Source organism: Herpailurus yagouaroundi, unplaced genomic scaffold, assembly GCF_014898765.1.
Source record: "Herpailurus yagouaroundi ecotype Mexico unplaced genomic scaffold, PumYag 557, whole genome shotgun sequence".
Taxonomy (NCBI): domain Eukaryota; kingdom Metazoa; phylum Chordata; class Mammalia; order Carnivora; family Felidae; genus Herpailurus; species Herpailurus yagouaroundi.
In genome coordinates, this window is record NW_024412774.1 from 231879 (window position 1) to 301053 (window position 69175).

At 50.1% G+C, this 69175-nt stretch overlaps 3 protein-coding genes, 4 long non-coding RNA genes and 1 pseudogene across 15 annotated transcripts in view; 3 read left to right on the forward strand and 5 right to left on the reverse strand.

The window, feature by feature from the left end:
- Positions 1-7048: 7048 nt before the first annotated feature.
- On the forward strand, positions 7049-22120 carry A1BG (alpha-1-B glycoprotein). Of its 7 annotated transcripts, XM_040465281.1 has the most exons (12): positions 7049-7073; positions 8286-8407; positions 10276-10972; positions 13677-13846; positions 16556-16822; positions 18209-18247; positions 18339-18617; positions 19041-19313; positions 19600-19896; positions 20548-20844; positions 21288-21575; positions 21951-22120. In XM_040465281.1, the coding sequence occupies exons 7-12, from the start codon at positions 18434-18436 to the stop codon at positions 21956-21958; spliced, it is 1347 nt and encodes a 448-aa protein (XP_040321215.1). In that variant the 5' UTR covers positions 7049-7073; positions 8286-8407; positions 10276-10972; positions 13677-13846; positions 16556-16822; positions 18209-18247; positions 18339-18433; the 3' UTR covers positions 21959-22120. The 7 variants fall into 7 exon arrangements, with proteins under 7 accessions (XP_040321215.1, XP_040321217.1, XP_040321213.1 ...); XM_040465283.1 differs by lacking the exon at positions 16556-16822 and having other exon boundaries at positions 7051-7073; XM_040465279.1 differs by lacking the exon at positions 13677-13846 and having other exon boundaries at positions 7051-7073.
- Positions 22121-26952: 4832 nt separating this feature from the next.
- On the reverse strand, positions 26953-38738 carry ZSCAN22 (zinc finger and SCAN domain containing 22). 2 transcript variants are annotated; one of them, XM_040465289.1, is made up of 4 exons: positions 38591-38738; positions 37875-38106; positions 33611-34063; positions 26953-30798 (listed from the first exon to the last, which is right to left on the reverse strand). In XM_040465289.1, the coding sequence occupies exons 3-4, from the start codon at positions 34008-34010 to the stop codon at positions 29723-29725; spliced, it is 1476 nt and encodes a 491-aa protein (XP_040321223.1). In that variant the 5' UTR covers positions 34011-34063; positions 37875-38106; positions 38591-38738; the 3' UTR covers positions 26953-29722. The 2 variants fall into 2 exon arrangements, with proteins under 2 accessions (XP_040321223.1, XP_040321224.1); XM_040465290.1 differs by lacking the exons at positions 37875-38106; positions 38591-38738 and having other exon boundaries at positions 33611-34614.
- LOC121023431 (uncharacterized) lies at positions 30792-31872 on the forward strand. The gene is made up of 2 exons (XR_005787388.1): positions 30792-31354; positions 31568-31872. It is a non-coding gene; the product is annotated as an uncharacterized LOC121023431 (long non-coding RNA).
- On the forward strand, positions 38386-42190 carry LOC121023423 (uncharacterized). Of its 2 annotated transcripts, none has more exons than XR_005787378.1 (3): positions 38386-38507; positions 39735-39931; positions 41793-42190. It is a non-coding gene; the product is annotated as an uncharacterized LOC121023423 (long non-coding RNA). The 2 variants fall into 2 exon arrangements; XR_005787377.1 differs by lacking the exon at positions 41793-42190 and adding an exon at positions 41042-41252.
- Positions 42191-49221: 7031 nt separating this feature from the next.
- Positions 49222-51039, reverse strand: LOC121023368 (zinc finger protein 239-like; annotated as a pseudogene).
- Positions 51040-52751: 1712 nt separating this feature from the next.
- Positions 52752-59487, reverse strand: LOC121023426 (uncharacterized). The gene is made up of 3 exons (XR_005787381.1): positions 59356-59487; positions 53316-53429; positions 52752-52929 (listed from the first exon to the last, which is right to left on the reverse strand). It is a non-coding gene; the product is annotated as an uncharacterized LOC121023426 (long non-coding RNA).
- Positions 59488-59518: 31 nt separating this feature from the next.
- LOC121023422 (uncharacterized) lies at positions 59519-60432 on the reverse strand. The gene is made up of 3 exons (XR_005787376.1): positions 60213-60432; positions 59692-59799; positions 59519-59566 (listed from the first exon to the last, which is right to left on the reverse strand). It is a non-coding gene; the product is annotated as an uncharacterized LOC121023422 (long non-coding RNA).
- Positions 60433-64790: 4358 nt separating this feature from the next.
- The window catches only part of LOC121023390 (zinc finger protein 8-like), a 39663-nt gene continuing 35278 nt past the window's right edge, over positions 64791-69175 (reverse strand). Inside the window, exon 4 of the mRNA XM_040465225.1 lies at positions 64791-66562. Coding sequence (XP_040321159.1) covers positions 65124-66562 — 1439 coding nt within the window. The 3' untranslated portion in view covers positions 64791-65123. The remainder of the gene's footprint in view (positions 66563-69175) is intronic.

Here is a 69175-nt window from a genome sequence, read left to right on the forward strand (position 1 = left end):
CATGTTTAACCTTTTGGGGAATTGCCAGGCTGTTTTCTACAGTAGCTAGCTCCATCGTTTTCCATTCCCGCCAGCTGTGTGGGAGTACATTGTGCAATTGCCTTTTTTTCTTCCAGCTCTTTCTGCCTATGTGTCCTCATTAGGACAAAGTCTGAGTGTGGTGAGTTAGCTGGAAGAGGCTGATCAGTCCACCCACACTGGGTCCACACAACCCAACAGTTTTGTCAATCCCAGTGTACAAGTGATACTTTTTGAAACCTGGACCCCCAATGTGTCTATTTTATTTGCACAGCAAGCCGCTCATTCTAGAGAAAGCTCCTCCCTTGACCTTCCCCAGGCAGGCCATCAGGACCCTGCAGGAGTCATGGCCACTGAGCCTGGCTCCATCAGCCCTGGGCATGGTGTCTGTTGCAGGTTAGATTCATATCCATCTGTTGTCGGGATGGTCAGCACTGGAGGGCAGAAGGAACCCACAACTGCTGTTCTTGGAGGGCTGCAGACGGGCAGAAACCCAGTAACAGGGTGGGATAGCAGCCACTTCCCACCTGGAAAGAATATCTGTGGACTCAAATCCATAGGTGCTTGGGAAAGAGATGTTTCTCTCTCAGCCTCCCACTGGCTCCCATGGTGACAGATCACTCTGTTAGGGCCCCATGGACAGTCTGGCACTGGGGGACAACATGCTTGCCCAGTGGCGCCCAGATGTCCTCAAACTTGCTTGAAGTCCCTCATTTTGGGGCTCTGAGCACCTCTGCTTGGGTCTCAATCTCCAGGTGGTTAAATTGTCAGTTGGAGAAACCAAGGCACAAAGTGGTAGTTGCCACAATGGGGAAGGTGTTGGATTTCCAAGGAATTAGCCCTGATCAGTACCACCCATGGGAGAGGGAACCAGCAAGGATCAATATCCTTATGGGCCTGAATGTGGACCCATGAAACCTTAGTCAACCCAGATGCTAAGTGGCTTTGAGATTCAGATGGAGAAAGGTAGCCTCATCTGTCCTGGGTCTAAGGCCAGTCTCACACAGGCCTGGAGGCTACAGGAGGTTTGGCAGTTATCACATGTGACCCGAGTGAGGACTGTCCTTATTGCCATCTTTGTTTCTTTGGAGAATGCGCCAGACCATTGACTTGCTGAACATGTGACCATACAAACCACCCTTAATATGGGCCCTTCCACTTCCCATGCTCCATTGATGGCCCAGCTGCTTCTATGACCCCTCAAGATCTGTGGAACGTGTCAAACTCTGTATTTTCACCTTTTATGTACATAATTTTCACTCCAAAACATTTTCCTCCAGATCACTGACTGTCAACAAATCTTTCCCATTGTGGTTGTGATGTCCAAGGGCAAAATAATCCACCAGAGACTGTTGGGAGCAGCATCCTGAAAAGAACCACATCTGGTTACTCTGAAGTGTCCTTGGCTGAAAACGTGTAGAGAGATTTGGTTAAATGCTTCCTGATTCTTTTTAGTTCCAAGCCAACTTATTTCAGGTCACTGGTGCCCCTGGGCACCTGCTTTTTAGAAATTAGCAAAAATGACAGAAAAGCAACAGTCGGTCAAGGAAGAGTTGGTGAAAACAGTTTCATCAAATAGACTCACATTTCTGGAACTTTTGATAAAGGAATATCTATCTGCCTTCCACAGAAAAGGGAACAGAATGAAAGAGCAAGAGCCCGAGCTCTCGTGCTCAGTGAAGTGTTGATTTAATGCACTTACATACTCAAACTCCAGAGGCTGTGCTGGGCAAGTCCATATTTGTTCTGGAAGTAGCAAGAACTTAGGAAGAATTCTCATTCTTACCATGGACTCTTTTTTTTTTTTTTTTTTTTTAATAAAAAGTTTTTTCAAGTTTATTTTTGTGAGAGAGAGACAGAACGTAAGTGGGAGAGGGGCAGAGAGAGAAGGAGACACAGAATCTGAAGCAGGCTCCAGGCCCCGAGCTGTCGGCACAGAGCCTGATGCAGGTCTCAGACTTGTGAACCAGGAAATCATGACCTGAGACAAAGTCAGAGGTTTAACCAACTGAGCCACCAAGGTACCCCTACCATGAACTCTTTAACAGGTCAATTCTCTCTTAGTGACTGTCATTGATCAGTAACCTAATCAACATGCAAGTCCTCTTCTTCCTCCTTTCCATATTCCTACCCATCAGGTGGGCCTTCTCTGTCTGACCCTTCCATGTATGTTTGCTGCACATCAGATTCACTCCCCCCGCTCTGCATATTTTAGTTATGGCCCGCCAAGTGAGCCCCTACCCAGATGGGACTGTTCTGAGCTGCATGTGTATTAGATTCCAGGCTAAACTTCCATAGTTTTGTTTAATCTGAATGGCATCTTGATGCACATACTGTGTTTTCCCAGTAAACCATATGAAGAGCTCAGAAAAAGCCACTGTTGTGGGAGAATAATGCACCCCACCTTCCTCAAAAGATGTATGTGTCCTAGTCCCTAGAACCTATGAATATATTATTTCACACAACAAAAGGGACTATAAGGTGTGATAATGGATCTTGATGCGGGAGATTATCCTGGTTTATTTATGATGGGCCCAATGTAATCACAACATCTTTGTATAAGAAGAGGCAGGAGGGGCAGAATCTGATGTTTCACTGCTGGCTCTGAAGATGGAAGACAGGGCCACAAGACAAGGAAAGTAGGTGGGATCTAGAATCTAGAAAAGGAAGCAAACATATCCTGCCTTTGAGCCTCCAGAAGGAAGCAACACTGCTGAAACCTTGCTTTATGTGAGATAATAAATTTGCATTGTTTTAAGCCACTAAATTTGTGGTGATTTGTTATAGCAACAATGGAAAACTAACAGCCACAGTGGCATTTGGAAATAGTCATAGCAGGCATCAGGCCTTCTTGGTGTTGGTTGTTGCTGGAGTGAGCAGGGCCCCTCCATTCAGCTGTTTGCATTTACATTTACCATACCCGTTTTGTGGTTATACCCAAAGACAACTCAATCTTTTACAGAAACCTAGAACATGTATTCTGGAGAGACATTCTATTATTGAAAAATCAATCCTTGGTAGGCATAAGAGGATTTATGAAGGAGGTAAACTCTACCACTGGTCACTATGCCATGAATGACCTGTAACCATCAACATGTTTTGATCTGAAAACATTCAAACCAAAGAAAAACCCATTGGTATGATATATGTAATAAAATTTCCCATCAAGCCTCAACACAAGAGAATTCTTTTTGGGGAGAACCTAGGAATGTGACCAGGTGGGCTCAGTTCCACTTCAGTGACAGCTTACTGCCTTACTGACTGAAAACACTAAAACTAACTCCTGCCCAAACCATGCTTCGCAGGTTGGCTAGGGCACTACTCATTACATTCGCTGTCACTCATCAGGGTCCCTGACAACGGAACAGCCACTATCTCCAACATAGCTGGACACTAATATGAAAGATAGAAAAGGAATTCTCGGGGTCTCACACCTCTTAATTGAAAGTGTAGCCCAACAGCTGCAGGGTACTTCTCACCGCTCATTGGCCAGAATGAATCACATGACAGGGTCTCTCATGAGGCTGTAGTCCTCTGAAGCATGATGGGTTCAAGGGTCCACTACCAAGATGGCTCACTTACATGGTTGGCAAGTGGTTCCTGTCTAAAGGGCTTCTCCGTAGAGCTGCTTGAGTGTCCTCATGACATGGGAGTTGACTCCCCTCGCCCCCCAGAGCAAGCGATTCAAGAGTCCAAGTCACACACTGTCACTTATGCCATATTCTACCGGTGACACAGACCGTCCCTGATTCAATGTAGGAGAAAACCATACCAACAAAGGTGTGACTATCAGGAGGTGAGGATTGTTGGCAGTCCTCTTGAATGCTGGTTACTATACCATCTAAGTGAGAAGCATAAGGAAAAGCTTTTGCTGGTAGTCCAACTTCATCAAGCATTAGAAAGTCCATATGAACAAGGAGTTGAATGGCTACTGGGATGGCTAGGAGTACGGTAGCCTTTGAGTCCAGTCAAAAGCAGGGACTTCCTGGGAGACATTGTGTGTCCTATGGTACAGATGGACTAAAATACCCAACAATCCCCTTTTCTCTTCCTGCATCCACAAACCTATGTTTTTCAGGCTCCCTGAAGTTACCCAGAGCCACGTGAATGAGTTCTGGCTAATGGAATGTGGACAGGAGTGATGGATAACATAAAATGGCCTACATCATCTTTTTCACTTGTTTCATCAGTCAGCTGGACAGAGGAGATTCAGCAGAAAATCCTGAGAAGGACATAAAGAACAGCAGAGACCCAGGATAGAAGGAGCTTGGGTACCTAAATCAAGGACAATCTTCTAGGAAGGTCACTTGACCCACTTGAGACTGTGACATGAGCAAAAAGGAAGTCTGTATTGTGTTGAGCCACTGAGATCCTGGGATTGTTTGTTAGTGTAGTCACTGTTATGTGCTGTTAGTGAATACATCTTTTTAAAAAACTAAAATCATAGAGCTCCTGGCTGGCTCAGTCAGTAGAGCACGTGACTCTTGATCTTGGGGTCATGAATTCAAGCCCTAAGTTGGGCATGGAGCCTACTTAAGAAAAAAAGAACTAAAATTGTGACTCTCATGCAAGTATAAAATGAACATGTGTCAAAGATTTTGTTTCTTAATAAGGTGTTACAACCAGTTTTTTTGAGGGTGGAAGAAGGGACCATAAGCAAGGAATACTAGGAATGCAGTTTAAATGTTGAAAAGGCAAGGGTATGAATTCTCCCCTAGAACCTCCAGAAAGAGGGTAGCCTTCCTGCCACTCCAATTTCAGCTCAATGATACTGATTTCAGACTTCAGGCACCCAGAACTGTGAAAGAATGCATTTCCGGTATTTTAAGCCATCAGGTTTGTGGTAATATGTTATAGCAGCCACAGGAAACTAATACACTGTCCTTCATTTCTGCCTCTCTGTGTGGGCTCCATTCTCTTGACAGGTTCTCCCTTCATGGAGACACGAAGGCTGCACCTGTACCTGCTGACAGGTATTCAGGGTTTAAAGTTCCACAGGAAATACAAGCCCTAATAGTTCAGAAAGAATCCCTGCCCCGTGAAACCCATAGGTCCAAGTAGTTCATCTGTGGATCCTGAGTCAATCCTGAGGGCCAAGGGGAATTGGATGCTGTCTACCTGAGTCATGCATTCACACTTGCCCAAACCCAAATTGAGTGGGGGCAACTGAGAGACTTTTACACAGAAAAGAACGATCCCAGCTCGGACGTGTTATCGGACCCGCGCCCCCGGCTCCCACGGCCTGGCCTCGCAGGCGCGCTCTGGGACCACTGAGAGTAAGGTCTCCATGCCGCCCAGAGCAGCCCGGAAGTGGCTCGGCCAAGTGGGGTCGGGACGGAAGTGCGGTAGCCCGAGAGTCGGTGGGCTCTGCTCGCTCTTCCGTGAGCCACGTAGGTCATTTATTGTCCGTCTATTCACCCTTCCATTCGTTACTCCTGCTCTCGTTCCCTAGGCCCGCCAACATTCCTAACTCCGTTTATTCATGCATTCGTTCAGGCCTCCTCCCGGCGCTCCTGGTTCCCGCTTCCGAGCCTTTGCGTGTGCCTTCTGCACGCCAGCATCCAACCTCCACTCTCACTTGCCCGGTGTGATCCAAGCCCAGAGCTTCCTGAGACCAAAACCCCCTTTGGACGTCTCCTGCTCAGTGTCCCTCCCCTTCTCCCGCTTTGTATTTTTTCACCCAGTCCCCAGTAGGTGAGAGCCCGGGCATTGGGGGTTGGGAGTAGACACAAATAGTCACTTGGGACCCGTCGGATGAGAGCCCATTGGCGTGGGAGACGGGACCTTACTGGGGAGGTGGCCACAGACCATGGTGATTAGGCATTCTGGGGGGAAAAGTGGAGGAAAAGGCTTTCAGGTGGAAAAAGAGCACGCAAGGTGAGTATGAGGACGGTGGGAGGCTGGAGCAGTGAAGGCAATCGGGACGACCTTCAGGGGTTTGGATACTATCCCAAGATGGGCAGACTCCCAGGCAGGAAGGCCGGGTTAGAGGGGACGGAGGGCTGGGCAGCTCTGAAGCATAAGTCCTGCCTGGAGGGATATCCCTGCCAGACTCTATCCCCAGAAACATGGGACTCCTGAAGCCACGTCTTCTGGTCCTTCAAGAAACAAAAACGGACTTTTTTTTGACATAATTATAAATTCCCGTCTGTAAGAAATAATACAGAGATCTTATGTAGCTTTTACCCAGTTTTGTCCAATGGTAGCTTTTTGCACAACTACAGTACAGTATGATAACCATATCAAATAGATAGTAATATTTCTATCTACATCTAATAGATGGAATATTTCCATCACCTGATTCTTTAAGTTGCCCTTATAGCCACACCTACTTCTCTCCTGCCTCCATCCCCTCCTTAAGGCTTGGCTTTCTGTTTTCTATTTCTACAATTATGTCATTTCAAGAATGTTATATACATGAAATCATGTAACAACCTTTTGAAATCGGCTGATGACTTTTTTTTGGGAAAGTCTTTTTTTTGAAAGTTTATTTACTTATTTTTGAGAGAGAGAGAGAGAGCATGAGCAGGGGGGAGGGACAGAGAGAGAGGGAGAGAGAGAATCCCAAACAAGCTCCATGCTGCCAGCGCAGAGCCTGACACAAGCCTTGATCCCACAAACCATGAGATCATGACCTGAGCCAAAATCAAGAGTTGGATGCTCAACCAGCTGAGCCACACAGGTGCCCCTTGGCTGATGACTTTCTAAAAAAATTAACACTTTTAATACGTACAGTTGTTGTTTTTTAGTATATTCACATTTTTGTGCAATCATCACCATGATCTAATTCCAGGACATTTTTATCACCCTAAAAGAAATTTCATACCCAATTAATCAAATTATCCATTCCTTCCTTCCCAGTTCCTGGCAGTCACTAATCTACTTTCTGTTTCTTACAGATTTGCCTATCCTGGACATTTCAGATAAATAGAACCATTCACTATGAAGTCTTTTGTGTCTGGATTCTCTCACCTAGCATAGTGTTTTCAAGGTTCACGTATCCTATAGGATGTAACCATATTTCATTCCTTTTTACGGCAAAATGATATTTGATTGTAAGTATTGGCCACATTTTGTTTATCCATTGATCAGTTGATGGACATTGGCCTGTTACCATTTTTTGGCTGCTATAGTAATTATATATATTATATATTATCTGTATTACTGCATTATCTGTACTACTGCTATGACATTCATGTGCAAGCTTTTGCATGGATACTTTTTTTTTTTTTTTTTTTTTTTTTTGCTTCTCTGCTTCTTGGTTACATTTAAAACCTTGACCAGGAGAAAGAAAGAGGAAAAGAGACAGGAAAAGAAATGGGGGAGAGCTCAAATACTCCTTAGCAACAGTTTCCTCACACACAGCGCTGCCACAGATCTCTATTTTTTAAAAAATTTGAAAACACGCACAAAATTAAGGAGGAAAAAAATGGAAAAAGGATGCCCCAACGTGGGTCATGTAGCTCTTTGTGTGTGTGTGTTTAAAAAAGCTGCCTGGACACACTTTCATTTCTCTTTAAAAAAAAAAAAAATTTTTTTTAATGTTTATTTATTGTTGACAGAGAGAGAGAGAGACAGAGCATGAACAGGGGAGGGTCAGAAAGAGAGGGAGACACAGAATCTGAAACAGGCACCAGGCTCTGAGCTGTCAGCACAGAGCCCAACGTGGGGCTCAAACTCACAGACCGTGAGATCATGAGTTGAGCCGAAGTCAGACGCTCAACTGACTGAGCCACCCAGGCGCCCCACACTTTCATTTCTCTTGCATTGATACCCTATTAGTAGAATTGCTGAGTCACGTGGAACTCTGGGTTTAACCATTTGAGGAACTGCCACAGTGTCGTTCGGGGGCCCGCCCCCGCCCCCGCCAGGCCACACCAGTTGACGTTCCCATCAGTATCTGATTACTTTTTAACATTCATTGGTAACTAATTTAAATTTTTACAAAACATTTTGGAAGGGAGCAGTCAAGCAAGACTGGCTATCCAGTTTGCAGCCTTTGGCATGCTGTGTGGGGGATCAATGGAGCCAAGGAGTTGAGGAAGCCAGGGCAGATGGCCCTGAGAAAAGCAGGGAGAGGAGGGGATGGTACAGAAGACCACAGACTGGGCACCTCGGTATATCCTTCAAACACTTGGACACAGAGGCAGGGACACTCACTTCCTGTCTTACTGACAGGCACAAGCACCCAGAGTTACTCTCAGAGGGTCCTGGGGAGGGGCCTTCATGGCCTGGCTGTGCTCACAGGCTCACCTTTGTGTCTCCAGGTCCAGAGGAAGCGCCCTGGGCCCTGTGGCTACCCTGTCTGGGAAGGGGTATGATGGCTGCCCAGAAGAACAAGGCATCAGCCCTGGCCCCCGGCGTCCTTCAGAGCACACCAGCCCCAATGGTGGGTGAACCCAGCTCTGAAATCTATGGCAGGTGCTTCTGGGGTTCTGCTACAAGGAGGAAGAGGGGCTTCATGAGGCACTGGCCCAGCTCAGAGCTGTGCTGTCAGTGGTTTTAGCCAGAGGCATGCTCTGAGGAGCAGATGCTGGAGCTCTTGGTACTGGAGCGGTTTCTGGGCATGCTGCCACCTGAGATCCAGGCCCACGTTCGGGGGGCAGCAGCCATGCAGCCCTGGGGAGGCTTTTGCCCTGGTGGAGGGGCTGCAGCAGGAGCTGGCCAGGACAAGACTCCAGGTGAGGGCAGGCTGGGTGGGGGCTGGGTCTGCTTCCTTCTGAACCTGGCTTATGGTCCCCAGCTGGGGCTGGTAGGGTTGGGGCACTGTGGGAGAATGATGGTGAGAGCTTGGTCTTTGCTCAGACCCCAGAGTAAGATGGATGCCCTCAAGATCACACATGTGATTGTTCTCAGCACTGTGTCCTCAGAATGTGGGGACGTGGGGGACGCCAAGAAAGATGGAGCGTACCAATAACGTGCCCCTTGTTTTCTCTGGATCTGCCTGGCCTGCCTGCTTTCCTGTCCCCAGGTCCCGGCCCCCAGTCCTCAAGAGGTGCTGGTCCCCAAGCCAGAGGAGCAATATGAGCAGGAGGTTCCCCTCTCCAAGCCCTAGTTCCCGGTACAGCACCTATCCATGCACTCGCTCCTACCTCATCCTGACAGTTGACCCTGGGGCCACCTTGCTAGTGGCCTGGGGATGACAGGTGCCTCTGGGGTTTGCCTCACTCTGGAGTGGGTGAATTGGAGCCCCTGGTATCATTGACAATTCCAGTGCATGCAGAATGAGGGCATCAGCTGGGCTATGGACTCTATAAAGGACAGCAAGGGTGGTCAGGGGTGAGAGTGGATGGGCTTTGTTTGCTGTGGATGCATCACTGCAGGAAGGAGCAGCCAAAGATGCAAGTGTGGCCTCAGGGCCAATGAAGCCTCCTGCCTTTGGCATTTCTCCCCCAGGGATCTGGCTGCACAGCCACCCCAAGTCCTAGGTTTAGGTAGCTGGACCAGTCTGGTTGGGCTGAGACAGGAGCCTGATGTGATCTAACAGTGCCTGGCAGCCACTGGAGTTCCTCCATCCCTGGCCAGGCTGCCTATCGGGTGGAGGGGACTGCTGAGGTGTCGGGGCAGAGATGAGGTGGGCAAGGAAGACAGACACAGCCAGGGTGTGGGTCAGGTAGTCACCTTAAGCCTCCTGGAATGAGGGTAGTTCACTTCTAGTGTTTCTATGGATGACCAGGTCCATCTTTATCCTCAAAAACAGGTGTCCTCACTTCTCTGGTGCTTAGTGACCCCAGTGTGGAGCAAGGGGATGGGAGCCAGGCTCTGGAGCTACCTTGTGCAGAGTTGGAGACCAAGTGCAAGTGAGACAGGTGGATTTTGAACGTTTCCACCATTCTGGCTCCCACAGCCCCCCCCTCCCAGCATCCTGCTGCCCGGGCAGGTGTGGGGACATGTGGGATGTGACACCATCTAGGCAGGCACAGTGGTCTCCTGGCATGCTCCCATCATAGCCAGGGCTGCCAGAACTCAACAGGGCAACAGCTTGACTCCAAGAGTTGGCCTTGGATGCTGCCTCTATGGGGAGAGTTGCAGCATCTACGGCCCCTGTTTTCCTGTTCCAGGCTGAAGAGGGGCCAGGGGCACCAGCTCAAGAAAGGTGGGGGTGATGGCCATGCTGGATCCAGCCAGCCCCAAGCTTTGCCCCCACTCTAGATCTGTCACAATCACATCGTTCCTGAGATCTGCTAGGCCCCTCTGCCCCATTCCCCAGGGTGCTTTGGGCTCTTAGGCATTTGCTTTCTCTTCCTCCTGTTTCAGACTACTGAGGCAAGGTGGAGTCGCCAGCACAGTGGCCCAGCAGGTGGCTCCAGGAAAAGGTGACATTCCCTGGATTGTGCTGAAGACTGACCCTCCAGGCCACTCTGAGGGGGCTGCATCTGGAGGCCTGGGGGCCTGGGAAGACCCCAGAGAAGCTCCGGTGGAGGCAAAGGACCAGGGGGCCCCCAGAGGGAAGCTGGAGCCTGCAGACTGTAGGAGGGACTGGGGCAGGCCCAGAAGCATCCAAGAGGGCCTGGTGCCCGTCCCCTTGCCTCTCCACAGGGAGCCTGCCTGCCAGTGCAGTAAGTGCAACAAGACGTTCAACTAGAGTTCCTACCTGCTGCAGCACCAGCGAGTGCACACGGGCGGGAAGCCCTGTGAATGCCCGGTCTGCCACAGAGCCTTCAACTGGAACTCCAACTTCCTGGAGCACCAGTATGCACACAGGCGCGCGGCCCCACACCTGCCCAGCCTGGGGCAAGGCCTTCAGCCAGAACTTCGACCTGGCCGAGCCCCTGAAGATACATGGGGTCGCGCAGCTACACGCCTGTCCCGACTGGGTCAAGGCCTTCCTGCACGTGGCCGGCCTGTGGCAACACCAGCGCACACAATGGCAAGAGGCCCTTTGAGTGCACCCAGTGCAGCCAGGCCTTCGTCGTGGGCTCCAGCCTGGCCGAGCACAGGTGCAGGCAGACAGGTGAGCGGCCTTACACGTGCCATGTGTGCAGCAGGTCCTGCGGCCACCGCTGCAACCTCAACGAGCACGGGGAGTGGCACGCGGGTGGCTCCACACCCTGACTCTGGGATGCCCCTGCCAGATTGTGAGTCTGAGTCAACTCGGCCGGGCGCGAGGCACCTGATGCTGCCATCCGTGGACAGTGTGTGTAAAATCGCCATCCGCGTGCCCCACCGTCGTGGGCTTGGTGTGCTGCAGCACAGGGATGGCGACGATGCAGGCAGAGTGTCAGGCCGTTGAAACAGCCCCTGCGATGACAATGGCAGTTTCACTGGTGACCCCTGGGGCCTGGCTGCACACAGGTGGCGGGGAGGTAATTCACCAGGTGCAGGCGGTGGATTTTGATGCCGGGAGGGGTGTATCTGTGTAGAGGCCGGTGAGAATCGGAGGCTCCCACAGGCATGGTGGTCTTGTCTCAGAACCCTGTGGGACTGAGACCCAGGGCCCAGTTGGCTGCCCAGGAGCAAGGGTTAGACGAGCCCCCTTCCCTGCCTCCCCTCCCCTCAGCTGGATCCGAGGTTGCACGGAATTTTTTCTCTTAAGCCGAGGGCCCAAGGGCCGGGGGCCAGAAGGTCAGAGGCCTTGCTCTGGGGCCCCTGGTGAGCATCAGGAGACCTAAGGGGAAGAGTGGGGGTGGTCCTGCCGCCGTCCGCTCTCAGCTGCTTCCCTCCCACCCCTACCCCTTGCTCCCGTTCTCTCCATGGTTAAAGCTGGGAGTCCAGTTTAAAAAGATAAACCTGGGGGCGCCTGGGTGGCGCAGTCGGTTGGTTAAGCCTCCGACTTCAGCCAGGTCACGATCTCGCGGTCCGTGAGTTCGAGCCCCGCGTCGGGCTCTGGGCTGATGGCTCAGAGCCTGGAGCCTGTTTCCGATTCTGTGTCTCCCTCTCTCTCTGCCCCTCCCCTGTTCATGCTCTGTCTCTGTCTGTCCCAAAAGTAAATAAAAACGTTGAAAAAAAAGAAAAAAAAATTTAAAAAAGATAAACCTGAGCAGCCTGAAACACTTCTGGCTGGTTATGGACCCAGTATCAGGCCCACACACCCGGGGGTGGTGGCACAGCCCCCACGCCCTGCCTTCATTGAGTGAGCAGGTCTCAGACCCATTTCCTGGCACAACTGACCAGATTCTGGAAGCTAGAGCGAGGGAAAACCAGCTGGGGGAGGGGTGGAGTGGTGGTGAGCAGGAAGGCCGCAGGGAAGGGAAGGGAAAGGAAATGCAAGAAGAAGCCAGCCTGGTCACTGTGGGGTGCTAGGGCAGAGCAGTTGGGCTCAGTGGGAGACTGGTGGGGTGGGGTGGAGGGGGGGGTCAGAGCAGACCACCCACAAAGCACGGGGGGGGCGTTCACTGTTTCCAGCCACGACTAACACCCTTCTCTGGCCTAGCTACCACCACCTCGTCTCCCCATGCCAGAATCACCCTGATCTGAACGGCTGTGTGCACTGGGGTCTCCCCTGGAGTCCGTGCTTGTCAGTCTTGCCACCTCCACCACCATTTTGGACGCCTCTTTCTGACCTTGGCTGCCCCTGGATGTGCTGTACTTCCTCCTGCTCCTGGGTCTCCTTGGCTGGGATAGCAGACTCCAACATAGGCTCATGAGAGAAGCAGGGAGAGGGAGTGTGTGGCGCTACCTTCCTAGTTTGGAAAATTCCTTCTCATGTCTCCAGAGTGGAGCCCCAGGGAGGACCCAGACTGGCCTGAGGACTCCCAGCTGACGAGGATCCTCCTTGGCCGTCTGCCAGAGTAGCAGCATCTAGTCACAAGGGCTGCTGAGCACCACGGTGCCATGTCCGGCGCTTTGCAGGGACTCCTCCACCTGCAACCTGATTGCCGAGTTGGGAGGCTTCATGCCAGCCCCGAGCGATGGGAGAGAGCTGGCGCAGGGAACTCCCGCCTGCCCACTAATATCTCGCTGCAACAGGGTGGGGATGTGCATCTGGCCCGTGTGATGGGTGAGATGTGGGGCAGAGAGGGCTGTCTCGGGGAGGAGGCAGGCAAAGAAAGCACCCTCCCTAGGTATCTTGAGGGAATTGTTTATTTAGCTCTGTGAGGCTGAAAGAACCCAGAGATTCATAACTGTAGAGCAGCTACTACCTCTAGGGCTGGTGGTGCAAAAGAGAAGGGATGGGCTCCTGGCGGCCTGGGGCTGGGTGGAGGCGGGGGGGGGGGGGGGCGGGCGGCGCGTCTCTGAGAAGGCTGGAGCATAGTTATTGCTGGAACTTTGAGGGTGTGCAGGAGAGACCTCTTTGAAACCAGCATTGTATTCTGTTTGGGCTGCCAGAGGCTCGACATAGCATCCTTATTTGCCTGACACGTCGAAACTGTCCATTGGCACCATTGGATCTTCTGGGTAATAGGGCCCAAGTGGCAGAGCAGCCTGCTTCGTATCCGGGACCTGCCGCAGGGGCCCCACACAAAACTGCAGTTGCAAACAGATTGGGGCAGCACAGTGAGGTGTATACGTTGTGTCCAAATTCAGAGGCCTCCCTTATTCCTCATTTTTAGTGGCGGTCGGTGTACGTTGCAGCAACTGACGTCAGTTGCCCGTTCCTTAGAAGGAGCTATCCTAACATGCTCCAGATCCCTAGGCACTTGCCAGAGGAGGTGAGACCCTGGCGTGCATTTAATTCACTTATTGGTCTAATTGATCTGCTGTTTCATGTTTATTAGGTCCAGTCAGCCAGTGTCATCCATATAGTGGCAATGGCGTGTGGGTGTGATGTTCTGTGGGAAGTTGGGTTGATCAAGATCTCGACAGAGATTGTGACAGACAATAAGAAAGTTGAGTGAACAGCCCTGAGGCAAGCCGTGAAGGTGTGCTGTTGTCCCGCGAAAATGAGGTAAGTCTGGTGGTCCTTGTGTCCTAGTAGAGAAAAAGCACTTGCAAGGTCAATATTCACGAAGGTGAGACTCTTTAAGCCCCTGAAGTCATCCTAAACCTTTCCCTGCAGAAGCAACCCCTCTGGGGGTTAAAACATCCTGATTACCGCCTCATCACTGCTGCCAGTGATGGGTACTGTGCACATCTCTGGTGGGCCCTGTCACTTGAGCTCTGTTAAGCTGGTCTTTCATCTCCGTTGAAATCAGACCTGACGGCAGCATCTCCCAATGCCGTAGTAGCCTAGAGGGCACTGCCACTTTTCAGGGATGCAGGTACCCTCCTAAGTAATCTGTTTCTCAATGTCTTAAAACAAGGGTGTCCTCCTCTTTACTCTGAGTGTGTGTGTGTGTGCGTGTGTGTGTGCGTGTGTGTGTGCGTGCATATACCATATTGCACACGATGAACCTATTTCCACATTCCTATACCCCCAAGCCTTTGGATTCCTTCCTTTATATTATACCAGGGGAGTTCTGGCTATTGAACCTCACTGAATTTAGGGCACTGTGAGTCCAGGTCTCAGTCAACCTACCAAATAAAATCTCCCTCAAGCTACTCAGTCTAACACCTTAAATCCAGTCTTTGCAAATTGGCCCGTATAGGTAAATTTGATCTGGTCCAGTGTTGTATCCCATCCTCCTTGGTCAGATACTCTTAGATGCTGTTCCCGTGTTTATTACCCAGGTTTATGCCAATTACATGAGCAAAGCGTTGCAATTCTTTTAAAGTATAAGCGGCATCAGATTTTACACTTGTCCACCTAGAGCATGCTAGACTTGAGTTGGAGGTCTAGGGGGACACTAAGAGGTGGTTGGAGAGAATGGAGACCTCCTAGGCAGGTGTAGCAAAGTGGTATTAGGACCGACAGAAGAAATTCGCAGGATCCCCTGTCGCAGGCTGCCAGCTTCATCTCTACAGACCCTTGACCTGATCATGCTCCTGCCTGCCTTTGCGCAGCCCTGTGGCAAATGGACTGAAGGCAGTGTTTGGTGGTTTCTGCTCTGCTGCTCTACCTGGTCACAGGCCCTCGTCTGGGTGCCAGAGGCCTGGTAACACCTATTGGCCTTGGCTCTCAGTGGAATGACCCTTGGCCCCTCTGCATGGAATGCCTCCCCCACCTGCTCCAGCTGCAACATGCAGCCTTCTAAGCCTGGGCTTGGAGCCAGGGCAGTGAGCGTTCAGGGGATGCTCAGCAAATGTGGAAGGGAAACCAGACATGGAGAGTCTCCCTGCTCCCCCTCCTACTCAGCAGAAGCCAAAGACCCTGCATTGCCCATCAGGCCCAGTGTCGCAGACTATGAGTCTGGAGTTCTCCCTTGTCCAGCAAGAGAGGGGATGCAGAAATGAATACGAGAGAGACTAGTGTCTATGAGGAGACAAGAGCCCTAAGTAAAGGTCCCTTCTCCATATTTATTAGGATCAGAGGGCTTACATATGTGGCAGATGTGGAGAAAGAAACAAAACAGTAATCGTTAACTCATATGAGAGGAAAAGGGTTTCGAAGGTATGAGGCATTAGAGGTTAGGGTAAAGACAAGTCAATATCCCAGCACCAAGCAGATGGCCATTTGCTGCAGGCACCGCATCTGTTTATCTAACTTTTCTAAGGACTAAGATAAATGGAGCATGCTATCCTGAGAATAATAAGTTCCTCAAGATTCCCTTAAGACCTGTATTATCATTAGCTGTTCTCAGACATTTGGAACACTTTTGTCCTGTTGGGGGGGAGGGGTGGCTTTCAGCTCTATGCTTTGTTCTACTTAGTGACTAGCCTTGGGTGCTTTCGCCCTGAGGAAGCCCTATGCTTTGTTAACCCCTTGGTATAGGCATAGAGAATTTTTAAACTTCTTTCCCACAGCCCAGCATGGCTGGTCTCCATAAGGGCTCTGAGCTCTCCCACCAGCCCTCTGCCCTTTGCCTATCCACCGCTACCACCCAGCCTCCTCATGGCTCATCCTGCCTCACAGCCTTTACACTGGCTGTTCCCCCTGCCCAGAATACTCCTCCCCCAGGAGTTACCTGCAGGACTCAACCTGCTGGCCTTGTTCAGATCTCTGCTCCCCAGGAAGCCTTCCCTGACCTTCCAATGTCACGTGGCTCCTCTGCACCCCATATTCCACCACATCCTCAGGGTTTATGTTCTTCCCAGCACCCACCCTCTGCATTCTCCATCTCCCTGACCAGCTGGGCTCCATGCAGGCAGAGTGTGGGTCGATGTTTTCCCACTGTCTTTTTTGTGTCTGGAACACAGGAGATGCTCAATAAATGCTTATGGAATGAACAAGGGCAGAGGAAGCCAGGTCAGGTGTGATGTGAGACTTAGGAGGCTTCCGTGGGCCCTCAACCTAGGGGGAGAGCTGGGGCTGGACACCCAGGGTGCAGACTAGGTCTCCAGGGATAGCAGGACTTCCTCAGAGGTCCAGTGTGAGAACACCATGTTCTTACTCCTCCCATTCTATCCCATCAGGCTGTGCCTAGGGAGAAGGGGAGGTCATGAGGAGATAGGGAGAAGGGGAGGCCACAGAAAGAGGGGGAGGCCTGGCCTCTGGACAGTGGGCTACAGCGACACAAGTGACCACAGGCAGCTCGGACAACTGTCCACAGCCCGAGCACAGGTTTGGAGTTGAGAGGTGGGCAGAAGCACCGATCTGAACCCAAGGTCCTTGTTGCAGATCGGACTCCAAATCCATGGTGGATCACACAGCACAGAATTAATCAACAAAGGAGAACCAACTAACAGCTCCTGGAAAGAGCCAGGACGCACCTCCAGGAAGACCACATAACCTCCATTGTAGAATATCCAGACACAGGGGCACCTTGGTGACTCAGTTGGTTAAGCATCTGACTTCGCCTCAGGTCATGATCTCACAGTTCTTGAGTTCGAACCCAGCCTCTGGTGAGCTTGAGCCCACTTCGAGTAAACGCAGGCCCCGCTTCAGGTGAGCCCAGCTTCTCTCTCTCTCTCTCTGTCTCTGTCTCTCTCTCTCTGCCCCTCACTTGTGCCATCTCTCTCTCTCCAAAAAAAAACCACAACAACCACCCAGAGACAGGCAAACCCCATGTGGACCCTCACCCTCACACCTGGGGTGGAATATGATGGGGAGGGGGCTAGGCTGGGCCCTGAAGGGCAGAGCTCAGCGTCCCTGCAGAGAAAAGGATCCCTGTACTCCTCAGCTGTTCAGAGATGAGAGACTGTGCAGACAGGAAGTCAGCGGGAGGACAGGACCCTGCCTGGCCTCCTTTCCTTCACATCGAACACAGGAGTGATAGTTATCCCAATACTGCCTAAGTCTGAGCACGCAGAACACTGAGAACAACAATAGGTACCTCAGTTTTTATTATTTAGTTTTTATCACGTATTGTTTTATTATAAATCATTTCATTATTTTCACCTTAATCATTTTAATTATTAGTAATTTTATTATTCCATTCTATTATTTATTTTTCATTTTATTTATTTATTCATTTACATTTTTTTGTTAGGTTGATGCAAAATGAACAAATTAAAAAAAAATTTAATGTTTATTTTATTTCTGAGAGAGAGACACATAGAATGTGAGCAGTGGAGGAGCAGAGACAGAGGGAGACACAATCCAAAGCAGGCTCCAGGCTCTGAGCCCTCTGCCCAGAGATCATGACCCAAGCAGAAGTTGGATGCTTAACTGACCGAGCCACCCAGGCACCCCCTAAAATTTTTTTTCAAGAGAAAGGAAAAGAATTTTATGCAGCCCAAGTTGGTGCCCAGGGTACATAGTCTTCACAAAGAAGAGCGTGCTCCAGGAAGGAACATTGGTGCACATTTTTATGTCTTTTACATAAACAGCTACAAATTGTCATGATGGAGGACATTCCAGAAAATTACAGACTTTATCTAATGTTTTTCATATGTGCGAGGCCCAGGCCATATGACTTTAATCTTATGGAACCCAGGGAGGGTTTTTTTTAATTATATGTTTTTTATTATATATATTTAATTACCACTTTTATTATTTATTAGTTTATTAATTATGTATAATTATTGACTATCCTTATTGATGAGGCTCCCAAGGCTCTGGACTTTTGTCCTTTGTCTCCACCCCATGCAGGCCCCCCACCCCACTCCTCTGGGGAGGACAAACAATAGGGTCAGTGCCCCTTGCTGCCACCGCCCCCTTGCTTGGGCTTTATCACCCCAGGCACTCACTGGCTGGAGCAAGGCTGGCCATCATGTCCACTCTCTGGGCCTTCCTCATGCTCTGGGGTGAGGTTGCTGGGGCCAGGGTCCCTTGGGGCGGGAGGGAGCAGGAGCGATAGGAATAGGGGCCTCACAGTTTCTGTCTCTGCAGGTCTCTTGCTGAGCCCAGCGACGACGGAGGCGGCAGTAGGTGAGTCTGGGTCGGGTCCTGGGGATGGTGGGCACAGGCAGAGGTGAGCCTCTGTCCTGGGACCCAGCACTCACCCCAATCCACTGTGCAGCATTCCAGACCCAGCCAGACCTGTGGGCAGAGGTTGAATCGCTGCTGGAACCCTGGGCCAATGTGACACTGACTTGCCATGCCTGTCTGGAGACCATGGATTTTGAGCTGTTCAAGGATGGGGTAACCCAGGAACTTGTGCACCTTGGTTTACCTGCTATGGAGTACCAGTTCCCCCTAGGACCAGTGACAAGTGACACCCAGGGCCTGTACCGCTGCCGCTCTGGCTTGAGCAGCGGATGGACCCAGCTGAGCAATCTCCTGGAGGTGACTGGGGCAGGTGAGCGGAGGCTTTTATGGGGCCATGAGGCAATGGGGAGAAGGCTGCTAGAGAGGCCTTATCCCTCCACTCCTCACTCTCCTGGTCCCACTTTTCTGGCAGGGGGGGAGGGTTGGCAAGTCATCTGACACCTCTGACCCTGTTTCCTCATCTGTAAAATGAGGATGATGTTCATACTGACCACAGAAGGTTGTGAGGAATAAATGAGTCCTCAGAAAGCACTTGGGACAAGCCTGGCACATTTCCTGTAACCTATTTCTTGTTTCATACCCCTGTCTCCTCCTGTCGCTGCCTCTCTTTCCTCCATCAATGCCTTCCATTTCCCCGGCTCCACTCACATGAGTGTGGAGGGCTGGGTCTGGCTGGGCCACCCATGTCTCCCAAGTCATGCAGAACCACCCGTTGACCCTGCTCCACCTGCAGAGACCCTGCCCCCGCCTGTGCTCTCAACGGAGCCCGTGTCCTGGATCACACCTGGCCTGGAGACAAAACTGCTGTGCCGTGGGGGATTTCGGGGTGTCACCTTCCTGCTGAGGCTGGAAGGCGATGACCAGTTTTTGGAGGTGTTTGAGGCCCCTACAGGCGTGGAGGCCACCTTCCCAGTCCGTCGGCCTGGCAACTACAGCTGCAGCTACCGCACCCATGCAGCAGGTGCACCCTCTGAGCCCAGTGCTACTGTGACAGTTGAAGAGCTGGGTGAGTGTGTGGACCATCCCAGAGGGCTTCCTGGGGTAGGAGTCTCCTGGAGGACAGAGCTTTGTTTATCTTGACCCCTAACCCTGCATACCCTTGCCTAGGACTGGGTCTGGGAAACAGTGGGCCTAAGGTTGGGTGGATCATCCCCGGGCCGAACACTGACACTGCCGGGCGGCGCAGGGCCTGGGGACGGGCCCCAAGGAAGAGTGGTGTCGGGGCGGCCACCGGCAGGGCAGCGGTTCGAGGTCCCAGCTGACGCTGCCCCAGCGACCTCGCCGCCTTGCAGGCGCACCGTTGCCGCCCACGCTGAGTCTCCAGGGAGCGTCTGCAGCCGCCGTCCTGCACCCGGGTGCCCGCACGACCTTGGTCTGCGTGGCGCCCCTAAGCGGCGTGCACTTCCAGCTGAGGCGGGGCGAGGAGGTGCTGCAAGTACCCATGAGCTCCACCAGCCCAGACCGCGTCTTCTTTCACCTGAACGCGGTGGCTCTGGGCGACGGCGGTCTCTACACCTGCCGCTATCAGCTGCGTGGCCAGCAAACCTGGTCCTTGGACAGTGCGCCCGCCGAGCTGCTGCTGAGCGACGGTAAGCCTGGCGGCCGCGGGCTGAACCGTGCACCTGAGGCTGGGAGGGCGACAGCGCCCCTCTCCGGGGACGGGGAGCGGGAGGAGAGACCCGGGGAAGGGTCCCCCGGTACTGGAGGGCCCAATCCGCCCAGCCTCAGTTTCGCCAACTGAGAATGGGACAATGAGCTCGGCTACCCCAGGGCCCCACGAAGAATAGCTGGGTCAACACGCAAGTCCGGCACAGGTCACGCAGGCGCCGCCTGCCCGGGGTCCCCTCCTGCCTCCCAGCTCCAGGGGGGAGGGGGACGGGGCTCCGGAGGCCTGTTTGTTGAAGGCCGCCAGGCGGGGGCCGCAGGGCCTGCGGAGGACCCGGACCCAGAGCGTCGACCCCGAGAGAGGGTTCAGGCCTGCGGGGGAGCACGCGTGCTCCTCCGACCCAGCGCCCTGGGCTCCCCTTGCCCACGTCTATTTTTATGGACAGTAAATGAGTGAGGAACAGTGTAGGAGTGCGCGCGAGAGTCCCGGGGAGGTCTGGAGGGCGATGCGGTGTAAGCGGAGGGTGGCGCCTGCGGGCCTCCCGGGAGCGAGCGGAGGCGCCGGGCCCCCTCCTGCAGGCGAGAGGCCCGACACGTCCCCTCGGCGCCCGGGTCAGCCCGTGTCCTCCCCTCAGAGACGCTCCCCGCGCCGGAGCTCTCGGCCGAACCCGCGACTCCGCGGCCGGCGCCCGGCGCGTCCCTGCAGCTGCGGTGCCGCGCGCCCCGGCCCGGCCTGCGCTTCGCCCTGGTGCGCGAGGACGCCGGCCAGCGCCGGGTGCACCGAGTCCTGAGCCCCGCGGGCACCGAGGCCCACTTCGAGCTGCGCGACGTCTCGGCCGCGGACTCGGCCAACTACAGCTGCGTCTACGTGGACACTGAGCCCCCCTTCGCGGGCTCGGCGCCCAGCGCGCCCTTGGAGCTGCGCGTGGAGGGTGAGCGGCCCGGGCCCGGGGGCAGAGCTGGGCTCGGCGGGGAAGCGCTCCGGGGCCCCGTCCTGCCCCGTCCTGCCGGAACTCCGGCGGCGGAGGGGCCCCGGCCGCCTCGCCTCTGCCTCGTTTCCGGGGCTCGCGGCCCTCTTCTCCCTGGGCCCGTTCTTCCTCCTCCCCTGTCCTGAGGTCCTGAGCGCCAAATGCTGGGGGACCCCGGGAAGCCCCAGATCGGGCCCGAGTAGGGAACTTGCAAAGTGCTGGGGAAGGGGGGACGCGGCAGACAGTAGGAGGAGCCGCGTGTGCTCTGGGCTGGGAGAGGGGAGACAGGTGTGTGAGAGCAGGGCGGCAGCCTGGAGGCCCGGGTGTAGCGTGGGCAGGAATGCTGGGAGGGGTGGGGTGCTGCCTGAGGGGCGGGCCTCACCTGACTGACCCGGCTGCTGCTCCAGGGCCCCCTCCCAGGCCCCAGCTCCGGCCCCTGTGGCGCGGGGCGGTGACTCCGGGCCGCGACGCCGTCCTGCGCTGCGAAGGCCAGGTGCCGGACGTCACGTTCGAGCTGCTGCGGGCAGGTGAAAAGGAGGCTTCGACCCAGACCCAGACCGCCCACCGCTCAGCGGACCTTGTGCTGACCTACGTGGGGCCGCAGCACGTGGGCAACTACAGCTGCCGGTACCGCAGGTCGTGGCCCAAAGTCTTGGTGTCGGAGTTCAGCGAGCCGGTGGAGCTCCAGGTGGCAGGTGAAGTTTTCCTCTGGTTCTGTGGGTTCTGTGAGCTGGCTTCCTCCTGTTGGCCTTTGCCCAGAATGTGCCCTGCGTCAAGACTGTCCCTTCCCTTCACCTTCTCCGAGGACATTAGTTAGTGTCCCTTCTCTGCTCTGGTTGTGAGGGAGGTTCCAGGCAGGGTAACAACACAAGTGAAGGCCCCGAAGCAGAGTGGTTTGGTCAGCTTGAGCACCTGGAGGGAGGCCTAGGTGTGGGAGAGGTCTTGGCTGGCGGTTGACCTAGCTACTTCCTTCCTGCGAGGCCTCAGTGAAGTCGGCCCTGATTTCACTGGGGAGGAGGACACATGACGCTTCCCTCCCCTACCATTTCTCTTTTGTCAAATTTGTCTAGGAAGTTGATGCAGCTGCAGACTCAGGATGTTAATGGTATTCTTGGCGAGTATTTTCTCCCTCTGGCACTGATCCCTCATGCTGCAGCTGGAGGCTGGACTCACCCCGGGGGTGCTGGAGGACTGTCCCTCATTCCTCCTGGGAATCAATAAATGCGAAGAGAGACTTTAACAGGTGTCCTTGGCTAATGTAGTCCTGGTACAGGGGGCTGGACTTCCAGGGCTGAGGGAAATGGGCTGGGATCTTGTGTCCTAAAGGTGAAAGGGCTCTGGGTTGGATCCTGAGGATAAAGGAGCCAAAGATTGGCCACTGGGTCCATATTTTTCAAGATCACTTTTTGCTTTCTTCCATCAAGGTGCTTCCTACTTCCCAGGCACTTCTGCCTGTCCCCAGCAGGTCTGGGTAGGTAGCTTGAGGCTCCAGATATACTCAACCCCACCTTGACAGAATGGTCCCCACACTGGAAAGCTGCTAGAGATTGCGTTTAGTAGTTTTGTCTTCTGCGCTGAGTGGCCACCAGGTGGTGGTGCCGGACTCTGTCCCCAGCCACGGGCTAGGTCCCTCGCATTAGAGCTTGAAACTGTTGGAGGGGTGGGACTGGGCCCAATACACCCCTGGACCATTTTATTGCCCAGCCCCTCTCTAGAGCTTGGCCTCAAGGTCCTGGCATACCAGTAGGTGTGTATTAACATTATCAACTAATACTTGATAAATTGTGTTAAAGTAATTTGCCTATCTCATCTATGTGGTCTGATTTACTGGTACAGAGTTGTTCACAATATTCATGGATTCTTTTAATGCCTGCAGGGTCTGTAGTGATGTGACCTCTTTCATGCCTGATATTGTCCCCCCGCACCCCGCCTTTTCTCCCTCGTCACTCTAGCTAGGGGGTTATCGAGTGTATTAATCTTTTCAAAGAACTAATTAGTTTTTGGACTTGTTCATTTTTTTTTATGGCTTCTTTTATGCTTTGGGGATCTCTACTTGTATCATTATCATTCCCTTATTTCTATTTACTTCTTCTTTTTCTTTTTTAATGTTTATTTTTGAAAGGGAGCGAGAGCATGAAGGAGAGGGGCGGGGGTGGGGTGGGGTGGGGACAGAGGATCCAAAGTGGTTGGATGCTCAACCTACTGAGCCACCCAGGCATCCCTCCTTCTACCTACTTCTGAATTAAATTTGTTCTTTTTCACTTCCTTCAAATGGAAACATAGATCATTGATTTCTTGGGGGTAAGCAACAGTAACAGCTTATTATTGGGCTTAAAAACAGTTTAAATAATAGGAAACTACTTTGTGCATAAAATAATTGGCAATAGGGGCACCTGGGTGGCTCAGTCAGTTAAGTGGCTGACTTCGGCTCAGGTCATGATTTCACAGTTTGGGAGCTCGAGTCCCACACCGGGCTTTCTGCTATCAGCACAGAGCCTGCTTTGGATCATCTCTCCCCCTCTCTCTGTGCTCCTCCCCTGTGCTAATTCTCTCTCAAAAATAAACATATATCTAAAAAAAAAAATTGGCAATATTTAAATATTGGCAACTTCATCAATTACATCCAGTTGGTTGGTGGTGTTCAATTCCTCTTTTCAATTCCTGATTTTCTGTCTGCTTGTTCCATTGATTCTAGAAAGACGTGTGAAGTTTCCAACTATAATTATGGATTTATTATTTTCTTTCAGTTCTATCAGTTTTTGCTTCCTGTATTTTATGACTTTGTTGCCCTAAAACACATACATATTGCATACATATTTGGAATTATTAGGTCTTCTTGGTGAATTGACCCTATATCATTATGTAATGTCCCTCTTTATGCCTGGTAATTTTCCTTGTTTTGAAGTCTATTTGGCATGATTTTAATATGGTCACTCTAACATTCTTTGGTTAGTTTTTGTATTATATATCTTTCTCCAGCCTTCTGTGTTTTCCAATTAATTTTTTTGAGTATAGTTGACACACAATGTTACATTAGTTTCAGGTGTAAAACATAGTGGTTTGACAACTTTATACATTATGCTATGCTCACCACAAGTGTAGCTGTCATCTATCACCACACAATACTATTCTAATGTCATTGACTATATTCCTTATGTTGTGCCTTTTATTTAAAAATTTTTTTTTCAACGTTTATTTATTTTTGGGACAGAGAGAGACAGAGCATGAACGGGGGAGGGGCAGAGAGAGAGGGAGACACAGAATCGGAAACAGGCTCCAGGCTCCGAGCCATCAGCCCAGAGCCTGACGCGGGGCTCGAACTCACGGACCGCGAGATCGTGACCTGGCTGAAGTCGGACGCTCAACCGACTGCGCCACCCAGGCGCCCCTATGTTGTGCCTTTTATTCCTGTGAGTTATTCATTCCATAACCCTAAGACTGTCTCTCTCATTCCCCTTCACCCTCCAGCCTTTTTTTTATTAAAAAAAATTTTTTTAAGTTTATTTATTTTGAGAAACAGAGAGAGAGAGAGCATAAGCGGGAGAGGGTCAGAGAGAAGTAGAGACAGAATCCCAAGCAGGCTCTGCAACATCAGCGCAGAGCCTGATGTGGGGCTCGAACCCAGGAACCTCAAGATCATGACCTGAGCCGAGATCAAGAGTCATATGCTCAACTGACTGTGCCACCTAGGCGCCCCCAACCCTCCACCCTTTTAAACTTACCTAAAGTGGGTTTGTTTTGAAAACAAAATTTCTGGGAACTTTTAATTGGTATGTTTAGATCATTTACATGTAATATAATTATTGATATGTTTGGATTTGGGTCTACCTTTTTTTTTCCTCTTTGTTCTTTCTGTTATCCCTCTGTTTCCCTTTTCCTGCCTTCTTTTGGGTTAAATATTTTCTAGAGCTCCATTTTAACTCATATATTGTGTTTATCTTTTATCTTTTTGTATAGTTGTGTGTGTGTGTGATCTCTCAGGGATTACAATATGCATACTCCAGTCTTCACAGTCTATATAGAATTAATACTTACCACTTACAGTGAAATGTAGAAACCTTATCACTATATCAGTCTCTTTACCCTCACCTTTAAATTAAAAAAAAAAAAAAGTACACTAGTGGTTCTTGACATATAAGTTTATGCATTAAAATATACAAGTCTCGGGGCGCCTGGGTGGCGCAGTCGGTTCAGCGTCCAACTTCAGCCAGGTCACGATCTCGCGGTCCGTGAGTTCGAGCCCCGCGTCAGGCTCTGGGCTGATGGCTCAGAGCCTGGAGCCTGTTTCCGATTCTGTGTCTCCCTCTCTCTCTGCCCCTCCCCCATTCATGCTCTGTCTCTCTCTGTCCCAAAAATAAATAAACGTTGAAAAAAAAATTTAAAATATACAAGTCTCAAATGTATCACTGAGTGAATTTTGATACTCTCCTCTCCGTATGTTGTAGTCATATATACTACATCAATATACATTGAACTCTACTAGACAATGTTATAAATTTTGTTTTCAACAGTCATGTGTGTCTTTAAAAATATTTTTAAGTGTATGTTTGTTCATTTGTTTATTTATTTATTTAGAGTAGGGGAGGGGGAGAGGAGAGAGAGAGAATCTCAAGCAGGCTCCATGCCATCAGTGCAGAGCCTTACTCGGGGTTTGATCTCAGGAACCGTGAGATCATGACCTGAGCTGAAATCGAGTTGGATGCTTAACTGACTGAGCCACTCAGGCACCCCCACAGTTATGTGTATTTTAAAGATCAAATTGGGACTCCGGGGTGCCTCAGTCAATTAAGCATCTGACTTTGGCTCAGGTCATGATCTCATGGTTTGGAAGTTCGAGTCCTGCGCCCGGCTCTGTGTTGACAGCTCAGAGCCTGGAGCCTGCTTCAGATTCTGTCTCCCTCCCTCTCTCTGCCCCTCCCCTGCTCACGCTCTGTCTCTCTCAAAAATAAACATTAAAAATTAAAAAAAAAAAAAAGATCAAATATTTTCAGTGTGTTACTCTTCGTTACCAAAATTCCAGTTTTCCTTCTGCTATCACTTCCCTTCCATCAAAACAACTTTTAGCCTGCTGGCAACACATTGTCTTAATTTTGCTTCATTTGAAAATGTTATTTTGCTCTCCTTGATGTGTATTTTCATTGGATATAGAATTTTTGATTGACAGTTTTATTTTTTTTTCCAGCACTTTAAAAATGCTGTTTCTTTGCCTTCTGGCTTTCATGATTTCTGACAAGAAACTCATTATCTTTTGCATCCATTTTTATGATGCAGTTTTTCAGAGACTCTTTTCAAAAAATTTAAATTTCGGGGTGCCTGGGTGACTCAGTTAAGCGTCTGACTTCGGCTCAGGTCATGATCTTACAGTTCATGAGTTCAAGCCCCACATCAAGCTCTGTGCTGACAGCTCAGAGCCTGCTTCGGATTCTGTCTCTCTCTCTCTCTCTGCTACTCTTCTGCTCGTTCGTGCTGTCTCTCTCTCAAATAGACATTAAAAAATTAAAAAAAAATTTTTTTAATTTTAGTTTTCAGCAGTTCAATTGTGATGTGTCCAGGCACGGGTTTGAGATTATGCTGTTTGGGTTCACTGTGCCTTCTGAACCTGTAAATTTATACCTTCTGGAAAGGCATAAATTTGGAACGTTCCCAGTCATTATTTCTTCAAAAATTCTTTCTTTTGGGGCGCCTGGGTCACAGTCGGTTAAGCATTCAACTCTTGATCTCAGCTCAGATCATGATCTCACAATTTGGGAGTTCGACCCCCACATTGGGCTCTGAGCTGATTGTGTGGAGTCTGCTTGGGATTCTGTCTCCCACTCTCTCTGACCCTCCCGTGTTCTCTCTCTCAAAGATTAATAAACTTAAAGAAAACATAGTGATCCTAGGACCTTAAATTAATAATGCTTTTCTGTGTCAACATCTATTTTGTCTGAAATTAAGACAGCTTGTCTTTCTTCAGATTCATGCCTGCCTTGTACATCCTTTTCTATTCCTTTAGCCTCAGCTTTCCCATGTCCTTGTTTTAGGTGTGTTTCTTCTAAAGAACATATGCTTGGATTTGAAAGAAATACAATGTTAGTATTTGTCTTACTTTATTTGTTGATAAGTAGTGCTTATTGAAACTGCTGACATATTTGGATGTGCTTTCAAATCCCAGTGTGTCCAGTCTCTATCAGCGTACACGTCAGGGCCGCTCATGTTCTCCAACCCCATGTCCCTTATGGTGGGGGATGGTGGTCCTGCCCTCAGTGTTGGGAGATGATGCACACAAATTATTTGGCAGACTGAACAACACAGATGGACGCTCAGTAAAGATTCCTTTTTTCCCCTGACCTCTTCCCCCTTTAGACAAACATGGGAAGACACAAATCTTATGACAAAGTGGGTGCTGGAGATGCTCAGAGCACCAGAGGTGGAGATTCTGCTCTTTAGTGCCAAACACCAGGAGAGTGAGGGCAGGAGGTGGAGACAGATGCTCCAAGTCAGAGCCAGTGGCCAGGCCATGGGTTGGGTGCTGCACAAAGCAGGTCATCTTATTCCTGCTTTACAGATGGGCAGGTCACTGAGGTTCAGGGAAGTCACTTACCCGGGGTCCCAAAAGCAGCCCTGAGGAGGAGTGCTGCTTGCAGTGTGACTTGGGCCTACATCTTTTCCAGTTCCTGCGGGCTTTTTGGAGGCCTGTGTGACTGTTTCACCAGCAATGTGTATCTCTCATCTGAGCTTTTCCCTGTTAACATTCTTTGCGTCTCTCAGCCTTGGCTTCACTGTGTGGCAGTCTGCCTGTGGGCAGGTATATCTGGGACTGTCTCAGAGATACTGACACAAGATCTCTGTTTCCCTGGGTCTCAACCTTCCTGTTTTGAACCTCACTCCTTGGTTTCTGTGACTCTTTACTTGTGACACAGAGGGGACAAGTCCAAGACACAAGAAGAAACACAGGGAGATATGTACAGTACACAACTGTATGGCAGGTCAAATGGTTAACATGCAACGGGATCATCAAAGAGAGGAAGATTGACAACCTGACAGTTAAGAACAGAGGCTGTGACATTCAGTTACAGACATGGACCCTGAAAGAGGGTCAGAGATACAGAACCGTGAGAGGCCAGACAGCGCACTGACAGCATGCTGGCAACCACAGAGTCCATGACACCAGGGGGATTCTGGGGTGACAGAAAGGGCAGACTCAATATGGTATTTTATCAAGGCCACTGTATGCCAGGCTTGTCTGACGGGTGGGGCTCTGGGAAAATCAGATTGCTCTTGCCCTGCAGGGCCCAGGGCTGTTGGGGGAGACAACAGTGTAGACATACATCAGGCCGACGCAGGGGTGAGCATGATGACTGCCTCCAGGAAGGCACCGGTCACAGTATATTCATTCAGAAGACACAGGTCAGAGCCTACTGAGTCCTGTGCTATGGGTACTGAGAATAAGACCCAGCCCCTGCTTTTGGAAGCTCTCAGTGTCTTTGGGAAACAGACTGCGAGCTCTGCAAGGAGTAAATAAACATGACAGGAAGTTGAAGAGAAGTTAAGGAGGTGTTCTGGAAGCATAGAAGGCAAGTTGAAGTCAGCTCAGAGAGGTAGGGGAGGCTTTGTTAGGGAGGGCTATGTGAAACGCCAGGGAGGAAAGAGAAGAGGAGGTTTCCAGGCACAGTTACAGAGGCACGTAGGTGGGAAAAATATGGCTTCTTCAGGAACCACAAGTAGTTCCACGTGACTGGTGTGTGGAAGGTGGGGGGACTACGATAGACAAGGCTGGGGCCAGGTCACAAATGATCATAAATGGCAGGTGAAGGAGTTTGCCATTATTCCCACAGGGCAGTACTCTGAAACCATTTTCACATCACTGCACACACACAAAAACGACAATATTCACATGTACATATGAGGGTACCTGGAGAGCTTGTTCGGGGCTGAAAGTGAGTTATGTCTTGGCATACTTATAAACCATTCAGGAAGGTTTGCCGTAGAAGGTACACTGAAGAGCTTTCCACCATGGAGTGACACAATCAGGTTTGGGTTGTAGAAAGAGCCCCCTGGTGTGGAGAATCAAACAATGGGAGAGGTCGGGGGAGAGAATGAAGGCAAGAGACCCCAGATGGATTCCAGATGAGAGGTGATGAGGGCTCACAGAAAGTGACGGAGGTGGAGAAGATGATTAGAGGTGAGTTTTCAGTAAAACCAACAGGGCTGATGACTGATGGGATGTGGAAGGGGAGGGCAGGGAGAAATGGATGCTGGGCAAGCATCAGGCTGCACCCTCGATTAAGGGAGATTGTGAAACAGACAGAGGGCCCGGAGAAGGCCTCACATAAGAGGCAGCCTCACAGGTTGGGCTTAGAGTTAGACGTGAATAGTGGAGTGAAACAATAGGCGTGAAGGCACGGAGGTGGGCGAGGGCCGGTACCCCTCCTGGGCTAAACAGGGGAGGAAAAGGCAAAAACAGTTACATGGGAACATGAAGCTGGAGCCCTCCTGCCCAGAGCATCTTGGGACCACTGAGTCCCAAAAGAAACTTCACTTGCCCTGGCTCTGAAGACAAATCCAAGTCCTCACCTCAGCTGTCCTTTCTCTGAGATGGGCCTGAGTGGGGTATGGAGGGCAGCAGGATCCTTCTGGAAGCTTCTCCAGATGGTCTGAATAGCTTTGTGTTCATTAGGCCCCTCCATCGGGGTCTCCAAATGCAGAGTTGTTCCCAGACAGCCCCAGAGTCTGCCCTTTAGCACCTCATCATTTTGGGGTACTATCACCCACCCCATTCTTTGTTCTTTTGGAACTCAGGGTTTTTCTTAGATGTTGAGCCTCTGAGGGGAGGATACTGTGTCCCGAGGGTTTTCTTGGGTTACTGCAGTACTGTGATGTGGATCCTCAGGTGAACCATAAGGGCTGAGCTGCGGCTAAAGGCCTTTCCACAGTCGCTGCACTTGTACGGCTTCTCTCCTGTGTGGATTCTCTGGTGCTCAATGAGGGAGGAGCTCTGTGCAAAGGCCTTCGGACAAACCTTACACTGATACGGCTTCTCTCCAGAGTGGATTCTCAGGTGGCGGATCAGAGCTGAGCAGTCACTGAAGGCTCTTCCACAACCGTCACACTTGTAGGGCTTCTCTCCGGTGTGGATGCGCTGGTGCTGAGTCAGGTGGGTGCTCTGGCTGAAGGCCTTCCCACACTCGTCACACTCATAGGGCCTCTCCCCTGTGTGCACCCGCTGGTGCTGGGTGAGATGGGTGCTGCGGCTGAAGGTTTTGCCACATTCCCTGCACTTGTAGGGTTTTTCTCCAGTGTGGATCCTCTGGTGCTGAGTTAGGTGGGTGACCCGGCTGAAGGCCTTCCCGCACTCTTTACACTCATGGGGCTTTGCCCCCGTGTGGATGACTTGGTGCTGGGCCAAGTGAGTGCTCCGGCTAAAGGCTTTCCCACACTCACTACAGGTGTAGGGTGTCTTCCGAAAATGGCTCTTCTGGTGTGCTTTGAGGGCAGAGGGGCTCTGGAATGTTTTCCCACATTCACCACACTTGGAAGACTTCTTCCTTGAGTATACACATGGCGACTCCGTCCCATAACCATCCAATGGATCAAATTTCTCTTCTGGTGTCTTCTCTTGTGAGATGAAATTTGGCCACATGTTGGGACTATTCCCCAAGGCACCAGGTTCACAGCTGGTCTGGTCTGTGGGAACATCCTTGTGAGGCTCTGAAGTTTTCCTGCAATCCATCTCTTGGGGGACAGACTTTGTCCAGATTTCCCCTGAGAGTCCTGCCTGCCTCTCTGAGCTGCCCTCAGGTTCACGAGCATCACCAAAGGCAGGTCCCAGGGAACCACCTCCTGCGAGGGTTTCAGTGGCCCTACCCAGTGGCTCGGACTCTTCCAAATCATTCTGCTTGCAGCTTGACTCTGAGAGCTCAGCTCCTGGTTCCTGTCCTGAAACAACCCAAACCACAGTGTCACCACTATTTCCACACAGGGCTTTCCCCATTCTGCCTGGGTCGTGGTCTTACTCTGTAAGGAGACAAATGGCCACTCCTGACATTTGGCCCCATTTCCAAAGTAAAGTTTCCCATTTGGTGTCCTGGATGACAAAGGGCATAGGGCTGTGTTCCCACACCATCAGAAACTGGATCACAGGTTCCAATCCTCCCCCACCCCACCCCCACCCCTGAAACTCTCCATTCTTCAAGGCTGCTGACTTGGGCTCAAGTGTCAGAAGGAAAACCCTAAGGTTGAACTGATCTGAAAGAATGAGAGTAAGTAAGCACACACAGGGGGTTGCCCTTGCCAAGTGCCTATGTACTTACTCCCCCTCGGGAGGCCCCAGCTCTCAGTGCCTTAGCCCTGGACCTAAAAAGCCTACCGAGCATTTTCTGCAGGTGACAGTAAAGACTGGCTGAATGAGGGAAGCAATTCCAGATGCTGGCAACTGTGCAGTTTTCCACAGGAGAATCTACCTCGAGCCCCAAGTTGACAACCACTGCTGAGGGTAAGTGGGTGACAAGCCCGCCTGGTGTCCCTAAGACCCTGGGAGGCCTGAGGCCCACTCTTTATAAACTGCTGTAAAGGTGGAGTGTGGTTGAAAGGTAGTTGGAGATTGGGTTGTGTATGAGGTCAGCCTGAACTGACCTTTGAATTGAACTGACCCTTGATGGGTGCATAAGGCACCGGAGTACACTTAATAGCATCACGTACTGGACAGATTCCAGGAAGAGATGGGAGCAGGCCGAATAATTGCTGCTCAAGTCCACAGTGGAGCCCCAGCCCTGCCACGAGCCAGCTCCAGAGCGTTGGGCAATCCTGCCCTCATCTGGACCTGTAAGAGAGAGCTACTATACTGCTCGCCTGCCAGGGCTGCTGGTCATCATTAGGCTCTCCAAGCACAGTGGGTAACTTCCATTGCCTCATTTCACCTTCAGTCTGCTCCCACAAGGACATACTGGAACACTGCATTTCAGACAAGGAAACTGAGACCCGGCTGAAGGAAGGTCTTGAGTACTCAACTGGTACAAGATCACACAGTTGGCTGGTGGTCAAATTGAAATTTCAGGTAAAGATTTCAGACTTCTGGGGTGCCTGGGTGGCTTAGTTGGTTAAGAGTCCGGCTTCAACCCAGGTCGTGATCTCATGGTTCGTGAGTTCTAGCCCCATATCGCATCAGGCTCTCTGCTGTCAACGCAGAGCCAGCTCTGGATCTTCTTTCCCCTTCTCTCTCTCTGCTCCTTCCCTGCTCATGTGTTCTCTCTCTCTCTCTCTCTCTCAAAAATAATAAAAATTGAAAAAATTAAAAAAAAAAAAAAAAAAGAGTTTTTAGACTTCAGATTTTGTCCTCTAGGCCCACACATGTCCTCCTAACTACCCAGCCTCCTCAGTCATATGCTTGGTCCCACATCCCTCTTCTTCCTCTATTCCAGCAACATTGCCCAACTGCTCTTCCCAGAATGTACCAGTTCGTACCACCGGGTCTTCACCCCCACCATTCCCTTTGCCTGGACTTCCACGTCCTTCTCCTTATCTCAGTGCCATACTGCCCTTTCTCTGAAGACTTTCTTGACCCTTCAAGAGGATGTGGCCACTATCCCCTCTCCCTGTCCCTGTGACCTCTGCCTGGCAGAGCTGATGGGCCCAAGGGAAGGCACATGACCAACCTCTCCAGAAAGGTCTGTTTCTCGAGGAGCTAAACAGTTATCCTAACAGCTACAGTTTCCACTGTGTTTAATCTGTACCAGACACTGTTACATGTGCTGCACAGGTGATGCTTCATTTACACCTCTCAATGACACCGAGGTAGGTATTATGAACTGCAATCGCCATTTTATTGACAGGGAAACTGAGGCACAGGAAAGTCACATGGCCAGGAGGAGGAGCTGTGGTTGGATCTACCAAGCCTTCATGATATTTCTGTTCTTTCTACTCACTGCACGCCTCCTCCCTAGAGCCTGGCATACACACACTATCTGCTATCATCAGGCAGGGCCAGGCCGGGCCCTTCCAGGAAGAGCCTTCACTCCCTGCTCTGGACTGCATCCGCTGGGACCTCCCTGGGCCGAGACATCTGTGTAGGTCCTCCAGAGCAAAGGTGCCCACTCTAGCCTAGGGCAGGTCTGACACACACAGATCCTGGAGGCCAGTAGAGGGAGGACACAGATCCTGGAGGCCAGCAGAGGGACACATGGAGACACCTGGCATTTTTGTCATCCCCTCCCCTGCTATAGGCTTCCAGCCCCCTCATCTGGGGGTACCAACAGCCTGGTTTTCCTTATTCACGTCAGTCCCTGAGATCTGGTCAGCCAAAAACAAGCACAAGACCCCAACCAGTTAAGTGGGACTCAGCCCAGGAAACTTTTACTGTTCTCCCCCTGGGGATTCTACATCGGTAAGACATAAGCCTGGGTTGCTGAGCCAACCATGTCTCCACTGAGGAGAGAAGCTACTTAAGAGTAAAGCTAATGTAGGAAAACCCAACTGAGAAACAGAACGAGAAAAAAAGAGTCCTGACGCCATCCACTGAGCTCCTGGATACAGCCAGGAGCTCCCTACTTTGCTGCAGTCAGTTTGAGCTCGGTTTTTGGACATTAGCAGTCAAAACAGATCTGCTTAGCACAGTGTGTGAGTTTGGGTGACGTACAAAGATGACAACAAGTGTGTGTGTGAACGACCCCAAACCCAAACCCTGCACTCCCACATTCCAGTCCAGGCTCTGCCCACAGTGTGCTGCAAACAGTCGCCTGTTGTTCCTTCTCACCTCTCTTGTCCAGTGACCGAGTCAGACCTTCTACCAGCATGGCAGCCTCCTCACCACTCTTGGGGAACTGGGCACCCACCCATGACTGGATCTTGGGTGGCAGTGCACCCAGGAATTGCTCCAGCACCAGCAACTCTAGCATCTGCTCCTTGGAATGTGCTTCAGGCTGCAGCCACTGGTGGCACAGTTCACGGAGCTGGGCCAGGGCCTCATGTGGGTTGGATGCCTCCTCATAGCAGAAGCGCCGGAAGCGAAGACGTGCAGCCTCAGGGTGGACAGTGTGGCCAGGGCTAGATTCCTGGACCTCAGAGAGGCTAGCCTCCTCATCCTCCACCTTCACACGTAGGAAACCATCCTGTTCCCAGGGCATGGGGCTCAGAGGGCTCTTGGGGATGGCCATCAAGCAGCAGCACTCCAGTGAGGCACAGAATGGCTGGAACGTTGGAACCGGGTCTGCAGGAATGTCAGAACTCTGTCATTATGTGGAACTTGGGGCTCTGCTCACATCTGTAGAGCAGGGCAGATACAGGCTTGGGGCCTGTAAGAGTGACTCTCTCACAGAGACACAGATGTTCAAAATAATCAGATGCCTAAGCACCATGCTAAAAGTTTGCATATAGTAACTCATTTAAAACTCTAAACAAACTCAGGAGGTAAGAATTTCCTTTCCATTTTGTGGATATGAAAACAGATATAGAAGAGGAAAAGATTCACCCAAAGCTTCTCAGATACTGAACAGATTGGGAGTTGCTGAGCTACAAACCCAGGCAGCCTGACTCCATGGCCAGTTTGCTTATGGTGTGCTCCTCCCACACAGAACCAGATCTCTCTATCTCACACACTCCCTAGGTAGCCACATGGTCATTCCTTCACTTTTCCCTTGCTAATTATTTTGGTTTCTGAGATGGATACTTAAAAATAAATGACTTTCTGCCTTCCTTTCTTTCCTCTTTTTTTTTAAATTTTATTTTTTATCTTTTAAAATTTACATCCAAGTTAGTTAGCATATTGTGCAACAATGGTTTCAGGAGTAGATTCCTTAGTGCCTCTTACCTATTTAGCCTATCTCCCCTCCCACAACCCCTCCAGTAACCCTCAGTTTGTTCTCCATATTTATGAGTCTCTTCTGTTTTGTCCCCTCCCTGATTTTATATTATTTTTGTTTCCCTTCTCTTATGTTCATCTGGTCCTCTTTTTTTTTTTTTTTAATGCTTATTTATTTCTTAGAGAGAGAGAGCATGAGAGCGAGTGAGAGTGGGTGCCGGAGGGGCAGAGAGAGAGAGGGAGAGAAAGAATCCCAAGCAGGCTCCACACTCAGCACGGGGCCTGATGTTGGGCTCGATATCACCATTGTGAGATCATGACCTGAGCCAAAATCAAGAGTTGGACACTTAACCAACTGAGCCACCCAGGTGCCCCTCCTCTTTTCTAATACATGTACTTAAGGCTGTAAATTTCCCTCTAAACACAGCTTTAGCTACACATCTATAAGTTTAATGTTGCATCTTCATTATCATTTAATGAGTTCAAAATATTTTCTAATTTCTGTTGTGGTTTCTTCTTGACTCCTGGGCTATTTGGAAATCTGCTACTCATGGGGCACCTGGGCAGCTCAGTTGGTTGAGTGTCCAACTTCACCTCAGGTCATGATCTCACAGTTCGTGAGTTCAAGCCCCACATCAGGCTCTATGCTGACAGCCGGAGCCTGGAGTCTGCTTTGGATTCTGTGTCTCCCTCTCTCTCTGCCCCTCCCCCACTCACATTCTGTCTCTCTTGAAAATAAACATTAAAAGATTAAAAAAAAATAAAAAAGAAAAGAAATCTGCTACTCCATTTCCAAACAACTACGGTTGTCTAGTTGTCTTTTTATTATTGATTGCTAGATTAAGTTTGTTGTGCTCAGAAAATGTGCTTTAGTCAATTTCAATCCTTTGAAATTTGCTGAAACTTGGTTTGTGACCCAGCGTATGGTTAACTTTGGTCAACATTCCACAAAAACTTAAATATCCACATAAACTTAAAAATAATGCAAAAAAAAAAGTACTATCATACAATCCAGCAATTTCACTTCTGGGCATTTATCCAAACGAAAATGAAAACACTAACTTGAAAAGATATATTAACCCCTATATTCACTGCAGCATTATTTACAATAGCCAAGATATGGAAGCAACCTAACTGACCATCAACAGATGAATGGATAAAGAAGATGTGGCACCTATACATACAATAAAATATTACTCAGCCATAATAAAGAACAAACAGCATGGATGGACCTTGAGGCTATTATGCCAAGTGAAATAAATTAGAGAAAGATAGGGGCGCCTGGGTGGCGCAGTCGGTTAAGCGTCCGACTTCAGCCAGGTCACGATCTCGCGGTCCGTGAGTTCGAGCCCCGCGTCAGGCTCTGGGCTGATGGCCCAGAGCCTGGAGCCTGTTTCGGATTCTGTGTCTCCCTCTCTCTCTGCCCCTCCCCCGTTCATGCTCTGTCTCTCTCTGTCCCAAAAATAAATAAAATGTTGAAAAAAAAATTAAAAAAAAAAAGAAAGATAAATACCCTATGATTTCAGCTATATGTGGATCTAAAAAACAAAACAAATGGACATACAAATCAAAATTAGATTCACAAATACGGACTGATGGTTGCCAGAGGAGAAGGGGATTTGGGACTGGGTGAAATGGGTGAAAGGGATTAAGAGGTGCAAACTTCTAGTCATAAAATAAATAGGTCATAGTGATGTAATGTATAGCACATGGAAAATAGATAATAAAATTGTATTAACTTTGTATGGTAAGAGATGGTAACTAGATTTATTATGGTGATCATTTTATACTGTATATAAGTGTTGAATCACTATGTTGTACAGCTGAAACTAATATAATATTGTATGTTAACTATACTGGAATTTTAAAAATGCAAAGCCTTCCTGGATAAATGATAAAAAATAAAGTAAACAACTTGATCAAAATTAAAACGTTTCATGATTTGAAGGACATCATCAAGAAAGCAAAAAGGCAACCCACAAAATGGCACGAAATATTTTCAAATTAGGTATCTGATAAGGAATACGTATCTAAACAACTCCATGGTAAAAAGATAAATAATCCAGCTAAAGAATGGGCAAAGGTTGGGGCGCTTGGGTGGCTCAGTCAGTTACGCATCCGACTTCAGTTCGAGTCATGATCTCATGGTCTGTGGATTCAAGCCCCGCATCCGGCTCTGTGCTGACAGCTCAGAACCTGCAGCCCGCTTTGGAGTCTGTGTCTCTCTGCCCCTCCCCCACTCACGCTCTGTCTCCCCAAAATGAATAAACGTTAAAAAAAAATTAAGAGTGGGCAAAGGTTTTGACTAGACAGTTCTTCAAAGAAGATACACCAATGGCCTGGAGGCAACATGAAAACATGCTTGACATCATGACTACCAGAGAAATGCAAATCAAACCCACAGTGAGATACCGCTTTACACCTGCTAAGATGGCTAAAATCAAAAAGACAGGTAACAAATGTTGGTTGGCACATGAGCCGTGGTCTTGGGCACAGGGAGAAGCAAAGGTTAGTGAAACAAGACCCCAATCCTGCAACTTTTCAGCGGCAGGTGGCAACTTCTCACAAAACTGTGTTCTAGCCCCTAACTCCACCCTGAGGCTCGCTTGGGCTTCTTGTGCCCTTGCCCTTGCCGTTATCCCCGATCCCCATCTTCTCAGCCTTTGCCCCTATTATTCTTTTGCTCTAAAATCTCTTTGCACCTACTTTTTCCCGGTCCTCCAGACTGCACTTTATCTGCCGTCTTCTCCAAGAGTTGTAGGAGCACTTGAGAGCAAGCTGAGTATCCTTCTGAGTGCCCTGGGTCTCTCTTTTCCCAGCTCTGGCTAGAACCATATGTTGCCCCAGAGAGACTGAGCACACTGGGGCCCACAGTGCCCAGAGCACGGCCTATGTCAAGTGCATAATACAGAGGTGCTGAGCAAATGGAGGGACCAGGAAAGGCTGAGCATGGTCACCCACAGATGTGGGGAGTCACTGTACAGGGGAGGAGGAGCAGGAATGGCAGGGATGACGAGAAATGCAGCAAGATTCCAAGCTCCCTTTTCTGCACCCCTGAAACTCCTGTTCTGGAAAATCTGAGACATGTGGACCCATCTCCCAACGTGCTGACCTCACATCAGGTCAAGGTCCCCGATCCATGAGTGTTCAACCAACTGAGCAGAGCGGTTCTCCCATTTCTCTGTCCTTGCGAGTCACCGACCTGGTAAGTGGCACCTACCTCAGAGGGCTGCTGTGAGGTTACCCAAGGCGATCCGCGACAAACGTCCAGTACCGGCCTGGCACACTGCAGACACGGGGTGAACAACCAACCTGACACTCCACAGCCTCCTGCCAGACTCGGGCCCACGGCCGGTGCTGGGGAACATATCCACAAAGCCGGCTGGGGACCGCGGTCAATTCCGGCTGCAGACAGGCGGAAGCGAAACTCTCCGTCGCATCCTTGGCAAACTCTGCAAATCACCCGCATCTCAGTACCCTGACAAAATCTTAGCCCCGCAGTGACAGGCGCACACCCTGCCTCAGGCACCGTGTCAGCCACCCAGGAGCACACTTCTGTGTCACTCACCAGTGGAATTCCCCCACAGTCACTCACAGTCCCTGACCACCGTCTCAGCCAGGGACGCTCTGCGTCCCGCCTGAAGTCACGCGGCCGGCCGCACCCCCGCGCTCTCCTCACATCACACGACACCCCCGCGAAACCTCCGACCCCCGTCGCCGTCAGCCGCACCCCACGTCCGACGGTCACCCACTGCCACGCTGTCGGTAGGAAGCGCACACCCGCACGCGCCGACGCAGAAGCACAACCTCTCAGGCACACACACAGCCGGCCAGTCGGTCCCACGTGCGACCGGTGAGTTCTACACTCGGTCTGCGCGTCGGTCCCGCTCACTGCCCGTCAGTCGGTCCTCCAGGCGCGCCGCTCGCGGTCAGCACCTCAGTCCCCGTCGGCGGGTCGGCCCCGCAACACCCGGCTCCGTTCGCCGCCAGCGCTGGCGCCTTCCCGGCCTGGGACGTTTCTTTCCGGCCACGACCCCCGCAGACCCCACCCAGGCCCACCCCACACGCGCGGCGGCCGCCACTTCCGGGAGCGCGCACTGAGGCGCCACACGGGCAGGGCCGCCTGCGCGCCCGCTCGCCGGGACCACAACTCCCAGGATGCGCCGCGCTGCCCAGCAGGCGCCCCTGCGCGCGGACCGCAACTTTGAGCTCGCGTCGCGTCTTAGGCTCCACGGCCCCAGCGCCGCCCTCCCGCCCTCCTGGACTACAATCACCCGAAGGCCCCGCGCCCTCAGCCCGCGCCCCCTGGGGCACGCCGGGGGTTGTAGTCTCTGCAGGGCAGTGGGTAGAAGGCTGGGCCTTTGTGGGGTTGTGGTGGCTGCGAGTGAAGGGGCGGGCGGGGGGCTGTGTGGGAGGTGGAACCGTGCATAGTGCGTGGGGTGAGGGGAGAGGGTGTCACTGTGTGGGGTGTGCATCGTGTGTAGTGTGTTGCTTACTGTGACCATACACAGGTGATTCCACGTGTCTGTCCTGTGTGACCCCTGGTGCTCTAGAGGTTGGGCTGCGCGTGTCATTCTCTGTGACCACACGTGTGGGTATTTCTGTGCGTGTAACTGTGTGTGGGTGGGTGTGACCTTTGTGTTGGTTATGGTATGTGATAATTCTGCAGCCACATGCGGCCGTCACGTTGTGTGATGGTGTTTGAGACAGAGACATGGAGGTGCCCAGGAGGGCCTGATACAGCACAAAGGCCCCAGACTGTGTATGATTACACTGTGTGTTGCTTCAGTGACTGTGACTGTGATCATGGATGTGATTGTGTGATACTATGGATGTCTGGACATGTGATTGTATGTGAGAATGTGTTCTCTGTGTGTGCATGTGGGTGTGTGAGAGAATTTAAGCAGGAGACCCCAGCTGGGGACCCAGGACAAGGAGGGTGGTGGCCCAACCTGTGTGCAGGTGAGGCTTTGAGGTTCGCCCGGCCCGTGCTTATTGCCCCCAGCCTGTCACCATGTCCCCTTCAGCTCATCAGACCTTTGCATGCAGCCAGAATGAGCACTTTGTCTTCCTTCCCCAGATGCATACTGAGCAGCCAGTAAGGACCATCGCTATTCCAGATGGGACATTGCAATGAAGAGGAGAGGCACGGCCTGCCTCCATGGAGCTGATGTTATTTTAGGGAGGCAGATGGTAATCAAAGAAACAAGAACTGTTTCTGAGGAGTTAGCATCCCAGCTGAGGCCTGAATAAAGGGAAGGACTCAGAATTTTCCAGGTATGAAATGCAAATGCCAAGGCCCCAAGGTGGGTGCAGACAAGGAGGCCCAGCTGGAGTGGATTGAGGGAAGGAGATAGGAAAGGACAGGGTCAGAATGGGGAGGCTTGTAGGGGGCAGATCTTGCAGGGCTTATGGGCCATGAATGGACTTTGATGTCTACCCTCAAAGAGGTGGGAGCCATGGGAAGCCTTTGGGCAGAAGACTGTGCTGTGACTTTAGCTCTGTAGGATTCTTGTGGTGGTTACAAGGGAAGACTGTTGGGGTGAGGGTAGAGGTAGGGAGACCTGGGAGGTGAATGCTGCTGGAGTCCTGGTTAGCAGAGTAGGTCAGATCACGATGGTGGAGGTAGAGGTGTTGATCAGTGGTCAGATAGAGATCTGTTTTGAAGGTGGAGTGGACAGGGTTAATGGGTTGAAGCGCAGCATCCAAGGGCAGAGCAAGGCTGGCTCAGGACCCTGAAAGTATTTTCGTTTGCTACAGCTGCCATCACAAAATACCACAGGCTGGGTGACTTAAACAATAAACTTTTATTTTCTCACACTCTGGAAGCTGGAAGTCCAAGATCAAAGTGTTGTTGGCAGGGTTGGTTTCTCCTGAGTCTTCTCTCCTTGGTTCGTAGATGGCCACTTTCTTGCTGTGTCCTCACCATGGCCTTTCCTCATTAGCATGCCCCTGGTCTCTCTCTCCCAGTCATACTGGAACAGGGCCTACCCACATGACTTTGTTTAATGTTAATTACCTCTTTAAAGGTCTTATATCCAAATACAGTCACATTCTAGGGCTTAGGTTAGGATATTAACATATGAATTTGGGGGGGGGGGACACACTTCACTCCATAATGGGTCGAAGGGGCATTGGTATGACAGTGGGGATACTTTCTGGGAGGCTCCTGAGGAGAGGAGAGAGAGGGTAGCATCTAGAGGAGACCCAGGTGCCAGGGAGGAATGAGCCCAGACTGACAGTTAGTAGGTGTGGGGTGACCTGGAAACTCCATGGGAGCTTCCCTCAGGGCGTTCCTCTCTGTACAGATTGTGAGTCTGTGCTGTTAGAGCTGGGAGGAGTCCTGCCCTTTCCACGGCCTGAGGCCAAGGTATTCTTTGCCTTTAGCACAGCACAAGAAAAGTTTGCTGAAGAACAAGGAATGAATAACTGAATGGCAGATGGACAGACAACTGGATTCTCATTTACCTTCCATATGCACCATGGCCCTTCAACTCCATACTCCAGACCTTGGGAGACCCCTTTTGTGCTTATTCTCTGATTATTCAACCAGTGTTCTAGGCCTCTGGGCTTTCCTGAATAGACTTTCCTCTCTTCCTCTCTGTCTCTTTCTCATCCTCTCCCCAGATTTCAAACCTCATCTTTTTGAGGAAGTGTTCGTTTTAACTTGGCACTGTATCAATCAGTTATCCTCTGTAATTAACGGTTTCAACAGTTCAGTTACTGACAGAAACAAGCACTTATTCCTCTCATGAGTCTAAGGATTGGCTATTCTGGCTGGGGCTTGGCTCCAGGCTACAGGTTGGGTCCATCTTTGTTGCACTTGCTTTGTAGGGCTCATGGTGATGGCAGAGATGCCAGCACGCTTGCGCCTAGGCTCAAGACTAACATACTAGCAATGCCACTCACATTCCATTGGCCAAATGAGTCACGTGGCCACACCCAAAGTTAAGGAAAGGGTATCCATGCTGTCCTTAGTGAGAGGAACCACAAATGTGGCCAAAGGTGTGTACACGAGGAGCGGTGAAGAAATGAGCCAGTAATTCCATCCACATCATCAATCCTTTTGATTTCTTTCTTTCAGTTCAGAAAAGTCAACAAAGTTAACATTTGTGATCTTGGTTTCTTTCTGATCAAGGAAGGCGACCACAGAGCATATTCAAGGACCTGCTGCAATCCATCCCGAGGATAATAATGGAGGTCGTCAGAAAAGAGATCTCATGAGGGTCTGTGTTCACACACTTTGGCGCTCCTGAGGCCTACTCAGGGAACCGGAACAGAGGTCCTACTGAGGACATAGGGCAACATTTGCTTTTCTGGGAAAAAGAATTTAAGCAATGGTCAGTCCCCAGCATGGAAAATCCTAGTGTGGGGAGAGGTTATGGAGGCAGTGAATCTGTGAGGAGTGTCAGGATACCTTCGAGCCCTGTCAAACAAAAGAATGTTGCTGTGGAGAAGACACCACACATGTTAGTCACACATGGAGGAAGCTTTGAGCAGGTTCCAGAGCCAGATGTGTTGTAGGCAACCTGTGTGGACAGGAAGCCCTGCAGGTGTGGCTTGTGTGGAAAGAGTTTCAAGCAGCACTTGGCCTTCTCTGTGCACTAAGGGACTCAACCTAGGAAAAGCCTTATCTGTGTAGCACCTGTGGGAAAGTCTTTTTCCCAGTCTGACCGCACTGAGCACCAGAGGATCCATATTGGAGTGAAACCCTCCGAATGCCATGAGTGTGGAAAAACCTTCATTCAGAGCTCCACACTCACAATGCACCAGAGGACCCACACTGGAGAGAACCAGTACAAATGTAGGCAAAGCCTTCTTGGGGAACTCAGACATGTGGAAACACCTGCAGATTCGCACAGGGGAGAAGCCCTACCAGTGTTGGAATTGTGGGAAAGCCTTCAGGTGGAGCTCACCCTGATCCACTGTCAGAGGACACACAGTGGTGAGGAGCCGTGTGAGTGTATTGAGTGTGGCAGGCCTTTGGGCAGAGTTCCACACTCAGTGTCACAAGATCCACACAGGCAAGAGGACTTACGAGTGCTTAGACTGTGGCAGAGCCTTTAAAGGCAGCGCAGACCTTGGCCAGCACCAGCGGGGCCGGATGGGTGAGAGGCCCTGTGCCTGGCGGGAGTGTGGCAAGGCCACAAGGCCTTCGTCCAGCGGTCACACCTCAGCCAGCACCAGTGCACCTACATGGGCCAGAAGCCCTGCCTGTGCAGGGAGTGTGGCAAGGCCTTCAGCTACAGTTCACACCTGCTTCAGCACCACAGCACCTGGTAGCTGTGCTCTCTCCACTGCCCACATCACCTCCCACCATCTTGAAGGCCTGAGGCATCTCATCTCCCTCCTCCTACACCTCATAGACTCTCATTGCTTCCCTCCCCTTTGCCAGGGTTTGCCCTTTTACCTGGTCCTCTTCCCATATCCTTTCCTCTTTACAAATTAAGGGGACACCTGGGTGGCTCTGTCACTTAAGCATCCGACTCGTGACTTCAGCTCGGGTCATGATCTCACAGTTTGTGAATTCAAGCCCCACATTGGGCTCTGCGCTAACAGGACAGGGCCTGCTTGGGATTCTGTTTCCCTCTCTCTCTCTGCCCCTCCCTGCTTACTATCTCTCTTTCTCTCAAAATAAATAAAAATAAACTTAAAAAAATAAAAATTAACTTTTTTTGAGCTATAGTTCACATACCTTAAGTTCACCCTTCTAAAGTATACAGTTCACTTTTTAGTATAATCACAAGGTTGTGCAACCATCACTGCTCTCTAATTCCAAAAGGCTTACATCACTCCCAAGACAACCCCCATGCTTATTAGCAGTCACTCTCTATTCCCTCTGCCCCTGGCCTCTGACACCCATTAATCTGCTTTCTGCCTGCATGGATTTTCTTGCTCTGATATTTTGTGTAAATGGCCTCTTAGTATTTTCTGACCACTGACAGACACACCAAAGGGATCCTAATCCAAGGAACCCTTTGTTTTCCTCAACCAAAACCCATGTCACCCGTCAAGCACTGAACTGGGCTTTGGCCTGTGGGTGGCACTGATCGCCTCTATCTCCTTGGGTCTTCTTCATCTTCCTTATGGTTTGCTGTCTTCTGTTGTCAAAGGAACAGCCCTAAGATGCTCACTCCCAAAAATCATACCAATAAATCACCTCTTCAGTGGGCTCCTTTTGTATACCAGTTCTGCCTCTTACTCTCTCCTGCTCAGGCAAATGACTTCACTTCTCTGGTCCTCTACTTCTTTCTCCATAACCTGGAGATAATAAACCTGACTTTGTAACATGGAGATCTGGAGATAAGATACTCTCACCTCTTCTTAGCTGATCATGATACCCTCTGCTTACCTGTGTCCATGGTGAGAGGCAAAGGTGTGCCTGTTCAGACATAGCCATACACTTAGACTCACACAGACATACAGATAACACAACTTGTATCCAGAATATATAAAGAGCTCTTATAACTCAACAGCAACAAATCAATTTAAGAATGAGCAAAGGCTACCTAGGTTGTTCCATTGGTTAAGGGTCTGACTCTTGATTTCAGCTCAGGTCATGATCTCATGGGTTCATGAGTTTGAGCCCTGCGTGGGGCTCTGTGCTGACAGTGCAGAGCCTGCTTGGGATTCTCTCTCCCTTTCTCTCTCTGCCCTTCCCCTCCTTGTTCTCTCAATACATAAACAAACAAGCATTAAAAAAAAAAAAGAATGGGCAAGGACTTAGTAAGCATTTCTCCAAAGAAATCAAATGGCCAATAAGCATATGAATGATGCTCAACATCCTTTGTCATCATGGAAATGCAAATTAAAACCACACTGTGGTGGTACTTCACACCCACTGGCTACAATCAGAAAGGCAGGTAGCAATGAGTGTTGGCAAGGATGTTGAAAAACTGGAACCCTCATCTATTGCTGGTGGGAATGAAGAATGATGCAGCCTTTGTGGAAAACAATTTAGCATTTCCACAAAAAGTCAAACATAGAGTTACCTTATGACCCATCAATTCTAAGAGAACTGAAAACATGTGCCCACACAAAGTGTTCATAGCAGCATTGTTCATCATAGCCAAAAAGTGTAAATAACCCAGTAACCCCCATCAACCAGTGAATGGATAAACAAGATGTGATCTATTCATACAATGGAATATTATTCAGCCATAGAAAGTAACCCAGTGCTGGGACCCCTGGGTGGCTCAGTTGTTTAAGCGTCCAGCTTCGGCTCAGGTCATGAGCTTGCAGTCTGTGCGTTCGAGCCCCACATTGGGCTGCTGCTGTCAGCTCGGATCCCGTTTTGGATCCTCTGTCCCCCTCTCTCTGCCCCTACCCTGCTTGTGCTCTCTCTTTCTCAAAAATAATAAATATTAAAAAGAAAAAAAGAAAGTAACGTAGTGCTGACAATGGATGAACCTTGAAAACATTATGCTCAATGAAAGTAGCCGGATGCAAAGGTCACATGTTTTAAGATTCTATTCATATGGAATATCCAGAAAAGGCAAATCTGTAGAGACAGTAGATTAGTGGTTGTCGGGGGCTTGGAGGAGGGGGGATGGAGAGTGACTGCTAATGGGTATTGGGTTTTTGTTTGGGGTGATAAAAATGTTCTGGAATTAGTGGTGGTGGTGGCACATCATAGTGAAAACACTACAAACCACTGAATTGTACACTTTAGGAGTGTGAACGTGAATTCCATCTTATTTTAAAATGCTGTTATAAAAAAAAAATAGACATAGGAGCACCTGGGTGGATAAATCTGTTGAGCGTCTGACTCTTGATTTCAGCTTAGGTCATGATCCCAGGGTCGTGGGATTAAGCCCTATGTTGGGCTCCACTCTGAGTATGCAGCCTGCTTGAGATTCTATCTGTCCCTCTTCCCCGCTCTCTTTTTCTAAAAAGAAAGAAAGAAAGAAAGAAAGAAAGAAAGAAAGAAAGAAAGAAAGAAAGAAAGAAAAGAAAAGAAAAGAAAGAAAAGACACACGTATGAATGCATGCAGACATACCCAGAGGTACCTACTAGAGGCAGGCTCTCCCACCAGCCCAGCCCCTGCCTGGCGGACGTAGCAGCTGCCTGCAGGCCTTGGATTTCATCCCACAGACCATCTCAGCACCAAGGTGGGGCATATACTACCACTTTGTGTGTCAGCCAAATCTCACTCTCAGGACTCCAGGGGGAGAGGCCCAGATGCTCCCTCTGCTAGGTAGCTGCCTTGGCATCCAGGGTCATCCAGCTACCGTGGGGAATGTGTGTGGAAGTGTAGAAGTATGGGAATGAATGTCAGCAGTGTGCATGTTGTTAAAGTTATTCCTAGCAGCAGTTAAAGTAGTAAAAATAGATTTTATTAAGAAAAACTATTGCAAAGTGGGAAATAGATCTCATTATAGAACTGGGCTCAATTCTGAATCCAGTGAGGACAAGTGGGGATTTATAGTCAGGAAGCAGGGTGGGTACCAGCGGATAAACAGTTACTAAGAGAAAACCTCGGGGCGCCTGGGTGGCTCAGTCAGTTGAGCGTCCAACTCCGGCTCAGGTCATGATCTCACAGTTTGTGAGTTCGAGCCCCACGTCTGACTCTGTGCTGACAGCTCAGAGCCTGGAGCCTGCTTCAGATTCTCTCTCTCTGCCTCTCCCCTGCTCATGCTCTGTCTCTGTCTTAAAAATAAGTAAAACATTAAAAAAAAATAAAAAAAAAAAAGAGAAAATCTCAGGGGTAAGGGGACATCTAACAGGATTCTCGCTGAAGGCGGGCCAAGGGGATCAGACATCACAGGGTGGGGAAGGGGGAGAGGGGGAGGAACCTGAGTAGACAGTGAGAGTGATCATATTTGGAAGGTGGGAAATTCTCCCTAAACTGACTTAGCAAGACTTTTCCTGGAACTAGACTCTATAAGAAAGGACACAGGAGCTCGAGGTTTGAGGCCTCATCAAACTCTCCTCAGAACAGCCTGACTGAAGTTTGGTCATGGAGAGAATCTTTGTCAGTGTGCGAGTGTGCGATGTTGTGTGAGGGTGTGTTCAAGTGCAGATGCACACCCCACCAGTGGCCACCCCAAGGAGTGAACGGAGAGCCCTGAGGCCCCATGGACTCCCCCTTGCCCGGATACCCAGACTCTGCCTCCTGCAGCCAGTGCCCCAGAGCCCACAGCTCCCTGCCCTCCACACAGCATCTGGACAGCTCTTTGCACGCAGATGTTTGATATAAGAACCACACGGGTGAGCAATCAATAGTAATAGGCAAAGAACTTGAAGACCACCTGGCCTTACAGAAAGAATGAATTGCCCTGGGGACATTCTCCGGATAGGCCCCTGCTCCCGTGTGGTGCTGTGTCAGCCTCTGCCCTGACCATCGGACGCCAGCAGAGCTCAGTCTTTTCCATGTGAAAGCGCAGGCCCCTACAACTGCTGCCCTCGCCCCCTGGCCAGCCACACTCCCGCAGGGCCATTCATGCTAGTTGCTGGTTGCACTTCTTTCTCATCACCCGACCGCAGCCGATCTGTGACCATCATTCACCTGCCCCAGAGGGAGGCTGCTTCCTGGTGCAACAACACTCGCACCCAACATACGCTTTCTCTACCAGTTAACATGTTAAATACTTGCAGGCTGGGGGTCACCATCCCCATTTTACAGACAAGGAACATGAGGGACAGAAGCAGAGAGTGAAGACCCAGAACTCATCTGGGGAGGGCTGGGCTTCAAACCCATGGAACTGGTTTTAGCTGGTTACGCCTGATCACCCCTTGAGGGAAGGAAGCAAAGTATGCTGAGGACTGGCACTGTCACATCCCTTCTCGTCCCTCCACCTTGCTGCCAAGACACGGTCCCTGTTTTTACAGAGGCTGAGTGGGCGGCCCACTGCAAGCCTGCCCCATCCATGCCATGTGGTGCCTCAGAGGCTCCCCAGCTGCCCAGGTCTTCCTGCCTCTCAGCCTGGTCCCTGGGGCTCACGCGGAACGCTCTCCCAAAGGTGCACTGCCTGAGGCAGTCTTGCTCCTACAAAACCAAGTTGCCTCTTCTCCTGGGAGACTCCTGAGCATTCTGACCTACACTGCCTCCAGTCGGCTGACACCTCTTCTCTGGTGTGCTGTGGTAGAAGCTGTGACACTTGGCCAGGTAAGGAGGTGTCACTGGTCACCAGCTGTGCAGGGTCATTGTGCAGTAGAGTAGAACTCAGCAGATCTGGGGTGTCCAAACTGCACATTACAAAGAATGGATTGGCCCTTGGATGGCAAGCCCTTGGAATATCCTGCCTGATAAGAGTCTTTCCTTACTGGGAGCCTTAGGCTACGTCTGTGATTTATGATGGGGACCTTGAGTCACACTGTACCAGGCTGATCTCTGAGACAGCTTGAGGCTCAGTAACTAAGGCCAGTCATGCAGGCATTCTGCATGTATGTGGTCACCCCCGGTAAATATCAGCAGGCTTGGGTGACCTTCCCTGGCTGCCAGTACTCCATGTGTATTGTCACTCTTAGCAGGAAGTATGGAGCAGTCTGTGTGACTGCACTGGGACAGGACAAATGGCAGCTTGTACCTGGTGTCTCCTGAATTTGTTTGTGTACTTTCTACCTTTGTGATTATAATCTTATCCTTTTCACTATAATAAACAGTATCTCTACCTTTTCTGACTTCTAGGAGTCCTTGTGAGTCACTGAACCTGCAGGTGGTCTTGAGGACTCCCTTGCAGTCGTTTTGCATTTGGTGTCTTGCTGGTTCACTCACTCATTCCCTGTGGATTTGGGCCCTGCCATGTGACAGGGGATAGGTCTATAGAGGCATGAGACAGGGATGTATGCTAAAGGGGCTCTAGGTCCAGGGTGGGCTCTGAATGAGGACACGGACAATGACAACACAAGGTCCGTGCCACCATGGGGAGCACAAGGGGATTCAGCCAGTGAGGAGGTGCCCTGGAGCTGATACCGAGGACAGGAGACCAAAACAAGCTGGGATTGGACAACAAAGGCTGCCTGTGGGATGGCTGGAAATGAACCTGGAAAGATGGGCTTTGGTGATTGAGTGCAGGGGCTTCAAGGCCAGACTGCACTCTGATGGCCACAGAGAATCCAAGTGAAGCTGTGCAGAGAAGTGAAAGACCACACCTGTGCTGGAACAAAGGAACGGCTCCAGGAGGCATGTGACCAATGTCTGGACTGAGCAATGGCTGCCCAGCTCCTATTTTTGCCTTTGCCTCAAGTCAGCCAGATGAGGACTTGACCTGCTTTTTCAGGTGCGACCCAATCACCCCGCCATCTCACATTCTTGAGGGAACATTAAATTCTAGAGCTGCCTCCTTACAGTAAATACCCCTGGCATATACTGAAAGGGATGGGGGAACTGTTTGCCACTCTGTCCTTATCTGCTAACTCCCATGTTTTCATCCTGAAAAATGAGTGGCTTTTAGCTGGTGGCCTCAGGCAAGTGGTTTAACTTCTCAAAATCTCAGCTCCTTTTCTATGAAGTGGGGATAACAATATCTGCACCCCATGGCTGCTGAGAAGATGAAATGGAGTGATGTATGTAAAGTGCTTGTGTGTAAAGTGTATAAAGTGTTAAAGTCTTACACGAATGTCACTGTCTTGACTGATTTTAATGAAGTCTGTGCTGAAGCCGATGAATGACACACAAAGTCTTTTTAAAGGTCTGGGCTTTGTGACACATCACACATTTCAGCATTATTAACCTTACTTTTTGGCAGAGGAACAAAACAAAACCAAAAAAACAAAAAACAAAAATAACAAAACAACCCCAAACCAAACCACATGATCTAAAACCATATGGCCTGAGTTAATACAAGGCACAAACAACTGATAAAAGCATCTTTTAAGTTTTTTGTTTTTAAATTTCATTTTTCCCCCGAGGTAAAAACCAAAATGAGCTCTGTTCCAGGCCTGCTGAGAAGACCATCCATACCTGTGGATCTCTCCTACCACCTGGTGGATATCTGTGGAACCCGGAGCATGGAGAATGGGAGGGGCTGTTGTTCCTCTTGAAGGCTCACTCCGCTTTCTCACCCAACCGTGTGACCCTGCAGAGAGAAGTGTATATGATGTGCAAGGGGGCTGCTCTGCACAGTTCCTGCCACTCACAGGGCCCCCTGCTGGATGAAGAACAACACACCAAGGACAGACAGAAGGTCTCTACCCCATCTGGCACATCCCCAGTTCACTGATGGATGAGAACCAAACAGTTGCCAAGGGTTTTTTGATAGTTGCTGCACTCACATGGCATCCCCTGGGAATGAATTCTCCAATGCTGGGCCAGGGATCTGCTCTAGCTGAAGGCTTTCCCACATTTGTCACACTCAAAGGGCTCCTGTCTGGCATGAATCCTCTGATGCAGAACAAGGGCCGCAGCCTCACGGGAGGTTTTCTGACACAGGCTGCATATGAAGGGCTTGGCACCCGCGTGGACGCGCTGGTGCTGCGGCTGAAGGCTTTGCTGCATGCATGGCACCCATAGGGCTGTTCCCCCCGTGTGCACCCGGTAGTGCTCAGTGAGGTGTGACATCTGGATGTAAGCCTTGCCACACTCGTTGCACTTGTTGGGCTTCTCCCCGGTGTGTGTCCTGAGGTGGAGGGTGAGGGAGAAGCTCTGCACAAAGGCCCTTCCACAGTCTCCACAAACAAAAGGCTTCTCCCCAGTGTGGATCCTCTTATGCTGAGTGAGGAACGTGCTCTGGATGAAAGTCCTCCTGCATTTTCCACACGTGTAGGGCCGCTCACCCGTGTGCACCCGTTGCTGCAGGACCAGGGCTGAAGAATTGCCGAAGGGTTTCCTGTACTCACCGCATGTAAACGGTTTCTCATCACTATGGATCTTGAGGTGCTGGGTCAAGTAGGAGCTCTGGCTGAAGGTCTTCCCACATTCTCCACACGTGTAGGGCCGCTTGCTGGTGTGCACTCGCTGGTGCTTGGCCAGGGAGGAACTCTGGCTGAAGGCGTGGCCACAGGCATTGCATGCATATGGCTTCTCACCCGTGTGTGTCCTCAGGTGCTTGCTGAGGGACTAGCTCTGGCTGAAGGCTTTCCCACATTCCTGGCACGTGTATGGCTTCTCTCCTGTGTGGCAGCGCTCGTGCTCGGTCAGGGATGAGCGGAGGCTGAACACCTTGCAGCATGTGTGACACTCATATGGCTGCTCTCTTGCGTGGGTTCTGTGGTGGACCAGGAGGGTCGAGGAGTTGGTGAAGGCTCTGCCACACTCATGACAGGTGAACAGCTTCTCCCTAGTGTGGACTCGCTGGTGCTGCACGAGGTGAGTGCTCTGGCTGAAGGCATGCCTGCACTCGCCACAGGTATATGCTTCTTGCCTGTGTGCACCTGCTGGTTCTTGGCCAGGGACGAGTTCTCTCAGAAGCACTTGCTGCAGTAGCCACACGCATAGGGCTTTTCACCTGTGTGGATGCACAGTGCTTACGAGGCACGAGTTCTTGCTGAAGGCCTGTCCACATTGCCAGCATGTGTACAGCTTCTTGCCAGTGTGGGTTCTCTGGTGCTGAATGACATGTGTGTCTGTCCAAAGGCCTTCCCACACTCCTTGCATGTGTAGGGCTTCCATTTAGTGGGAACCCACTGATAGCCCGCAAGGAATGCATTCTTGCTAAAGCCATCTTTGGACCCACCACACACCAATGTATCCTCCTCAGTGTGAACTCCTCGTGGGCGACTAAGGTCTGGAAAAGAGCTGAGGGCTTCCATACACTTACAGTCTCCTTGGCAGGGCACCCCCGATCTAGGACTGAAACACAGGTGAGGCCCTTCTGCCAACCTGGCTTGTGAGACCTTGCACCCCTGGGGATTGCCCTGATGCTCAACAAGGAATGGGCGCCAGAAGAAAGTTCCTTCAAGGTTCCACTCTGGGCTCTTCTTCCACCGGCTGCGTGTCACTGCTCGGCAGTATCTGTCACCTGGCCTTCATGCTCTGTGACTTCTCTCACGATGGTGTGCCAGAAATCCTGCCTTGTGAGTCCCATTGTCATCTGCCCCCGAAGCAGAGCACCTTTGTCTAGAGGTAGCCATGCAGCTCGGGGCCCAGGCTTTGAGCCTGAAAAATAAGCAAAGAAGTATGCTCGGGATCCAACCTGAACATGCACGGCCAATCGGGAAGATGGACAGAACCGCAGCAGTCAGACTGGACAGTGCAGATATGTGGCTTTCAGCAGGGCTCTTGCAGTTGAGGACAGAAGAGTGAATGGATCAGGGTCTGGAAGACCACCCACAGGCTTGGTGATTCCTCAACACAGTTCTCAGCACAGAGTCATACTCACGGCCGTGACTGGTTAGAGCAAAAGGACACCAGGCAAAATCAACAAAGGGAAAAGGTGCAGGGGCAGGGTCCTCTCCCAGTGGAGCCACACAGCATGCACCTAACCCCTCCAGCTCTGGATTCTGACACTGAAGTGTTGTCTACAGTTTGTCAGAGGCTCAGAGCTTAGGGTTTTACTAGGGGCTGGCCATGCAGGCACTGGCTGTGTAGCATGTACCAAAATCCCAGGCTCCCAGGAAGAAAGTAGGCATTCAGTGTAAATCATGTTGTTTGTACAAATGGCTTGGGTGCAGTGAGCCATTCTTATCATTTAGGGAATGGGGGGGTCCTACCATAATCCAAGTTGCCAGACACCAGCCAAAGGCCAACCCTGTGCTAGGCCTCTCTGAGAATGGTGGCCTCATGCCTGCTGTCAACTCTCTTCTGCCCAGTAGGGAGGAAAAGTGGTAGAACGGAGCACAGAAAGTCATGGGCCAAGGCCACCGAGAGCTGCCTCCCCTGTCAGCTGCCACTATTTTACAACCACGCCCTCACTAGAACAGGGCCTGGTCAACAGAATGGAAAACAGAAACCTGCACGTGAATGCTCATAGAGAAGTATTCTTTTTTTTTTTTTTTTTTTATGTTTTTTTATTTCTGAAGGGGAGAGAGACAGAGCATGAGCGGGGGTGGGGCAGGGAGAGAGGGAGACACAGAATCTGAAGCAGGCTCCAGGCTCCAAGCTATCAGCACAGAGCCTGACATTGGGTTCAAACTCACAAGCTGTGAGATCATGACCTGAGCCGAAATTGGATGCTTAACCAGTTGAGCCACCCAGTTGCCCCTCATAGAGAACTGTTCTTAAGGGTTAGAAGCCAGATACAGAAAGGCCACACATAGTAGCACATGTATCTTTGCGAAAAATAAGTGAATTTATATGTATCTAGATGAATATATTTATATAAACTTCACTTATATGAAAAGTTCAGAAGATGCAAATCACAGAGACAGAAGACAGATTAGTGGCTGTCAGATGCTGGGGGAAGTGAACGAAGAGACTGTTAAATGACTGTCGGGTTTGTTTTCAGGCTCCTGCACCTACTAGCTCTTTTCTGTTGGATATACACTGCACCTCCTTGCCCCAGGAGGAGAAATAAACTGATCTGAAGCATGGTAACTGTAGCTATAACACTGTACTATATACTAGAAATTTCCTAAGACAGTTAGTTGACTGTAAGCATTCCCACCACAGAAAAAATCATCGCAACTATGTGAGGAGATGGATATATCTATTATTTGGATTGTGGTAATCATTTCACAATGTATATCAAAACACCATGTTCTACACTTTAAATATACACAATTTTTAACTGTCAATTATACGTCAAAGCTAGGGGGAGAAATTAATTAAAAAAAACTGACCTGATAGACCTTTACTTCACTCACCTGGACCTCTCAGAACATCTGTCTCCATAGTCCAGGGGTCTTCCCACTGTTCCAGCTTGGAGATCACATCTGGTTTGCAGCCGGGGAGTCCTGCCCATAGTTAGAAAGTAGAAGGGAAATGTTGATGCTGTTGTCACAAGCCAGCCAGGACCCAACAGGCCCAGTAATGCAGTGTGTGTGCCTCAGGCACAGTAGAGGTCTCTCCCTGGTGATGTGGGATAGGGTGTCCACTCTGCACAGAAGGGACCCAACTGGGGGACACAGGTCAGAGCAAGGACCTATCTGGGTGTGGGTTACTGGGGACAAGGCAGGGGATAAATACACCCATGTAGTGAACACATGTGGAAACAGACATGTGACGTGGATGAAGAAGAGACAGGGAAACCTCACCCAGGGACCCAAGTTGCTGTAGTTCCTCAGCATCACATCATGGTACAGGATCCTCTGTGTGGGGCCCAGAAGCCCCCATTCCTCCCATGTGAAGTCCACCACCACATCCCTAAATGTCACTGGCTTCTGAAACATCCCACATGCAGTGGCTCAGCTGTGGGTCCTGTCTGGCCAGAGCCAGCCCCATAAGGAACAGCAGAATGTGAATGTTCTGGGAAACATCCTATGGTCGTGGTTGGAGGGGTGGTTCATTCTGTGAGTGGCACTATTATCACCTTGACACTGGGTGCCATGGTCCTACCTGAATAGTTGTGTCTTCTCTGTTAAAGTTTTACCCCTCAGTGCAAAGGCATTTGGAAGTAGGGTCTTTGGCGGGGATTAGGTTTAGATGAGGTCATGAGGATGAGGACCCAGGATGGGACTAGTGCCCTCATAAGAAGAGGGAAAACCCGAAGCGTGCATGTTCTCACCTTGCTTTCTACCCAGTGTGTGAGGACACAGAGAGAAGGCAGCTTGTCTGCAAGCCAGGAAGAGAGCTCTCAGCAGAACCCAGGCCTGCTGGCACCCTCATCTTGGACTTCTAGTCTTCAAAACTGTGAGAACCAACTTTGTCGATTAAGCCACAGAGTTCATGGTATTTTGTTATAGGAGTCTAAACAGATTAAAGCACAATGATTTTGGGTGCCTGGGTGGCTCAGTCGATTGAGCATCCGACTCTTGGTTTTGGTCTGGTCACGATCCACGGTTCATAGGTTTGAGCCTCACATTGGGCTCCAAGCTGACAGTGCAGGGCCTGCTTGGGATTCTCTCTCTTTCCCTCTCTCTCTGCCCCTCCCCTGCTCTCACACACACACACTCTCAAGATAAATAAATACAGGGGCACCTGGGTGGCGCAGTCGGTTAAGCGTCCGACTTCAGCCAGGTCACGATCTCGCGGTCCGGGAGTTCGAGCCCCGCGTCAGGCTCTGGGCTGATGGCTCAGAGCCTGGAGCCTGTTTCTGATTCTGTGTCTCCCTCTCTCTCTGCCCCTCCCCCGTTCATGCTCTGTCTCTCTCTGTCCCAAAAATAAAATAAAAACGTGGAAAAAAAATTAAAAAAAAAAGATAAATAAATACAACGTTAAAAAAAAAAGAATTGAACTTAAAAAAAAAAAAAGACACAGTGATTCTTCATCACTTCCCAAAACACTCAGCTTTGTGGCCACCAGAGGGACAGCTGGATGGCCCTTACCAGCCCCCCACAAAGCCATCTATCACACCTGCATGGTCTGCATCCCCTTTAAGGTTGGGCAGGGGAGGCTTGGAGGATGGGATGGCATCTGATACCAGCCACATGTGCTCTGAGGCCATTAAGTGTCCCCAACCTGAATTTTACTGCTCCACAGCGGCACTCCTAGCTTGTGGCAATAATCCCTCTGCCTTGTGTGTGGCTGTCTTCTTGGGGACCCCGTTAAAAAAAAGGGCCTGTCAGGAGGCAGCAATTTCAGAGCAACTACTTACCACCCAAAACCTATCTAGACACTGCTCATGCCACCATTCATTCATTTGCCTGTTAATATCTTCCAGGTATCTGTACATGCCAGGCTCTGCTCTGTCCCTTTCCTGGATCCTGGATAAACAGTGTGACCATAAACAGCCTGTGTCCCAGATCTTCCCAGGCATGGGACTTCCTCCAAGGTGCCTTAGATTGACAGGGTCATTAAGCGCCACCCTGGAGTGAAGACAGAAGGAAAACAGGAGGAATGGCCAGGGCAGAGGAAGGCACCCTGTCCCAGAACTCATGCTCCTTGGGGGTTGCGGCTCTAGTCCGGTGCTGAGGAGTAGAAGTATCACAGAAGCAAGGGCAGAAAGGAGTATGCCTGCTGGGACTGCTGGCATTATGGGAAACTCATGTGGAAGGCATCTGCTGGGAATGCAGCATCTTGGGCCTTGGGCTTGTCCTCCTTGACACTCCCCTGAAAAGGAAGAACTGGGGGAGGGCAGGGGATATGAGAGAGGCCAGATCTGCCCTCAGGTCCCAGAGACCCAAGCCCCAAAGCCCTCTCACCTCACATCCCTCCCCTCACGGGCCACTAGCCTCTCTCCCAGGGGCTCCAGCCCTCCCAGTCCAGACCCTCCCACAAGTGTTGCTCCTGCTTACCTTCTAGGGCTTGGCAGAACCAGAGCCCCTAACATATGGCAGGCATGCTGTGGGCCCCTTACATCAGCTTGCTTGATCCTCACTCTGTTCCTGAGAGTGATGGCTAGGATCAACACTACCAGACCCATCTTACACTAAGGAAACTAGGCATCAAGGGGGAAGACACTTGCTTGGATTGAGCTTCTGCGGGGAAGCACCCCCACATGTCCCCACCCATGACCAACCAAGATAATGAGTCCTGTGGAGAAGGCTGTATCCACGTGGACCCACACCCCCCAGAATTAGTCTGAGGATGTGGCAGCCCACCTGGGCTCTGGTGAAGGGGTCTATATAGCTGCCATGGACCCATAGTGATCCAGAGGATGAAAAATACTTGGAGTAGGAAGCCCAGAAACTGCAGTTCCACCATGTGCCACTAACTGGCCACATCCCTGCTCTGGACCTATTTCTTCTTGGGTACAAAAAGGACAGGAGGATGGATGGCATTAAGTCTCAGAAAGCCTTTGTGAAATATAACATAACATAGGAACACCTCATGGTGCCCCTGCTGCCAGAAGCCACACCACCTTTACACCCTCCATCCTGTCCTGGCTCCCAGGCTGGGCAGGGGGTCACTGAGCTCAGGCCTCCACAGAAAGTGGCCCTCTGATTCAATGCTTGGAAGTTGGGCCTCAGACCCCTGCCTCTAAAACAGAAACTACCCATGAGCCTAGGCTGAGTCCCTATGGGCAGCTGTGGCTCCACACCACGCCCAGGCTGCAAACTTCTCAAGGGGTTATTGTCCAATGCTGGCCAAGTTCCCTAACATGAGGAAAAAGAGGTACTATCATCACCCTCTTATACAAGTGGGGAAAGGTGGCCACAGAGAGATTAAATCAAAGGTGTGAAGCAAGTGATAGGTGAGGATGTGAACTCAGGTAGGCAGTCAGACTTGAGTCTATGCTCTCAAAAAGATACACTGTTAATAGAGGTATGAGTGCTCAGCTCAATCAGTTTTGACCAATGTACACATCTGTGTAGCAACCATCCAGACTAAGCTCTAGAACTTTCTGAGGATGGAAATGTCCTGAAGCTGCGCTGTCCAATTCAGCAGCCATATGCCCCATGTGGCTCCTGAACAGCAAAAAACACAGGTGGTGTGACTGAGAAACTGGATGTGTAATTTGAAGTCTAACTGATTCACGTTTTAATATCTACATGTGGCTGTTAGCTACCATTTTGGACAGCTCAGCACTAGGACTTTTCAGAACCACGGACAGCTCCCACCAGGCACACTTTCCAGGCAAAGCCCTACCCAGCCCCAGGGTGATTGCTGCTGGGATTTCTGACGGCACGCATGAGCTGTGCCTATTCTTGAACTTTATACAAAGTAAATCGTATGCTGTGTAATAGTCTGAGGATTCAGCCCCATGCTATCAGTTTTATGGACATCACTGGTAGCAGACACCTGTCAGGATGCCTCTACAGAGACTGTTTGGGGACAAAGTGAGATACCAAGTACGCAAGTGCTCAGAACAGGGGAAAAGCGATAGTCCCAGCTGTCTTGAATTCAGTTCCTGACAGACTCCCAGTAGGGAAGGGCTGATGTGAGGCCTTTTGCCCCTCCGCACAGGGGTCAAAGTGGAGAACTGATCTCTGGGGCCCTGATGCACCCAGTGCCCATACCTTCCTCCCAGTGTCATTCCTAGACTGGAGACAGTGAGTGTGAGGGATAAGTGGAGTCTGTCAGACCTAGAATCAAATCCACCTTATCACTCTCTGCTGGGTGACCTTGGGTTGTTCAATCCCCTGAGGCCTGGGTTTTTTATCTGTAAAACTGGGTAATAGTGAAGGCTGTTTATTCATTCATTCAACAAATACTCCATGGACTGTGCATGATATCATGAAACTTGCAGTCTATGATGAATGGGAACAAGTATAAAGTCTTCAAATGTGTAAAAAACACATGTGTAAAATGTGTAAAAGTGCTAAAAAAAAAACCCCATAATGTAGATGTGTGTGGCACCTGTTTTGGGTCAGGTGGTTAGGGAGGGCCTCTGAGGTAATACCTAAATTTAAATGCTATTCAGCAACCAGGGGGTGGGCCAAGGGAGAGCTATAGGTGAGGCCTGTAAACAGGAAGAAATCAGGTCATGCAGGGCTCAGAAGGCATGGGAAGTGTGGATCTGGTCAAATTAGGGGTCAGCAAACTCGGCTCCACTTACTGCCTATTTCTGCAGAGACCATGAGCTGAGAATAGTTTTTCCATTTTTAAGTGGTTGGGAGGGAAAAGTCATCAGATTAACGTTAAGTGAAATTCAGATTTCGGCATTCAGTGAAGTTCTGGATTTCATCAGGACAAAAAAAAAAAAAAAAGTGTGGGTATGTGTTTTCTCTCTCGTTGGATAAGTATCTACTTGATTTGACATCCTTGGTTTTGCCTCTTGGCCTGCAAAGCTGAGAACATTTGCTACCCAGCACTTTACAGGGAGAGTTTGCCGACCTACTGTGACAGCCAGGGCAGGGACGGAAGGTTTAAGGCAGAGGTGGCCTCACTGTTCAGGGTGTAAAGACCCCTCTGGTGCTGTGTGGAGAGCAACAGAGGGGGAAGAGGGAGGCAGGAGACCTGTGAAGAGGTGACAGTCTGGACTAGGCTGAGGATGGCAGGGCAGCAGAGTGAAGGCAGCAGGAGCAGCGCATGTTTTGAGGAAGATCTAGTTTCTGAAAATGTCCAGCCCTGTGACCACCACCCTGCCATGCGCCTCACCTGGCTCCTCAGGTTCCATTGCCTGCTACTCTGCTCCGTCGCTGGGCTGCTTGACCTCAGCAGTTACAGGACAGGGGCATGTGGTCTTAGTCCCAGACAAAGAGCCCAGGTTGTGGGAGGGAGCCACCGCCTCCTCCCATCTACTCCCACACGGCAATCAGGCTTCTGGCACTCACTTAGGGGCTCAGGGCTGGAATTCTGGAAAATGAAGCACTGCTGGGTGAGCAAAGGCAACAGGGAGTGGGTGTGGCCATACACGTGGGCTTCCCTGGGACAGACCCAACTGCTTCCTTCCCCCAAATGGAAAACACATGTCTACACAAAAACCTGTAAGTGAATGTTCACAGCAGCATTATTTGGGTAAACAAACTGGTAAATATAATGGAGTATTACTCAGCTATAAAAATGAATGAAGTACTGACACATAGCACAACATGGATGGACTTTAAAAACATGCTCAGTGAAAAAAGCCAGACACAACAAACCCACACATTGTATGGTCCCATTTAATTTATATCGCATGTCCGAAACAGAGAAAGATTAATTAAGAGAGAATTAACAGAAAGATTAATGGTTGCCAGAGGCTGCGGAAAAGGGGAATGGGGAGTGATAGCTAAGGGGTATGGGCCATAAGCACGCATCTGAGTTCACACCTGCAGACACAAAGGAGGTGTCACACACACAAAACACCCCTTCCCCACACAGACATGCACGGTGACACACCTGACCACTCGCACACACCTGAAGTCTCATCTGCACACACAAATGGTGTTACACATGGGGCGCCTGGGTGGCTCAGTCGGTTGAGCATCCGACTTCGGCTTAGGTCATGATCTTACAGTTCGTGAGTTCAAGCCCCGCGTCAGGCTCTGTGCTGACAGCTCGGAGCCTGGAGCCTACTTCGGATTCTGTGTCTCCCTCTCTCTGCTCCTTCCCCGCTCATGCTCTGTGTCTGTCTCCCAAAAATGAATAAACATTAAAATTTAATAAAAAAAAAAAACACAAATGGTGTCACACATGCAATACACTCTTCTCTGACATGCACCAGCAGTAACATGCCCAGTCAAATGCACATACCTGAGGTCACACTGCAGACACAGGCAAGGGCTGTGCTGGGGTCCTCACACACAGGAGGTCTCATCTGCCCACACAGGTGGTGCTTCGCATGCAATACACCCTTCACTTCTGAAACGCACAGGTGGTGACACACTCAGCCACGTGCACACACCTGAGGACACACCTACACAGACAAGTGACGCACTGGGTCCCCACCCCCCCGCGCCCCCGACATCTCATATACACACTCAGGTGGTACCTCACATGCAAGACAGCCCTCCTCTGACACGCACACGTGCAGTGTCACACTCGGCCACACACAGCTGAGGTCTCATGGGCACGCAGAGGTCTCTTCCTCATACCCCGCGGCACGCGCACACGGTCCCTCCTCTCTCCCCTCCCCCACGACCTCCCGCGACCCATCGCCGGGTCCGCGCTCCCCTCTGAGCCCCACCCGGCCACTAGTCACTCCCGCTGCGTACACGCGGGCCTCGTCGTCCCTCACACTCACGACAGCCACCACGCCGGGACCGCGGACTCACCTCGGCCGCGGGCCCCCGTCACAGGCGGGCAGCGCCGCCAGCCGCCAGCCTCCGCACACGCCCAAGGCACTTCCGGCTCTCACTTCCGCCGACGGCCCGCGCTCGGCTCGGGACCGGACCTCGGCGGGGGCCCTGCCCGCTGCATACCAGGAGCCGGCACAGGTGACTCGCCTTGTGGGAAATGGAGTCCAGAGGGCGACGAGCGACGAAGGGAGCGTGGGAACGTGTTGATGAGCCGCTGTCGCGGGGGACCAGACGGATATGAACACGCATGGATCTATGTAAGTTCTTGCAGATATGCAGCGGACTTTTTTCTTTCTCTTCGCACACTCACGTACGCCCACACTCGTCTAACTATAGTTTGGGGTATTCCCACCGCCCCCCCCAACCCCTGAGCCCTGTGCATCCTGTAAAGCTTCAGCAAATGCCCTCCAAGAACCAGTAATTCTTCCAATTACTCAAGAAACCACACCATTACCTTCTATATAGTCATATGCTCATTCCTCCCAATTACGTCCTTTTTGTTTTCATTTTTTAGTGAAGCCCGCATAAAAAACCATGCACAGCACTCTGCTGTGCCTGGTGGAGTCGACTCCTGATGTGCAGGCTAACCTTCTCTACCCTTCCTTCCCACTAGTCAGTTGATCACAAGGGGAGATTAAAGAAATCAGCCACTTATCTTAGACTAGAATTGTGCAAGAGCTTTCTAGAGTTGAGGGAGATGTTCTATTTGTAGCTACTGAGCAGTTGGAATGTGGCTAATGTGATTGAAGAACTCAATATTTACTAATTTGGGGTGAATTTAAAATTACATCTAAACAGCTATTCCTAGCTAGTGATTACGATGGACAACTTGGTACATCTAGATGTTCACCTTGGATCTCCTTACAAGGAGACCTATAGGAGACTGTTCTTTAGACGATGCAGATTTCTTACCAGTTACCTTTTGCACAAATGACTTGAATCTCTCTGAGGATGTACAAGGAGATATTGAAAATGGGGAACTTGGCTGTTGGCCACAATTTACGTGTGGGCATAATTTGGGCTGATACAGGGAATTTAATAAAATAACTTAGAAATATATGTGCTAAAATAGCTTGCAGGAAAATGCGTGAAGTCAAAGCTGTTTTATACTTAACTGGTTCCATTAACTCAAGGTTCATGCATGGGTGCCTATAGAAGAACAGGTGTGGCTAAGAATTTAGTGTGTGTGTGTGTGTGTGTGTGTGTGTGTGTGTGTGTGTGTATGACAGAAAACAATGAAACCAATTATCAAACTTACTTTAACTTGAAAGAGTTCAGATTTTTAATTTAAATTTATTTTTTGAACTGGTAATACTTTCACATATTTCAAAATTCCAAAAATACCAAAAGATATAAAGTGAAAATCACTCCTCATCCCTTTCCCCCTACTTCTCCTCCCCAAGAGCAACTAGTATGCTTGGTTACTTTATACCCTTAGGAGATATCGTGTATGTGTGTGTATGTGTATGTAAGCAAAGGATTTTTTACACAAATGGAAACATACTTTACATACTGTTTTACACCTTTTCATTTAACAATGTATCTTGGGAGCTCTTTCCCATATTAGTACATAAAGACAGTCCCCATTTTTAAGACTGTGTCATGCTCCATTCCAGCAATCACTAACCCAGTTCCCCAGGGTGGACACTGAGGTTGTTTACAAATTTTACTTCTGAAATCAATACCATAGTGAAACCATGTACAGTCTACAATGTACAAATACATCTCCCAGCAACAGGTTTACTGAGACAAAGAGTTTGCGTATTTATAATTTTAATTTTTTTTTCTTTTTTTAAATTTATTTTTGGGACAGAGAGAGACAGAGCATGAACGGGGGAGGGGCAGAGAGAGAGGGAGACACAGAATCAGAAACAGGCTCCAGGCTCTGAGCCATCAGCTCAGAGCCCGACGCGGGGCTCGAACTCACGGACCGTGAGATCGTGACCTGGCTGAAGTCGGACGCTTAACCGACTGCGCCACCCAGGCGCCCCTATAATTTTAATTTTTATTAAAAAAATTTTTTTTAATGCTTTATTTTTGAGAGAGAGACCGAGTATTAGTGGGGGAGGGGCAGAGAGAGAGGGAGACACATTATCTGAGAAGCGGGATCCTGGCTCTGAGTTGTCAGCACAGAGCCTGACATGGGGTTTGAACTTGTGAACCACGAGATCATGACCTAAGCCGAAGTCTGAAGCTTATCAGACTGAGCCACCCAGGCACCCTGTGTGTGTCTGTAATTTTAGATAGCAACTGATAAGCTGCCCTTCACAGAGGCTGTATCACTTTTTACTCTCCCTGGAAACATGTAGAAAAGACTCCCCCACTTTTGGATAAAAGTCAAGGCTGGTAAAATGCTAGGTGGTCATGCTCCTACAACCCTCCTGAAAGGTAATTTAAAAAGCTACATGAGATTCATGGCCAGAGGAAAATGCTCAAAAAAAGCCCCAAAACAGTTAAGAAGCATGTGTTACTAGAAAGGATTCCAATTTTCTAAACACGACACAACTAGAAATATATTTTTTGTGAGTATAAGATCTATATACCCACATGTACACTCTATGTATACATTTATATTGTTATGAAAAAATTACAAGGGAAATTAACAAAATCTTAATGGTAATGACCATCTCTGGATAGTGGAAGTATGAGGAATTAAATTTTACTTTTGTGCATCTTCCATGTTTTACAGTAAAGAATTTGCATTACTTTTATAAACTGATAAAGCCGTAGTTTATAGTAACTTCCTCTGAGGAGTTTATCTGACTGTTTCAAAACATCTGTAAGGAAATCAGTGGGAACATTATGCCTAGAAAACACGACCCGAAATGAGAAATGAAACATTTGTAATCATCTCTGCTGCCTGGAAGGGAGGCGAGTGACAAGCTTGTTCCCAGCTTACCCACTGAGGCCACTGTAACTTCAGCCCACCCAGCAACCATTCTGAGACCCTTTAGGAGCTGCCATTTTGTGGGCCAAGGTGGAGGGAAAGGGACAATTGTAGGCCTGGCTTCCACAGCTGCCTAGAACCATGAAGTTACCACTGGAGCTCCCCTCCACATAGGGCACTGATAGGTAGAACATTCCCAAAGCTGCACCCCACACCATTGATGGGGAAGGGAAGAGGAATGGTCAAAAGTGGGGCTTATCTATGTTTTATGATGTCCATGATAAAATGCTAAAATTAAAAAAACTTTTTTTTAATGTTTATTTATTTTTGACAGAGAGTGAGAGAGACAGAGCACAAGCGGGGGAGGGGCAGAGAGAGCGAGAGAGAGACACAGAATCCAAAGCAGGCTCCAGGCTCTGAGCTGTCAGCACAGAGCCCAACACAGGGCTCGAACTCACAGACAGCGAGATGATGACCTGAGCCAAAGTCGGACACTCAACCGACTGAACCACCCAGGCGCCCCTACAATGCTAAAATTTAGATTACTCAGAAAAATAAGTAGATTCTTTTTCTTTTTTCACACCAATTAGGAATGCTGCAAAATGGTCAAAAAGACTACTATAAGACACATTGGGTATAAAGTTTTTTTTTTATGTTTATTTATTTCTGAGATAGAGCATGAGTGGGGGAGGGGCAGAGAGAGAGGGAGACACGGAATCAGAAGTAGGCTCCAGGCTCTGAGCTGTCAGCACAGTGCCCGATGCGGGGCTCGAACTCACAAACCGTGAGATCATGACCTGAGCCGAAGTCAGTCGCTCAACCGACTGAGCCACCCAGGCACCCCTAGACACATTGGGTATAAATCAGTTAATGATATCATTTGTTAAAATCAAAGGTATAGGACTGTTAGTGCAGCCCTGATCAATTTAGACTCTGGAAAAGTTGGCTGTAGTTCTGGGCATGGTTTCCTTACTTTGGCATATTTGGGGCTAGGTAATTCTTTGTTGAGGGACAGTCTTGGGTATTAGAGGGTGTTCAGCAGCATCCACTAGTTGCCAAGTGGCACCCCTCTGTTCTGCCAGTTATGACAACCAAAAATGTCTCCAGACATCACTAGATGTCTCCTGGAGGACAAATCCACCCCTGATGGAAAACCTGTGGCTTAAGCAACGCTGGCAATTTCAAGGCAACGGCTTTCAAAAGGATCTGTGACATGCCCAGGGAATGTAGCAGAATTTCACGGGGGCCTCTTTGTCTTTTGCTCTGGGCATGGGTGCAGCTGACATGTGGGTGGGGGCCAAGTGTGCTCTTGTGAAGTGCAGAGCTGGCTCCTGTGGACCATGTACAAATCTGTGAAACAAGTCTGTCATGTGTGAACTGAGATCCTAAGTCAACTTCACATAGAAACACAAATTAACCCTACACGCTTAGAATTTTATACAGAATTTTCCAGAAATGCAATGGTATTTTGTTTTGTCCAAAACTTTTGCAAGAGTTAGTCACCACTTAGGAAAAATCACATCCCATACAGGAATGCCACTCTGACTATTTCCATGACCAATACCATATCCCATATGCCAGACGGCACTGGCGATGCCCCAGGTAGGTGTTCAGGCACAATGGCCCACACAGTCACGTGGAGAGATACCGCACCAACTCAGTCCACATCACTCTACCATAAATTACTTTTGTTTTAATTATGCTTTACAAAAAGGGGCCGTATATCGATTTTTTTACAGTACATATGTGTGGGTTACATTACCTATGAATTCATTTTGCAGTAATAGAGGGAACAGCACAAAACACGTGTGGTTAAAGGGGGCACTGGGCTTGGCAGATTTGAGAACCATCAATCTCCAGTATTTGGGAAGCACCACTTCTTAAGAATCAGAGGTCGCTCTAGACGTTTCTACCCCCAGTCCCCCTTTCTGTGAATGCACTATGTGGACTTACCACATTTTTGTACCTGTGGTTCAAAAGTCATCTGTAGAGTTTCTCTCCTACGAGGATTCTCTGATGTCAAATAACACAGAAGCACCCATGGAAGACTCTTCAACCCCAATGACGTGAACCGGGTTTTTTTCTTGCATGATTTCATGGATGTCAAACAAGGCAAGCGCTCGGCTCGAGGGTTGTCCTGCCTTTGTCCCACCACCAGGGTTCTCGCTGGAGTGTGTGTGCTGATGCCGGGCAAGGTGTGAGCCCCGGGCAAAGGACTGCTCAAGCCGTTGCCGGTTCCGGCCCTGGGACTCCTCTCTGGTGTGAGTTATCTGGTGTCGGATGAGGTGCGAGCTCTGAATAAAACATTTCCCACAATGATTACACTTAAAAGGCCTGTCGCTTCGGTGAGCCCTCTCATCTGGATTCAAAGGTGGGTCACAGCCGAGGGCTTCTGCCCACTCATGCTTCGTCAGAGCTGGCGTCTGCTCGAAGATCAGCCTCTGGCGGCACTCGTAAGGCTTCTCCCCAGCATGCTTTCGCTGGTGCTGGGCCAGGGAGGAGCTGTGCCTGAAGCCCTTCCCACAGTGGTTGCACTCATAGGGCCTCTCCTCTGTGTGTGTCCTCAGATGCAGGAAGAGGCACGTGGTCCGTGAGAAGGACTTCCCACACACGCTGCAAGTGTATGGCTTCTCCCCGGTGTGTGTCCGCTTATGCCGGCCCAGGGAGGAGTTCTGGTTGAAGGCCCGCCCACAGTCCTGACATTCATAGGGTTTCTCTCCGGTGTGAATTCTCCGATGGACAGTAAGGTGTGTGCTATGGCAGAAAGACTTCCCACACTCAGCACATTTATAGGGCTTGTCTCCCGTGTGGATTCGCTCATGCTGAACCAGGGAAGAGTTCTGGCTGAAGGCTTTCCCACACTCTTTGCACATATAAGGCCTCTCTCCCGTGTGAATCCTCTTATGCACTGTGAGATGTGCGTTATGATTAAACGACTTCCCACAGTCTGTACATTTGTAGGGTTTATCCTGTACTTGGCTTCGGGTGAGTTCTGTAATGGGAATGGCCTGACTGGAAGCTTTGCTACAGTCACTGCTGTCACACGGCCCTTTGCCGGAGGAGCCTGTCTGCTGGACTGAGCTTGAGTTACCTTCCGAGTTTATAGCCTGTGAGTCGTAAGCACAGAGATAGTCTCTCCTAGAAGTCTCCGAGGATGGATCTGGGTTTGCATTCAGGACACTGTTTTCCCCAGGTCTGAAACTTTCATAGCTTTTATCTTGAACTGGTACTTCCTCAAGGCTAACTTCCAATCGCCTCAAATTATCCTGTTCCTTCTCAGGCACCTGTACCTGGCGCTCACGTTCCCAGTGTTTCCCTAGTGTGGTGGGACAGGGAGTGTCCCTCACGAAGCCTTCCCTTTCCGCAACATGGGATGGCTCCTCCTCAAGAAGGCCCTGCTTCTTGGGTGACGCTTGGCTTTCGGGTCCAGGTTCCCAGCCTAAAAGAGTACCAAAGAGCTGAGGGAGTTGGCGGAAAAAACACAGAGAGGACACACTGGGCCTCCATCCTTACTACTCCTCCCACCTCTAGGAAAATCTCAGTGCTGCTCCTGTGCAGACACCAAGTGCCTCGTCTGCAGAAACAGTCTCATGCTTTCATTCGTTCGACAAAAATCTCCCAAGTACCTGCCACAGGCCCAGGCACTGGCCTTAGACCAGGGTCTGGCAGACTACAGCCCCCAACTACGAGTACTTTTTATGTTTTTAAGGGATGCAGGAAAAAAAGAGAAGGGTGTATGACAGAAGCAGAATTCTAAAGATGTCCCTGGCTGTGCAATCAGACACTCATCTAGGTACTGCTATGAAGGGACTTGGCAGGTGACTCATCAGCTGACCTGAAGCCTTAAAATAGGGAGATGATGCTGGGTTATCAGGATGGGCCTGAAGTGGCCCCCAGAGCCCTTAAAAGCAGAGGAGGTAAAAGGGAGAGGCTGGCTGCACAGGAGGACTTCAGTCGGGAAATGGGTGCACTTCCTGAGAACAACTCCTCCGCAACAGTCTCAAAGGAAACAGGAGCCTCAATCCTATGGTCACACAGACCTGCATTCTGTCTGACCACACCTGGAATTGGATTCTCTCTGAGTTCCCTGCCCAGTCAGGACCTTGACTTCAGTCTTGTGAGACCTGGAGCAGACAAACCAGTCAGGACTGACAGAAATGTGAGATAATGATTGGGTGTTGTTTTAAACTGCTAAGTTTATGGTAATTTGTTTCAGAGAGAACAGAAAACAAATAGTGAGTATACTTAGCCCACACAGCCTAAAATACTCACTGTCTGGCCCCTGCTGATGGGGAGAAACTGCAACCCCAGCACATGAAAAGCCCAGTCCTCAGGAGCCAGGGAAATAGATACTGAGCAAACCATCGAAGGAGCAGGCTTGGGAGGCAGACAAGGAGCTCAGTTTTAGAAAACCGAAGTTTGGTAGGTCAGATACCCAAGTAGAGGTACCCTCATGTCTGTAGGACCCCTTGGGAGGACCAGCCCAGGTCGCAGAATCCTCCAGAACAAGAACTGCATGCAGGCAGGCGGGCTCCCCACTTTCTTACAGTGCAGCGAAGGCAAGGGTATCAGCTTCCTGTAGCTGCTCTAACAACGTGCTGCAAACGTATCACCTTAAGAGACCATACTTCTCTTACAGTTCTGAGGTCAGAAGTCCCAAGTCAAGGTATGAGCAGGGCTGGATGACTCTTGGCTGCTCTAGGAGAGAATCTGTTTCCGTGCCATTTCCAGCTTCACAAGACTGACTACATTCCATGGCCCTTTCCTTCACCTGCAGAGCCAGCAGACCCCAACCCCTGATATCTGGCTGTTCATTTTATCCTTTATAATAAACCAGTAATAAATAGTGTCCCTGAGTTCTGTGAGCTATAAAAGCAAATTACTGAACCTAAGGAGAGAGTCATGGGAACCCCTGATTTATAGCTCGTCAGTCAGAGGTATGGGATGCCCTGACTTGTCAAGTGGCATCTGAAGTGGAGGCATTCTTAAGAGACAGAGTCCTCAGGCTGTGGGGTCTACACTAACTCCAGGTAGATAGTGTCAGAATTGGACTTAATTGTTGGACACCCAGCTAGTAACTGGAGAGTTGGAGAACGGTTTGTTGGTGTGGAAAAAACCCCACACATTTGGTGTCACAAGTGTTATATGGGTAGAAACAAATCATGGTACTGCTAATTGGTGACTTTGGAGCCATTAAAATGTCCTCGAACTTGACAGTGGTGATGGGTATAATCTGTGAATATACTCAAAACCACTAAATTGTACGTTTTACATGGTGAAATTTATGGTCCGCTGGGGACCATGGCATCCAGAAGGGGACTAGCCTGGTAGGAGTTAGCTCAGGGCCTGGGGGTGCAGGCCAGCACTGGGCACTGGAGGATGTCAAACGTGTGGGGCACTTCAGGCTCTTTTGCCTCAGAGGAGACATGGTACTTCTGCATCTGCTGCAGATTCACCCTTGCCCTCGGGTAATAGGCTACACCTCATTGTGGAGGTACATGTGATTCCCTGCAGGTCAAAAAGCCCTGGGTGGTGTCAGAGGCTGAGCAGCAGGTACTGCTGGCCGTGTATCCCACTGTCATAGCCTACTTCTTCCAACGCACTTCAGGGTACCAATGCACCAGTCCCAGAGAAGGGACTGTGACAGGCATAAGCCAATTATGACAATCTAGGCCTCCTTTCCAGACCCCTAGTGGCATAAGGGCAGGTAGATGTGACCCATTCCTGACCAAGGAGACCTCAAAGGACGAAATCTGGAGTTCATTCAGATAAAAGGGGTGAAATGTTACTGGCGCTATTCTTCCCACACCCGCACCCCCTGCCTGGAGCACAGATGTGATGGCCAGAGCTGCTGCATCCATGCCATAACCTCAAGGAAAGGCCAGAAGAATCAGAACCATAAGCCTTGCCACTGAATACGGAGTCAGAGGCAGCAGTGGCTGCTTTGTGAGAAAAAAATCGCTTCTTTTTTTGAGTACTCTAGCCCAGGTTTCAGAGATTTAGAGCTGAATACAATCCTTGTTGCTGAGAGAACACAAGGGTGTGGAGAACA

Bases quoted from the DNA above. Each gene is read 5' to 3' on its own strand.
- ZSCAN22 (XM_040465289.1), bottom strand. From the start codon at position 34,010: ATGGCCATCCCCAAGAGCCCTCTGAGCCCCATGCCCTGGGAACAGGAT. The intron at 30,799-33,610 runs GTGAGAAGGAAC...GGGTTGTTTCAG, and splicing joins TCGGTCACTGGACAAGAGAG to GACAGGAACCAGGAGCTGAG.
- A1BG (XM_040465278.1), top strand. From the start codon at position 18,090: ATGTCCACTCTCTGGGCCTTCCTCATGCTCTGGG. The intron at 18,248-18,338 runs GTGAGTCTGGGT...TCCACTGTGCAG, and splicing joins GACGACGGAGGCGGCAGTAG to CATTCCAGACCCAGCCAGAC. The intron at 18,618-19,040 runs GTGAGCGGAGGC...CTCCACCTGCAG, and splicing joins CCTGGAGGTGACTGGGGCAG to AGACCCTGCCCCCGCCTGTG.